This window comes from Microtus pennsylvanicus, chromosome 5 (genome assembly GCF_037038515.1).
Source record: "Microtus pennsylvanicus isolate mMicPen1 chromosome 5, mMicPen1.hap1, whole genome shotgun sequence".
Lineage (NCBI taxonomy): Eukaryota > Metazoa > Chordata > Mammalia > Rodentia > Cricetidae > Microtus > Microtus pennsylvanicus.
In genome coordinates, this window is record NC_134583.1 from 87,001,442 (window position 1) to 87,054,902 (window position 53,461).

Consider the following 53,461-nt stretch of genomic DNA (forward strand, 5'->3'; position numbering starts at 1 on the left):
TTAAAAAGGGGGGGAGGGAGAATAAAAAAGAAAAAGGACTTTACCTACTGAGCAATTGAGCAATCTCCCCACCCTTGGGTAATTATTAACTATTCTGAGATTCAGTTTCTTGATCTATTAATAGAGATTTCAAAGCTGAATTGCAGTTTTTCTTTTAAAAAAATTTAGATTTCCTTTTATTTTCTGTGTATGAGTACAAATAAGTGCCCTTGGTTCACACCTGGTGTTCTCAGAGGCAAGAAGAGAGCTCCAGACCCCCTGGATCTGAGTTAAGGATGGTTGTGGCACACTGCCATGTGGGTGCTGGGAATTGAACCTGTGTCCTCTACAAAAGAAACCAGTGCTGTTAACCACTGAGACACCTCTCCAGCATTTCTCTTTTCTTCCTTCTTTCTTTCTTTTCTTTTTGGTTTTTGAAGACAAGGTTTCTTTGTCTGACCATCCTGGAACTTGCTCTAAAGACCAGGCTGGCCTGAAACTCACAGAGAGAGATCTGCCTGCCTCTGTCTCCCAAGTGCTGAGTTTAAAAGGATGCACCACCACTGCCTGGCCTTTCTTTCTTTTTTTTTTTCCTTTTTTTTTATTTTCGAGACAGGGTTTCTCTGTAGTTTTTGGTACCTGTCCTGGAACTAGCTCTTGTAGACCAGGTTGGCCTGGAACTGACAGAGATCCGCCTGCCTCTGCCTCCCGAGTGCTGGGATTAAAGGCGTGCGCCACCACTGCCCAGCCCATCTGGCCTTTCTTAATTTTTAAGTTCATACATGTGTCATTAGGGACCCTTCTCTTCCCCCCCCACCACGTGTGTGTGCACGTGTGGACGCCTGTGTGTGTCCCAGAGTCTTACTCTGGCTGGAATCTGTATGTGGCCTGGCCTGGCCTCAGACTAGAGAGAACCATTCTACCAAGCTTTAGAGTTACTGGCCTAGCTATGCCACCACTCCCAGCCCCGCTATATGTTAATTATACAGCCATTCTTTCTTGTTGTTGTTCCTGTTGTTGTTGTTCCTGTTGTTGGTTTTGTTTTTTTGTTTTTTTTTCTTTTTTTTTTTGACAGAGGGTTTCAGTCCCAAGCTGGTCCCAAAATCAAGTTGAAGATGGCCTTGAACTCTTGATTCTCCTCCTTCTGCCTGTGCTGGGATTCCAGACTAGTGCCACCAAAAATGGACCTTTGAGTCATGTTATACTTTGACTACTGAGAACTGTCCACTGGTTTCCTTTAACCCAAGGACGTAAGTCTCTAGAGGGGGTAAGCAAAGTTTGCAACAGCCTCGAATTGTGCTAGCATCGTACTGTGCCATCTCAGCCCCACGAATCCCACAGCCCTCCCATTTATCCCACACTCCAAGTTCATGTACTTGGAAGCTTTGAGTCCTGGGAACCTCTCCCACCCTTTTACTGGGGCGACCTCTTACTGCCACAGGAAGGCGCCTGTGGGTTCTCATAGTCTAAACCAGCAGAGGTCAGAGAGAAAGTTACTTCAAATTATAGAGCTCTCCTTTCACGTCTGGAGCAGCTTCTCCTCAGCCAGCTTTCCAACATTCCTCTGAGATTATGGGGATTGGTATGAGGACAAAGGGCCAGTCACCTGAGCTGGCCAGTGGCAAGGCTCCACCTCCTTCCACATGGGCTAGTGTTTTCAAAGTCCTTGGCTCCCTTATCTAACCGCCTTCCTGAATGGAGACCTTGATTTCTCAGCCTTTCCAGCAGCCAGTGAAATTCCCACTCCTGGGCTAGGCCAGGCCTCCTTGCCCCCCTACCTCTACTTCTCTGGAGCTGAACCCAGGCTTGCCAAAATGTCCTTTCATTTGCACTTTTTTTTTCTTTTTAAAAAGACAGGGTCTGGCTATGTGACTGGCTGTCCTGGAACTCTCAGAGATCCGCCTGTTTCTGCCTCTCAAGCGCCGGGATTAAAGGTGTGCCACCATGCCCAGTTCATTCGCACTCTTTTTGTCCAATAAGGTCATTTTGGGGAGCACATTCAGATAAGTACCCACTCTTTTTGAAGACGTTCTGACTTTCAGCAGACTGTGAAGCCCTACAAAATGGCCATTTTCTGTATGCAGGGCACTGGATTTCCTAGGCCTCTGGCAGTTGGGGAAATCTTTCTTCCCAGTTATTCCCCACCACATAGACCTGTAGTTTTATATTATTTGCACCTCAAATTATTTCCTGGAAGGATTGAATGATGAGGCCAAAGAATGAGGCAATGTGTCGGCATACAGAGAAGGGCCTTGGCCCCCCTCAATGCCCTACGGCAAAGGTATGTTAGTCACGGTCACGCGATTGGACATCGGGGAAAGGAGGGGGGGCAGATGACAGCGTCCACAAAGCCAGGAATGGCGAAGCAAGCACCTTTGGTTATCAATCCTGGCGGCTGCCAAGGCCAGGCTGTGGGAAGAAGTCCTGAGATCTAGCCGACATCCTCAGCACCACGGACAGGGAAACTGAGGCTGCGGGCGCGTGGAGGAAGGCTTCTTCCCAGCAGGGACTGCTTCCAGCTGGCAAGTGGTCACCTTGACCCAGTCACCTCCCTTTTGATATCTGAACCGCAGAGAGAACTGCCTCCGGCCCTGAGTTGGGTCTGGCGTGGACTCGGCTCGCACTGCGCCTGGGAAATGTAAAAACACACCCACGGAGCTCCTTCAGGAGCTGCCTTGCCCCAAGGTCACGCGGAAAGAGCAGACAGCCTCCAGACACCAATTTCCTGCGGGCCCCGGTAAAGCCCCCGGATCCTTTGAAGTCGCCGCCTTCAGACGTGGGGGCGTCTAAGGAAAGTGTCCCTCTCCCGGCCCACTCTAGCGTCTGCCAAAGCTGCAGAGGCTTCTCCTCTCCTGTTCCGAGAGGCCCTACTCCGCGAAGGAGTCTCCGTGCTAGCGCGGACAAATGAGATGGCTGGTCTTTCCGGGACCCCCGGGACCCCTGCGCAAGGCCCCGCCTCCGGTGCGCCGGCCCCGCCCTCCCCGTGGGCTCACCGCCTGAGGCAAGGCGGGGCTGTGCTGCAGCCAATGGGAACGCGGCGTGGCGAGGGCGGTGGCGGTTGTGATGCCCCTCGGCGTCCAATCAGCGGTGAGCGCGGGGGCGGGCGGTGACGCTCGGCGCTCCGCGTGCGGCGCTGTAAAGGAGCGAGTGCCGCGGCCCACTACAGCAATCGTCCGCCGTCCGCCTTCCGCGCTCGCCTCTGCCCACCGCTGCTCGCCATCCATTGCTGCCTCTCCCCGCCGTCGCCTACGTCGCCTCCCCGCGCGCTCCCACAACCGCCGCCCGGTCAGTCAGCGAAGCCGGCGAGCCATTTCCCGCGCCCGGCCCCTAGAGGCGGGCATCCAGCTGGACTCTGAGCGTCGCCCTCTCGCGCTGCGGCCGCCCGCGCCTTCTCGGCCGCTTGTCGGGCATGAAAACCAAGTTCTGCACCGGGGGCGAGGCGGAGCCGTCGCCGCTCGGGCTGCTGTTGAGCTGCGGTGGCAGCGCTGCCCCGGCGCCCGGCGTGGGGCAGCAGCGCGACGCCGCAGGCGAGCTGGAGCCCAAGCAGCTTGGCGGTCGGTCCCAGCCTCTCGCGCTGCTACCGCCGCCGCCTCCTCCTCTGCCGCTGCCCCCGCCGCCATCGCCTCCGCTATCGGACGAGCAACCGGAGCCCCGGACCCGGCGCAGGGCCTACCTGTGGTGCAAGGAGTTCCTGCCTGGTGCCTGGCGGGGCCTTCGCGAGGACCAATTCCACATCAGTGTCATCAGGTCGGTGGCTGCTGCGCCGCGCGGGGGGCCGGGGAGGCGGGGCGGGGCGGCGGCTGGGCTAGAGGTGAGCGCCGCGCCCAGGGTCCGGAGCACGTCCCGGAGCTCGGCAGGCGGCCTTCGGGAGAGCTTAGGGGAAAATGTGTGCTGGGATGCCTCCGGTCCCTTGCGGGAGAACAATACTATGCAGCCACACAAGTACATTCTGTACCGAAGCTCAAAATAGATGTGTCTAGAAGCCGTTTCCTTACGAAGGCCTTGAATGAAAAAGGGATGTTGTGGCTGGGCTCTAGAAAAAGGGGGAAAACTCACCGGGTAACTTTCCCTTGTCGTGCCTCTAGTCTGTTATTTGATCACAACCCCTTCCCCCACCACTCCTTTGGCACTTGGGAGGCCGAGGCAGGCTGATCTCTTGAGTTCGGGGCCAGATTGGCCTACATGGCGAGTTTCAGGCCAGCCAGAGCTACATGATGAGACCCTGTCTCCAAAAGGCAGGGAGACAGGGGAGTTGGTGTGTGTTGTGGAAGGCCACAGTCTTCTGAGGTTCTTGTCTTCGTGTGCCTGTGTTACTGGCCAACGCCTGGAGGCGTGGCTCCAAAAATGAGCCAAAGTAGAAGTAGCGAAAATTCCTCCTCTTTTGAAAAAGGGTCTCTTGTAGGCCAAGTGGGCTTGAATTTCCTAGGTGTTGGAGCCTGGCCTTGAGTCACCGATAAACCTGCCTCTACCTCCCAAAGTGCTGGATCATAGATGTGCCCACCATGCTTAGCTCTTCAGTTCTCTGTAGTTTTTTGAGACAGGGTTTCTCTGTGTAGCTTTGGAGCCTGTCCTGGAACTCACAATGTAGAATAGGCTGGTCTCAGACTCACAGAGATTCGCTGCCCCTGCCTCCTGAGTGCTGGGATTAAGGCATGCACCACTCTGCCTGGGCATTCCTTACTCCTTTTAATATTTCATCTTAATTTAAAAAATACGTAGGTTTGCATGTATTCAGACTTAACAGAGAAATGCAGCTCTGCCCTTGCCTTTAATGCACAAGTGTTCGGCATTCAGTATTGAGTACAGGTCCTTTTGTTTGGCCTTTAAAAACCCATTTGGTCGTTTTCTACTAGTTTCTGTTTGGTTGACCCGGTTGAGTGCCAAGTGTCTAGAAACTGACTGGCTGGCTGGCTGCCATCCATAATCCTCAAATCCAGTTTCTAGTCATTTGATTCCTTTTCCGTGCCCAGTCTTTCACCAGAGTCATGAATGCAGCAAAATTAACTCTTTGGATGGACTGCACTTCCACTTTGTGTTCCAGGCCCTTCATGGGTACATGGATGTGCTTCTCTCTTGGGAGTGTGTCACTCATCACTTAAATCTGCTTTGCTCAAACAAGTCATTGCAAAAGCACTGAGAATGTCTTTTTTTCTTTTTCTACGGGAGTTAGTCCCTGTCTCCTCCCCCACTTTGAGTTTTTCAACACAGGGTTTCTCTGTATCCTTGGCTGTCCTAAGAACTCACTCTGTAGACCAGCCTTGCCTCGAATTCAGAGATCCGCCTGTCTCTGCCTCTTGAGTGCTAAGATGAATGGCGTGTACCACCACCGTATGGTTTAGGAGTTAATCTTAAAGATAAGACTCTCTTTTTGGGTTTCAGTACCTGTTAAAATGTGGTGTGCTGCTGGACTTGGTGGCTCATACCTTAATCCTTTAGTTCAAGGTCAGCCTGGTCTCCCGAGTGAGTTCCAAGACAGCCAGAGCTGTTACACAGAGAAACCCTGTCTTGAAAAACCAAAAAGAAAAAAATGGGGCATGTTGTCAGTTCTGTGCTTTGGGGAAGACGTAGTTATAGAATATGTGGAATAAAGAGGTGATTTAAGATGTGGGGAAGTGGGTGGTAACTACCTGTAAAACAAGCTTAGTGGCGTGGGTATAGCTTTTTGCTGGATTTAGTACATTGCCCCGTTTTTCATCACATTGCTTCAACATAGCCCTTCAGCCTTTCCAGGTTTAATCCTTTGGCTTCTCCCCGCCTCAGAAAGTACTTCTTTCTGTCTTAACAGCGGTCTGGTCCAGTTCCTCCATCTGTTTTACTCTATTCCTCAGAAGTCTCTTCTACTGTGGTCTCTAAAGTCTAGGGACAGCCCAGAACTACCTGTCCTTGCTTAGACACATGGTAACTGGAGGCCCCAGGGGATCTAAGCATTTTAGTATTCTAACCTCTATCTAAGTTCATTCTGTAGCCTGTTGCCGGGTGTTTCTCAAATGTCATCAGTTGCTCCCATGTCTTTTGTAGCTAGGAAATAAAATCTAAACTCGTTTGCAAGATCTAAACTTGGGCTGCAGTCTACCTTTGAGAAGGGCCGTTTTGTTGCTCTTTTAAAATTTCCCTTCCCCCAACTGCAGCGACTAACTGAGCTCTTTCCATTGGGCCCAGTGCTTCTAAATGAGCCGTGTGTTTCAGTAGCAGGCCCATTAGCTCCTGCCCTCTGCTTAGCAGTCTTTTCCCTGATGGCTGCTTTTAAAATTTCCCCTACAAGGCAGTTCCTCCTTCAAGGCCTTACTCAGGGAGAACCAAAAAGGAGGAACCCCTCCCCCCACTACATTTTCTCCCCAGGACTTCAGCGCTACAGGCCTTCAAATGGGCCCTTAACTTGCTTGGGTGTGGGTGCGTTACTTTCATGGAAGACTGGTTCCTAGAGAGCAGTAATTGTTCATTATTTTGGGTTCTGGGCTCCCGTGCTGAAGGATGACCTCTAACTTCTGTAGCAACCCTTCTGCTCAGTTTGGCTTTCTTTTTGGTCTTGGGGGAGGGGTCAGAGTCTCACTCTGTAGCTCAGGCTGTCCTCAAACTCTTAGAAATTCTCTGCCCAGCTTCCAAAGTGGTGGGATTACAGGTATGAACTTCTGAGCCTGGCTTTTCTTTTTTGTCTTTAATTTTTTCCATGTCAGGGGTTGTACTTAGGCCTGAGCATGCTTTCCATGCTTAGTTCTGGTTGTGCCTTCATTGCATTATCTGAAAAATTATCACCATCATGTTGGTGTGCAAAAACTTTACTGTTTTGCATTTTACATTTATGTTTGTGATTCCTTTGAGGCTTATTTTCTTGTAGGTGTTAAGTCTATTTATATTCTTTTGTGTGTGTGCATGTGGATGTCGAGTTTTAGTACTGGTTGTCAAAAGTACGGTTTGACTCCATGGTACCGCCTTTGCTCTTGTCAGATTTCTTCTATTTATGGGCTCTCTCTTCTGTATGTACAAGTTCTGTACTTGTATTGATTATTGTCATCTTTTTCGTTAACTTTTTTTGTTTTGTTTTGAGACACAGTCTTGCTGTGTAGCTGTGTAACCTTATCCGTCTTGGAATTCACTAAGTAGACCAGACTGGCCTTGAACTCACAGAGGTCACAGTCTCAAGTGCTGGAATTAAAGGTGTGTCCAAAACACCTGGTTTATATTTTATTTTACGTTTATGAGTACAGTTTCCCTGCTTGTATGCGCGTGCATGCACCGCCTGTGGAGGCCAGAAGAGCTGCCATGAGGGTGTTGGGAACAGAGCCTAAGTCTTCTGAAAGAGTAACAAGTGCTCTTAACTGCTGAGCCATATCTATCCAGCCCTAATAATTGTAGTTTTTTTTTAAGATTTTTTTATGTATATAGTGTTCTGCCTGCATGCATACCTGCAGGCCAGAAGAGAGCACCAGATCTCATTACAGATGGTTGTGAGCCACCATGTGGTTGCTGGGAATTAATTAAACTCAGGACCTCTGGAAGAACAATCAGTGCTCTTAACCTCTGAGCCATCTCTCTAGCCCCCCTAATTATTGTAGTTTTAAAGGTTGATAGTGTTAGCTCTCTTATTTCTTTACTTTCAAAATTGGCTAACCAGTGTCTTTTTACCTCTTTTAAAAAAATTTATAATTCATTTGTTGATAACTAGAAATAACTGGGATTTTTTTTCTATGTTCTATTTTACTATTTTGCAAAGAGGAACTTGAGTCTCTAGTAGAAGATAGGATTATTTTTTTTTTTTTTAACTAAAAAAAAGATTTTTATAAGTATTTTGCCTGAATGTATGTATGTCACCACATGCCTGTGATTCTTTTTTTTTTTTTTTTTTTTTTTTTGATTTTCGAGACAGGGTTTCTCCGTAGCTTTTTGGTTCCTGGCCTTGTAGCTCTTGTAGGCCAAGCTGGCCTTGAACTCACTGAGATCCGCCTGCCTCTGCTTCCCCAGTGCTGCCTGTGATTCTTTGTTTTAAATATTTATTTAACTCAGGTTCTACAAATGTTTGGACTGCAGGCCCACTTGGCAGAGATGCCTTACCTGTGGATTTCCAGTAAGGCCATATTCCTCTCACAGAATTCAGACATGGAGTCAAGAGACTAGCGATTAGACACAATCACAACAAACCCATACTCCCCCCCCCCCAGTTGCATTAAAAGTTTATTTTTTCAAGACAGGATTTTACTGTATAGTCCTGGCAGTTTTAGAACTCACCACTGTAGACCTGGCTGACTTCAAACTCAGTGACCCACCTGCCTTTGCCTCCAAGTGCTGGGATCAAAGGTGTATTGCCATCACTGCCCAACAAAAGGTTTTATTTTAGTGTTGTGCGTGCAACTGCGTGCATGCGTGCAACCAACCCTGTGTGTAACCAACCCTGTGTACGTGTGCCTACCCACAGAGTCCAGAAGGTGTTAGATCCTTTGGAGTTAGATGTATAGGCGTTGTGAACCTAATGTGGGTGCTAGGAACTGAACTGGGGTCCTCTGCAAAAGTAGGTGCTGTTAACCTGACCCATCATTCTCTCAAAGATCCCTCTTTAAAAATAATTTTGAATAAAAGAAAAAGTTTTGATTATACTCTTAAGAGGTCTTCATCATGGGCAGTAACTAGGGTACTGCCTGAAGCCTTTCTTCTTTCCTCCCTCCCTCCCATGTTCCTTCTCTCCCTGCCTTTGTCTCTTTCCTTTCTTTCTTCCATTTATTTACTTATTTATTTATTTATTTATTTATTTTTTGAGACAAGTGCTTCCTGGGTAGCCCAGGCTCCTGAAAGCTAGGGTTATATATAAAGGTACAAGCTTGCACACCCCTCTGTCCCTGAAGTTTTAAATGAGTTGTTCACACTGAGCTCCTGTTCTGTAGCAGGTGCTGTATGAGCGTCTACTCTGCTTTTGCCAGCCTGTCTGCTTTTTAGGGAGCTGTTTGCCAGCAAGTCTTAGAGGTTTTGTTTGTTTGTTTGTTTGTTTGTTTGGATTGAGGGGCTCTTTCTGTGTCCCTTACTAGACACTGTAAATCTGAATGTTACTTTTAATTTTGGGTGGGTATTCTGAGCACACATTTTCCACACACTGAACTAAGCTGAATTACCATTCCACTTACTGGTGTTGTTGATCAGAATAGTGTGTATGTGTTTCCTTTCCTTCTGCCCACTGTCCCCTTGTTTTTAGCCATATCTCTTGGCTTGTCCAGTTTCTACACTGATGCTTTTGTTTTGTTGCTCTTTTTAAAAAATATTTTGTGAATGGGTCTTACTGTGTAGTTCTGTCTGGCCTAGAGTTTGTAGATCAAGCTCACTTCAAATTCACAGAAATCTTCTTTCCTGCCTTTGCTTGAGAGACAGAGAGAGAGGGTGGGGCCGGGGGGGGTTGTAGGGGAGTGCTACACCAAACCTGCAATGCTTTTATTTTCTCTAATCTTCCCTTCCATTGGGACCTTGTCAGCCAACTTCTCTCCATGATTCTCTGCCTTTTATATATGTCAGGGAGGCCCTTATTTTTAGTTTTCCACTAAGATTGTAATCTGTCTTTCACAATGAACCTTCTTATGCTTTTATTGTGTTTGTTAGTATTGCAGTAGCTCTGGGGCTGGTGGCAAAAGAATTACAAAATTAAGGATTTGGGGCCAGGGAGAGTATAGTGGTTAGGCGTACAGTTGAAAGTCAGACTAGAGAATAGATTGCTGTTCCAGTTTGGGGGAAGGAAAAACTGAAAGAGAAGGAGATACATCTATATATCTATCCACCTATCTCCATGCATTTGGTTTTTTGTTGTTTTGGTTTTTCAAGACAGTTTCTCTTCTGTAACAGTTCTAGCTGTTATGGAACACACAGATCCACCTGCTTCTGTCTTTAATCCTGATTGCTGGGATTAAAAGTATGAGCCACCATGCCTGGCTTCATGAATTTGTTTAAGACAGGGTTTCTCTGTGTTCTAGCCTTTGACTGGCTTAGAATTTAACTGTATAGACCAGGCTGGCTTCAAACACAGATCTGCTTCTGCCTCTAGAGTGCTGGGATTAAGGGGATGCTACCACACTTAGCAAGTTTTGTTTTGAGACTTCTATAGATCAGGCTGGCCTCACATTTGCAGCCACCTTCCTGCTTTAGCTTCTCCCAAGTACCAGGATTTGAAGTAAATACTACGATTTTTGGCTCTAGACAAATTTGAGGTTTTTGGTTTTATTGTTTTGGTTTTGGTTTTTTGGCTTTTTTTTTTTTTTTGAGACAGAATTTCTTTGTGTTGCCTTGGCTGTCTTAGAACTTAGTTTGTAGACTAGGCTGGCCTTGAACTTAGAGATCCACTGCCCCTATTTTCCAAGTGCTGGAATTAAAGGGGTGGGCCATTTGTCCAAGAAATTTAATATTAGTAAGTGCCCATAGTTATCACTACATGCTTGTTAGCATAGTTATCACTATGTGCTCAAGGGTGTTCTAATGTAGGTCATATGATGTAGATTAAATAAGTCATGGTTATTTGGGTTTACTCTTAGGATTGTGAAAGTTTGATGATGCCTGTATTAACTCAGATCTGACTTCCTTTTATATGTGGAAGATATATATCATCTGTGAACTTTTCAGAGTAGCCAAACTTGAAAAGCAGTTTTCTGGTCCAGTTGGTGGTAGGAGGGTGCTGCCAGTGTTTGAGAAGCTGCCTGTTTGACTTCCCTGTGCTTTGGTGCCAAGGGGACAGACACTCTGTGCCTGCAGTATGCTTGCTGCAGAGGGAACAATGATTTATTTATTTATTTTTCAAAAAAATATTTATTTATTTATTTATTTATTATGTATACAATATTCTGTCTGTGTGTATATCTGCAGGCCAAAAGAGGGCACCAGACCTCATTACAGATGGTTGTGAGCCACCATGTGGTTGCTGGGAATTGAACTCAGGACCTTTGGAAGAGCAGGCAGTGCTCTTAACCACTTGAGCCATCTCTCCAGCCCCCGGGAACAATGATTTAAAAGCAATGCTATGGTGTCTCATCCTGAAGGACTTCGAAACTGAGACAGGACATTATTTATTTACAGCTGCCAAGGGCATTACCATCTTGTCTTATATTCCAGCTGGGGTTTTGTTGTAGTGTGCAAAGGTGGGGGTCAGTTCCCACTCTAGGTCTCCTAGGTGATTGATATTTGTGGCCTCCTTGGTGAGCTGACAGTGCCTTTGAAGTCAGAAGGCAAGTCTCTAGTGAGCGGGCTATTTTTCCCCTTCCTATAGTCTTGAAGGATAAGTAGGGAGAAAGAAGAAAGCTGGCCAATTCTAGGTTTTGTGGGTTTTGTTTTTGTGATAGATTTTTCTGGCTGTCCTGGAACTTGCTCTGTAGAACAGGCTAGCCTCAAGCTCAGCAACTCTAGTTATTTAAAATGGAGGTATAGAAGTTTAAGAGTGCACTTAGACCTTATAAATTTATGAATAGAAAACGGGGAGCTCCCTGTGTAACCTGGGCTATCCTGGAGCTCACAATGTGGACCAGGCTGGCCTCAAACTCAGATTCTCCTGCTTTTGCCTCCAGAAGACTCGGCATCTTTGAATGTTGGGACTAAAGTCAATGTTGCCTGTGGCTGGCAACATTGTGGTTTTTAAGAAGAGTTCTTGTTTAGGAAAATCCTAAAAGTCTTGGAAGTATCCAGAATACTTTGTGACTGGAGGAAGTAAATTTGCAGATAATTGAGTCTAGTTCACAGTCTCTTTCTTTCTGACCTGGCTGGTCTGGATCTCAGATATGCCTGCCTCAACCTCTTGTGTGCTGGGGATATGCAAGGGGGCACACCAAAGAGACTGCCAAAATGGCCACTCTATAATTAGGAGGAAGGTTTTTATTGTAGATAAGAGAGAAATATCCAGAGGCTTCCTGAGAGTCCAACCCAGAGAGAAAAGAAAGCAGACTGTATAGGGCCAGGGCCATCTTTGAAAGAAGTGAAAGTGCATGTTGAACAAATCGTGGATTATAAAGAGGATGAGTAGCTGGGGAGGGAAGCCTAGAGGTAGAGGGAATTTTTGGGTAGAGGAGGAGGTGAGAAGGGCTAGGTTGCATTCACTTTGAAATGTATAACAGGTACATTTGAGTATAGACTGAAGAAACCTGGAGGCCAGCATTTGTTTTGATATGCAACCATAGATAGGTATGTCAATGTAGAGTCATATAAATCACTTAGTCAGTTTCTCTCTCTATCTCTTGTAGGCACATTCTATATCACATATGTGGACCTCAGGTTGGTCCTCAACACACATTTGCCTTCATTTGAGGAAGGGTTTCTTTGTTGTTTGGTGTGTGTGTGGCCTATGAGCTTCTTGGGATTCTCCAGTCTCTGCTCCTCATCTTAACAGAAGCACAGTGGAATTAACAAAAGTTTTCTAGCTTTTAAATGGGTTCTGCCAGAGGCAAGGGAAATGACTCCTTTGGGGATGACATGAACCTATTTCACAAGTTCCGGGGGAATTTTATCTTTTATCTAACCACTAGAAATCCTATCGTCCAGCATGATCTCATTTCTCGGTATATGTAATAGGTTTTCTGTACCCTGATAATAGATTTCTCTGCCAACACAGTAAGCCAGATAAGCCACATTAAAAAGTGAAAGACTAGGCTTATTTGACAAAGCACTCCCATGTTAAATCGAAAGTTTGCTTGTTTGTTTTTTAATGTACATTGGTGTTTTGTCTACATGTGTGTCTGAGTGGGGGTGCCAGATCCTTTGGAACTGGTATTTTAGACAGTTGTGAACTGCCATGTGGGTGCTGGGAATTGAACTTGGGTCCACAGCAAGAGCAGTAATAAAGACAAATCCACTTTTTTTAAAAAAGCCTCTAAATGGGCCACAGTGTTGGATAAATAAATATACATAGGCTTGGGAGAGAAGAAAAAGAGTATAAAAAGTGAAGTAAACGGTTTACAAAATAAAATTTTTAAAGAGACAGAGTACAGACAGTCATAGATTAAAAGGGTAAAGTAAAATAAGCCACGTAAAGATGGAATATGCAGAGAGAGTCTGGATTATGTATATTGTGTTTTTGAATTTTTTTCAAAAATATTTATTATGTACACAATATTCTGTCTGCACATATGCCTACAGGCCAGAAGAGGGCACCAGACCTCATTACAGATGGTTGTGAGCCACCATGTGGTTGCTGGGAATTGAACTCAGGACCTTTGGAAGAGCAGGCAACGCTCTTAATCTCTGAGCCATCTCTCTAGCCCCTGTTTTTGAATTTTTTGACTGTGAAGGAGCTAAGTACAGAGAGACATTTCATTGTATGGGCTGCTAAGCTAAACTAGCATATATATATATTAAATATATATAATAAATATATATATTAAAAGTATCTTGACTTCAGAATTTGGATCTAAGGATATGTTGCTTTGGAAAAGCGGTTCTTTTGTTTCCACAGAGGATGAGAACCTATGGATTTCTTCTAGACTAATATCATTTGATGGACCAAGACACCCCCCCCCTTAAAGGTCGCCTTGAACACCCCTCAAAAAATTACTTTGCCCAATAAATAGCAGGAAGAAGTTTGGACAGAACTATGCCCATATTCCAAAATATTGTCTATAAATGTTTCTTTACATTTAAAGGGGGATATGCTATAGAGATTTGCATTGGTACGGATCTTGGTTTATTGATACAAATTTAAGGTCAATTTTGTTATACTCTGTATATGTATGTTTCTGCTCTTGATTAAAGTATTGTGTGTGCAGCTCATTTAAAAATTTAATGTTAGTTAGGTTTTCTAGATGTACAGAGATGTATTTCAGATGGATAGGCATTCTTCAAACCTTTCAAAGACGACAGAATATAGCATTTAAAATGTTTTAAGAGCTTAAGACTTTTCATGACAGACACGTCTGCTCCTGGCAGCACCAGTTACTTCAAGAGGAAGATAGGCATCGGAGTTGGTTTGCCATTTGGGCAAGAAACTGCTCTTGCCTATACTGCTTGATGAACTGGACATGCAGAACCCACAGAGAAATGACTGCTGAAATTACCTAAAGGTGAGACATCCTTTGGGGTTCCTGCTTCATGAAAGAGTCTGCCAGACATTCTGCAGGACACAGAAGATGACTGACAAACTGCTAATATAGGTGGAACTGTCTTTGAAATTTCCTGCTTCATGGAAAAGTCTGCCGGATACTATGGGCTTGTAAGCTGAGGATGGATGCCCCAATGTACAGAAGAACTTTGGGTGACTGTCCAGGCAGCGAGATGTCTCTGTCATTTCTAGAGTTTTGGAAGTTGCTTACAATGTACTTCCTGTTTACTTAGCTAGCTAATATTATATCCCTCTGGAGTCTTTGATGGAGTTGAAGAATTTATAGTTATAGTTATAGATTTTGATTTATGATGATAAAAGATAAAGTAAATAGAAATATTGTAACTAATTCTTGCTTGATACCTGTTTTGTTGTATGCAATCTTGCAGTGTTAAAGTTAAATAAAACCTTCCTTTTTATTTAAATAGAAAAGGGGAGGTGATGTGGGATTTCCCTCTATGCTGTGAATATCATTGATTAATAAAGGAACTTCTTTGGGCCTATAGCAGAGCTATAGGGGAACAGAGCTAGGCAGGGAAAACCAAATGGAATGCTGGGAGAGAGAAGGAGGAGTCAGTAGCCATGTAGTCCCGTTGGACACAGACGCCAGAACTTTACCCAGTAAGCCACTGCCATGTGGAGATACACAGAATAGAAATGGGTTAAATTAAGATGTAAGAGTTAGCAAATAAGAAGCTAGAGCTAATGGGCCAAGCAGTGATTTAATGTGATTATTTTCGGGTCTAAGCCGCCAGGCAGTGGGAACCAACAAGCAGCCTCCAACAGAGAACATGTTGTTGTAATAAAATCTGAGTCCATGGAGGAAGAAAGAGACAGAGTCGCAGAGTGGAACACTGTGCAAGTGTATTCCTATAAGTTCCAAGAGGAAATTGAGAGTAAAAAGAGGATAGCATAGTGGGTCTGCAGTCTGACTGCAAGTGAGAGAAAGCCAGGAAGGAGCAGAAGGTAAGGGTTATCCACGTGGATCTGCAGGCCAAAAAAGACAGAGTCACATGGAATACATCGGCCTAGGATTAAGCTGTAGATCTCCCAAGCTGCTGGGGGAGGGAAGAGAACAGGAGAGGAGATGTCCCATGGGTGCAAGAGGCTGCAAGAGCCGGACAAGCACACGTGTGTCCATGTGGAAATTAATGTAGGAAGTATTGGATTCTAAAATTTGGAATTAGATTCAGTCGCAGATAGATGATCAGTACATACTTTATTGATGACCAGATAGCAGACACTGTATTGGAGAACAGGCCAGGTATGTGCCGGGCGCGAAGCAGCTGACCTCTCAGGCTCTGACTCCCATGTTGTAACAAACGCAGGGGCAAGGATAGGACATTTACACTGTTTAGGGTGGGAGAGAAGACAGAAATAAAGAGAACAGATCTCTTGTGGGTAGATAGACTCGCGGTATGGCCAGACCAAATGCCAGGAGAGCCTACTGAGTAAAAAGGCAAAGTGTGTACCTTAATGCCAAGGTATGCCATTAAGAGAATACACCATTAACAACAGAGTCAGTGCAAAAGGCTTATTGGGGAATGGGGAGAATAAAAGCGAAAGGCCATATGGAAGTGGAGGCATGAAAGAGGCAGGCAGACAGACAGAGAACAGGGAGAGGGAGGGGACAGAGTGCAGAGATCAAAAACCCTGGATGAGGTTGCTCAAACCGTTTGTCATATGGTGTGAGGCAGCCCCAATCTGGATAAATTTTGCAGTAGATACTCCAGGGGTGACTGAGGATTGGTTTTAGATGGGGTGTGGGATTGTCTTTGGGGTAGGGCATCTCTTCCACAAAGGACACCCAGAACAAAGATGGGTCTTTGTTAAGGAAATGGATCAGGGTTGCCCAGGAACTCCAAGAGTCTTTGACCCAGAAGAGGTCCAGGACCTCTATAGGTGGTGGCTTGGAAAGGGCTTACTGCAAGTCAAAAGTCAGATTCTGTCTGGTGGAGAGGGAGATAAAGGAGTGACCTCTCTTGTGACTAGAGAACCAGGTCTGTCCAATAGAGAAGGCTCAGCTTCTCCTGGGTTTTGGCACCAAGATAATAGGTTTTCTGTGTCCCAATAATAGGTTTCTATGCAGTAAGCCATATCAAGCTGAATTAAAAAGTGAAAGACCAGGTTTATTTGGGCAAAGCACTCCCAGGTGACCCTACATCCTCTAGAGATGGAGCAGGAGAAAAAGCCCAGGACCAATTTAAAGCGGGGCATTTATTCATCCTCTGGAGGGATGATGACAATACGGCCACAGGGTGGGTTTGTGCTCAGTTATAACACTTGGGGGAGGGGTTTGGGGAGGGGCAGCTTCAGTTAGGGAGCAGTCATAACCTCCAGGAATGCGGAGCTGGACTTATTGGAGGTTTTTCTGAGAGGGTGGTGTTTGGAGAGAGAGAAATGGTGCCAAGCTGGAGATTGCAGCCGAACAGAATGTACCACCTGAGATCTAACAATAGGATTAAAGGCCAGTGCCACCATGGCCTATATTTTTAAAGAGAAAATATGAAAAAGCAAGATTATAAGAATTAAAAGCATAGCCGGACGGTGGTGGCGCATGCCTTTAATCCCAGCACTCAGGAGGCAGAGGAAGGCGAATCTCTGGGAGTTCGAGGCCAGCCTGGTCTACAAGAGCTAGTTCCGGGACAGGCACAAAGCTACAGAGAAACCCTGCCTCGAAAAACAAAACAAAACAAAAAAAACATTACATAATCTGCTCTGGAATCCATTCAAATATGAGTTTCTTTGTATTTTCTCACCCCTTCCCCTCCTGCAGCTATAGTGAAATTTTATGTTCACAAAGATGACTCCAGTCCTTGAGTCATTAGCATACATATTTTCAAATTCTTTAAATTATTTTTGGTCCTGGGGATGGAACTTTCAACAAACAAAACACCCAAGCTACAAATCTAGCCCAAGAGTGACTTTTTATTTTTATTTTGTTTTGATTTTTTGAGATAGGGATTCTTGGTGTAGTCTTAGCTGTCCTGGAACTAGCTCTGTAGACCAGGCTGTCCTGGAACTCACAGAGATCCTCTGCTTCTGCCTCCCGGAGTACTGTGATTAAAGGCGTGCTCCACCACCACTGGGCTATTTTTTCTTTGTTTCATTATGTCCCTGGCTGGCTCGAAGTTCATTGAGATCAGCTGCCTCTGCTATTTACTGGTGTTTCTGTTGTATCATTTTTTTGTTTTTAGCTTGAATATCTTGTGCTTACTGTGCTGAATTGCTACTCATTTGTGTTGTTTGTAAAATGCTGTACAAGGTGATAAGTCTGTAACCTTGACTCTCTTTGAAGTCTTCAGAGAGAGTACCTGGATTTTTACTTGTGATGATGTTTTGACAACTTGATGGTGAAAAGGACAGTTAAATTTTAACTGTCATTTCTGTGGCCTTTGTTGGTAGTAAATCTTGTTACCAGGCACGGAATTTGAATCACTGGTCACTGGTGTGTCCGTTCCTTCTCTCCCTCCCCCCATTAGTTTCCCATAGTTCTTAGGCCACTGGTGTAATGACCCTGTTTTACTCATTTTGACTGTCATCAAACTGTAACAGACAACTTATTCGTTACAGCCTGTTGCACAACCAAGACCGCAGGTGGCACAACAGACCAGAGATGTCTGAGTTGAGCTTGTTTCTGGCCATGTTAGCCTGCCTGCCTGGAGACAAACTTGGAGTCAAGTCACACAGTTTAGAACAGTAGTTCATCTGTTTTCATTTGACTAAGCTTTGGAGAATATGTGACAGGAAGAAAATTGAGGGCTTGTCCTGTTGCTTGGTAGTCTGAAGCCCCTTTTGGCTGTGACTGCACATGGTGGGGGAATTGTGGAAAAGCCTGCAGAGGAAGATACTACTGAGGTTAGTTTAGGAGAGGAAAGCTGCTTGTTGCTCCTTCCTGCTGCCTTCTTTCTGAGGTTTTAAATGAGACTGGCGACGGCTGTGTTCTGGGAGTAGCCCATACTCGTACATCACCCTTTGACAGCAGGGAGCAGCCTCCTGAAAAACTTCTTCAGGTAGTTGTGCTGCCACTGCCTATAATCCCAGGGGCTTTGGGAGATGGGAGTTATTTTACCAAGAGTATCAGGAGTTCAAAGTCAGCCTTGTCTACATAGTGAAGTGAGCTTGAGACCAGCCTGGCATAAATGAAACCCTGTCTTCAAAAACTTAACCAAAATAGACAAAAACCCAAACTGAGTACAGTTGTATAAGAGTACTTAGAAGTTCTTACCTGATTAAAGGGGGGGAAAAATCAAACCAGGTATGGTGGTGTATATCTGGAGGCAGTTCTAGGCCAGCTTGGGCTTCTTAGATCTTGATATGGGAGTCAGAATAGGTTTTAGGACTCTGAAGGTTCACAGAGGTCCACTACAATTGAAGTCTGTCTTATCTGTGGTTCATATTGTACAGAGTTTTGTGTCATCTATTCATTTAAGAATTCTCTCTGTCTCTGGTCTTCTCTGCCCAGGCAGTTGATTTGCCCCAAGGCTGTTTACTGCTTAAAGGACCCTGTAATTTACTTTTGGGTTTGGCAGTGAGAGCTGAATGTGGGCATAGGTTATTGCCATCTCCTGAAAGCCCCTAAACAAGTTTATGTTATTGATTTTGTTTTGTTTTGTTTTTAAAGACTTAGTTAAAAATGGTTGAGTTATTTATACTTAACCTTAGCATAAAACGGATAGGTCTTGGAATCACACACCAAGTGAAAAACCCTGGAGTTTTAGGATTGTCCCAAGAGGGCAGGGAACACTCAGTGGACGAGGTCACTTACCTCCAAGTCTGCTGACATGAGGAATCCCTGAGACTACCCACATCATAGGAGAGAACTGGGTTTTGTCAAGTTTTCCTCTAATTGCCACATGTACTAGGTGGTAACCCCCCTACCAATGAACAACAACAAAATTGCCCCAAGATTTTGATGACTATTAAAATATCAGATCAATGTAATGGAAATAGTAGGCTAGGAAAAAATCCTGACTTGTAAGGAGGAGGCGGCATTTCCATCCTTTTTTTTTTTCTTTTCTTTTTTCTCTCTTTGGTTTTCAAGACAGCGTTTGCCTGTGTAGCTTTGGAGCCTGTCCTGGAACTAGCTCTGTAGACCAGGCTGGCCTTGAACTCAGAGATTCACCTGCCTCTGTCTCTAGAGTGCTGGAATTAAAGGCGTGTGCCACCACTGCCTGTCCAACATTCCCATTCTTAGTGCTGAGGTGTTTCCTCCTTGGTCCGTATCACTTTTAAGGTACACAAAGGCTATTAAATGGTCCCAACCTAGAACAGACTGATTAAGGATTAGCCTGTTTGTAATGGTACTTGTGGAATTTGTTTGAAAATGGGAGTTCAGCATCAGTGTTTTCAAATACCCTGAGTGATTACACCAAGACTCAGATGAACACAGTTGTTCAAATGACCGCTTATCTGTGTTCACCGGAAAGAGTGGCTGAGGTTTTCCTTCTGTGTTCTCTCACAGGGGCGGTCTCAGTAACATGCTGTTCCAGTGCTCCTTGCCAGACTCTATAGCCAGTGTTGGTGATGAACCTCGGAAAGTGCTCTTGCGATTGTATGGGGCGATTTTAAAGATGGTGAGTTCAGGGGTCACCTGGGAGGGGGTGGTCCACTGACATTTCACTCTTTCCTAAGATGCCTGCAAAAAGATCCTAAATGCTGTACACATGTACTAAGATGCTTACTGCTTTTATTTTAATTGGGTTGCACATGTGGTTTATTGTTTACAGTTAATTTTTATTGTTAATCTGTTATTAACTAGTAAACTAGGACTCTAGGGAGTTGTAAGGTTGGTCTGGCTTTGATAGTGCTTTCTATATTGAACTTTTCAACTCAGACTTAGATGATTAATTCTAACATGAGGAAAGTATTTTAGATTAATGAGCAATATTTTATTCAATATGTATAATTTTTCTTTAAAACTTATGTATTTTATGCATATGGGTGTTGCCCGCCTGCATGTGTCTTTGTACCATGTGCATGCAATGCCTGTGGAGGCCAGAAGACAGTGTCAGATCCCCTAGGACTGTAGTTTCAAATGGTTGTGAGCCACTGTGTAGTGCTGGGAATTTAACTCAGGTCCTCTGTAAAAGCAGTTCCTCTTAATGTGGGTATGTCCAGTTATTAACCTGCTGTTTGAATTGTTTTGGAGTTTTAGAGAGTGTTGTAGTTAACACGGTGTGAACTCAATGCAGGTGGCTTTAATAGCACTTGTCTGAGAGTTCGCTAAAGCTTGGATTTGTTAGATTTATAATCCTTGTGGTTTTTTTTTTTTTTTTTTTGTTTTAGGCAGGGTTGATAGCCTGAAACTCACTATATTAGTCAGACTGGCCTTAGACTTTAGATCCTCCTGTTTCTGCCTCCTGAGTACTGTGATTACAAGCCTCTACCCTTAGTCCTGCTGCCAAACTGAAGTTTTGTTTCGTTTTAATCTATTTTTATGTGTATCAGTGCTCTGCATGCATTTGTGTCTGTACCATCTATGTGCCTGTTTCCCTTGGAGGCCAGAAGAGGGCATCAGATCGCCTGGGTCTGGAGTTTTGTGAGCTGCCATGTAGGTGCTGGGAATCGAACTCTGATCCTCTACAAGATCACCAGTGCTCTCAACCACTGTGGTTTTTCTATAAAACTACCTTTTATTTTTTTTTACTATTTTTTATTATTATTATTATTGTTTTTAAATATGGGGTTTCTCTGTGTAGCTCAGGTAGTCGTTGTCCTGGAACTCACAGAGATCCACCTGCCTCTGTCTCCCAAGTGCTGGGATTAAAGGCGTGCACTCCAAACTACCGTTTTAAAGCATAGCTTTTGAAATGATTGGTGTCCTTTAGGCACATTTAATGAATCAGTCTTTTTCTCCTTTGAGTATCACAAGCTGATGTTCCGTTCTTGATCTTTGTTAGCATTTTCTATTTCCGCAGTTCTTTTTGAATACTTTAATAAATAGCAGCTGAATTCAGTTGTGTTACATCTAGTTTAATTATTGAATCACTATTTCTACACACAGCTTAAGTAGAAGCATTTTCTTTTTTTTTTTTTAAATAAAGCTTTTCCAAAGCAAACAAAAGCTATTTTATATGTATGGGCATATTGCCTGCATGTGTGTGTACTTATATGTGCCTAGTGTCTAGGGAGGGAGACCTAAGAGGGTGATGGATCCCTTGAAACTGGAATTACAGGCATGTTGTGAACTGCCATGTGGGTGCTAGGAGTTAAATCCATGTCCTCTGGAAGAGCAGCTAGTTCCCTTGACCACTGAGCCATATCTCCAGCCCCAGTAGAAGCATTTTAAATGCTCACAGTATGTTCTCCCATGTGTTATACTAGAACTTTCATTTTCTTTTTTGAGACAGAATTCCCACATTGTAGCCCAAGCAGGCAGGTCTCAAACTCACAGCAATGCTGTTATCTTGGCCTCCTAAATGCTGGGATTCCAGGCTAGAGCTGCCATGCCCAGCCCTGCTGCAGTGACAGGAACTCTAATGCTCAGCAGCTGTGCTCAACAGCTTGTCTAGTGTGATGTCACCACCCAAGGGCATGTGAGTGTCAGGCACTTCAGATTGATGCTGCCCTGTGTAGTTGGATAGCTGGATTCTAGAATATGCTGGGTACCGAATGAGTGACTTTGAAGAAGTCTTCACTGTTCTTAGCTGTCTGTCCTCTGGGAACTGTAGCAGTCTGGAAGTCTTAAGGTAATTAATGCAAGTGTCTAGAAATAGTTTTTTTTTTCAATCAGAATTCTATGCCTCAGTTTATTTTTGAGAAAAACATGTTAGGAAACTCAAAAATAAATAGCAAACTGTGGGCTAGCAAGATAAATGTGACCTGAGCTCTTTCGCTGGGACCTACATGGTAGAAGTAGAAAGCCAAGAGCGAGCATTGTCCTCTGACCGCCACGTGTGCTTTGGCACATGAACATCAACCCACACAACTAAATTAAATGTAAGAAAAAGAAAACTTAAATAGCAGAATAGTTAAAGCTATTTAAGGGAAAATTAGCTCTTACCATCTAACGGAGTAGAATGTTTTACACACAAATCATTTGAATTTGGGAAGAGGTACATGTATCCAGTTACTATTTTCAAATCAGGAAAATGTTAAATCATCTTCCATTCCTGAAGCCGTATTCCCCTAAAAGAGATGTAGACTATGCTTGCCAGCGTTTGAGCAGAAAAGTCCAGTGGTTTCTTAGCAGATAAAAAGCACTCACTGATCTCTGGGGTGTGTGTAGAAGCAGGCAGACCTGAGTTCGAGCTCAGCCTGATCTACATAGCAAGTTTCAGAATAGTTAGAACTGTTACACAGAGGAACCCTGTCTCGAAAAACCAAACCAAACAAACAAAAACACCTGCCAAATAATGTCATGTTCGATGTAATAGACACTGAAACAAATTTTTTATGAAAAAAGTTATTTATTTTGTTTCATAAATGGGAATTTTTATTTTCGTATAATTAGCTTAAGTGTAGTTTTTTTTTTTCCATTGAGGTTTAAATAGTAAAGCCATGAACCTACAGCTTTAGATTGCATCTTTTTGGGGGATGGGTTTCAAATTCTACAGGATTTAGCAGAGATAATTGCTGCCAGTCTGGAGTTTTGGATATTAATAGCTATTGGCCATTGGGGATACTATGAGAATATAACGAGAGGAATCAAATTCAGGGAGCTGAAATGGCTATGGTAAGATAGGGTAGAAAGGAAACTGAGGAATCATAGACGAGAGCCAAGCCAAGGAAAGCTGAGGGTTCACAGCACCACGCCAGGGCTGCACCACGGATTTTAATTTTTTGCAGACATTTTAACAATTAAAACATTTTTGTTTTTTGTTTCCTCTTCTGGAGCTGTCAAATTAAGATTTTTTTGGAATGAGTTGAGCTATCACCTTTGAAGGAAATACAGTGAGAGCTTTATTGCTATCACAATAACAACATTGCCAAAATTCATAGTGAACTGATAGAATCCACAGTCACAGGTGTGGCTGGGCTAGGAATGTCATTACTTAGTAAATACTAACTCCTGCTGCTTTAGTAAACCTCTTCACTAAAGGACACTTTTAATAACAGTAGGATTCAAATTTTCTGTTTTTCTCCCTTTTTATCTCTACCTCATGGAGGTCAACATCTTTTGTGTGTTTGTCCAGACACAAATAAAGTGTCTCCCCGCCACTAGCTTTTTAAATGCCATGATAGCCTTTAAGGGGCCACATCCTACTCTTTCCTTGAAGAATGTTAGTTGAAGGCTACTGCGTATGATAGACTTAGTATTTTTCAGAAACTTTTTGATGTTTTGCTTAATTGTAAGACTGATTTAATTTAGTATGTTCTTTCTCCCTTTCCCCATTCTTGTTTTAAGCATTTTGAGCACTAACTTCTGTGAATCAGACACCAAGTGGAAATATTTTTTAAACTCATTCTTTGATCAGTAGCTGTTTGAAAAATGCTTTGCTTTAAAATAACTAGCTGCTTCTTAGTTTTTTCATTTCTCCTTCTGATATTTTGAGATTCTAATGTCCTTCATTTCTATGGTGGCAGTGAAGTGGCTGCTCTTTGGTGCAGATCTAAGGGCTAGCACCAGAAAGCCAAGGTAACACCTGACTGGGTTAAGACCCACAGTGTGTCTTTCCCAAATATCTCTCTTCCCATTCCCCTTATCCTGTTAGAGGAGTCATAAGCAGACTTGACAGCAGTGTCCTGCAGGTTCTGTTTAGGATCTGTGTGAGTTTTAGGGACTAATGTGAAAGTTCTGTGTGTAAGGTGAGAATAGTTGCTTTTGAAGATGTAAGCACAGGATGAGACAAGGTACACGCTGTGCAGTATTTGTAGAAAATTTTAAACCCGAACATACATGGCAGCACGATGTACTGGCTTTTATATAACCTAGCTTTTATTTAAATAAAGGGCTGTTTTTATTAGTTGGATAGGTGATGAAAACAAAGCTCAAATATAAAATTGCTGTGAACTAAAGTAGTTTAGTATAAAATTTGAAAAATAAATAGTTCAGCCTTTTCCACTTTGGATGGCAATATAATTATTAGAAGCTAGTTTAGACCTCCTAAGCCAGCTCTCAGTGTAACTTGGGGTTTTTCCATTCTGATAAGTGGGAAGAAACATGAACTCTGCAGCATCCTTTAGCAAGGAAGCAAGTTTAGCTGATTAATAAACGGTTTATTTATCATAAATTGTGGAAGACACAAATGTCAGTGTGTGTTGTCCATGTGGTGTAAGTTGTTAGTTGGCTCAGAGGAGTGCCTTGTCAGCCCTGTGTCGGAACAGTAACTATTAGGCCAGATCCTCCGAGCAAAGAGACTGGCCTCCCCACTGTGGAAAGCCTGGGCACGAGTATCTATGACACATCAAAGAGCTCCTTCGAGTACTGTCTGCAAAAATGTTTGAGTTTGTTTTTTGAATAACAGAAGGCTAATATTACTGCTTGTTGAATACTAACTATAATATAATTAAAGGTATCAAGGCACAACGCAGATATTTATCAGTGATGCAAAGATTAAATTTGGTACACTGTCCCTTTTGAATTCAGAAGAAAACAAAATGTCTTCTTATTTTCTCTTAAGTACAGTTTAAAAATTAAACTGTAGTAAAATAAAGAATAGCTTGTAGATAATCAGCATGGAACTATTGGCTACTGAGAAATCATTTTTGTTTTTTGAATATTTCTCAGAAGAGTTGAGGTCATACATTGTGCAGTGAATTAAGCACTGAGGCGCCTGGTGGAGAGCCAGGCCCTGGCATTGAGGCCTGGGAACTACTATCTTTTCCTTATTACATTAATGTCATTATGAGTTCAAGTTGTGTGGGTAACTTTGCTTTACAAAGATCCCCTGTGCTGTGAGAACAGTGTAATTATACCTGTTTCTGAGGCAGAAGTGAAACAGTCCTATTATGGGCACCCATTTGGCCTGACTAGCATTTCTTAGTTAATGCTCTCCAGATATAGTTGCCAAATCACTACCTATTGTCTTTCAATACCTGCTTTGGTGCCTTTTGGTAACTAAGTAAACCACAGACTGACGTGTCTAATTTTGGTCTATTCAAAAAGTGTTTTGCCTTGCTGGTTGGAAATGTTTGGGATTATAGCACAAAGCCAGTGCAGATCTGATCTCTGGAATGATGACGTGACCACAGCCCCACCACTCTCTGGGAAGGAATATGTTGGGGGAGTGAAGGGTGTGGGGGGTAATGTACCACTTTAGCTGTGTGCATGTGTTCTCTGCTGCAGGCTTGTCCATGCGATCGTGCCTGGAGCACTCTGGTTTCCAGGTGACAGACACGATTCACGGTATAGTATGAGATCTCTGAAGTTGGAGCATTCTCTACAGCTTTCGTTTCTTTCTTTAATTTTTGGATTCAACAAATGCTTTTGAAAAAGAAAATTGTAATGCTTGTTAAGTAGCACCAGCTACAGTTTGTGCTGTGCTTAAAGAGGTAGTGATTTAAGATTTAGGATGTTATATGTTGAAATATCACCTTTTCTTTTTGCTTTTTTTGTTCAAGGCAAACCAGACCCTTATCTTCTGTTTCCTCAGTAGAAAATGACATTTATTAATATTCAGAATTCATGGCTTCAACTTGAGAATGCAGTTGAAGTACTCGGGTTCTTCCTTCAGCTGCAGCACACTGTGCACATATATCTATTGGGAGCGGGGTCACTCTTCTTCACCTTCAGCCCCTCACCTCACTATGTCAGTTCCTGTATGAAGTCTAGCAGTGTTGACCCAACCTGGAAGTATGCCAGACTGGAGAAGGGAGACTCCTGGGAAAAAAGTTGCTTGCAAACCCTTGAAAATGTAAGAAGCCTTAGATCAATTATCAGGTTGACTGGAAAAGACCCAAACCCTGAGAATGTCCTGAAAGTCCCTGGTGTCCAGGAAGGTAGACTAGGTAATAATAAGATCATAGAAATGACTTGTTTAGATTCCACCAGGTAATTATACAAGCTACACTTTAAACAATTGCATTGAGAACCTTTTCTGTAAAGTATTAAACAGTTTTTTTTTTTTAATTTCTCCATTGAAACCAAAGAGGAAAAAGGCTATGCCCCATGATAATAATGAGATGTACATGCTACAAATGTTGAGGGTCAGCAAGTGGATCAGTGGGTAAAAGCATTCCCCAACAAGCTTAATGAAATGAATTTGATCCCCAGAACCCAAGGTGGAAGGAGAAAAATGATTCCTGGAAATTGTCTTCTGACTGCCCTACATTCATACATACGCATGTGCATGCACATAGTCATAACAAGTAAAGAGTAAAATTATGTTAGCTGAGTCACATGGCTTTGTGAGGGCCCTCCACACAGCACTCTGTGTGATTTTTGGTTTTTGTTTTTTCTTGACCACCTAAGATGGAGCAATAGCATTAATAGTAGCAGGGACTGAGCAGAATTATGGTGACTAGGGATCACAACAGGTTTTGCCTTCCATGTTAAGGTGTCTCTTGCCAGACATGATGGTGCAAGGCTTTCAATCTCAGCATTCGACAGTAAGAGTCAGGCAGATCACTGAGTTCTAGGCTAGCCTGAACTATAGTAAGATCCTCTCTTAAAAACAACTGAAAGAACAAACAATAACAATAAAAAAGGTATGTCACCAAGAATTAAGTGTGGTTGGCTAACTGGGGTGGAGACCTCAAGTCTTCCAAGCCAGGCCTAGGCTGCACAGTAATGAAACCTAAGCTACTATGAAGGCTTCAGAGAGACCATCCCCTCTCTCTTGGGATTCTAGTAGACCATAGACCAAGAGATGCTCAGGTTCTGCGCGGTGTTGGTTCCAGACTAAACAGACCGTTAGTTTTTTAGTTTAAGTAGGTTATTCTTAAGCCTCCATAGGCTCCAGGCCATTTAAAAGGCTGCAGTTTATATTTTATAGAAAGACTTGTGGGGGCTGAAGAGATGGCTCAGAGGTTAGGAGCTCTGACTGCTCTTCCAGAGGTCCTGAGTTCAATTCCCAGCACCCACATGGTGGCTCACAATCAACTTTAATGAGATCTGGTGCCCTCTTCTGGCCAGCAAGCATACAGACAGATAAAATACTGTATACATAATAAATAAATAAATAAATAAATAAATAAATAAATAAATAGAAAGACTTGTTTAAAAAGAGGCAATGGTGGTTGGGCAATGGTGGCGTACACCTTTAATCCCAGCACTCAGGAGGTAGAAATAGGTGGATCTCTGTGACGTTAAGGCTAGCCTGGTCTATAGAGTGAGTTTCAGGACACCCTGTCTCAATAAACCAAAAACCCAAAAAAAAAAAAAAAAAAAAAAAAGAAGAAGAAGAAGAAGAAAAATAAAAGGCAAGGATGGCTGCTCACACTTGCCTGTAACTCCAGATGGCTCAGTGGTTAAGAGCACTTATTGTACTTACAGAGGACCCCAGGCTTAGTTCCTAGCACCCAGATCACAGTCAAATGTAAGTCCAGTTCCAGGGCATCCAACACCTGTCCTCAACAGGCATTGCACACACATATTCAAATACACACTCAAATACACATGAATACACATAATTAAAAACAGAATAATAAAGCCTTGCCGGACAGTGGTGGTACATGCATTAATCCCAGCACTCGAGAGGCAGAGGCAGGAGGATCTTCGTAAGTTCGAGGCCAGCCTGGTCTACAAGAACTAGTTCCAGAAAAGGCACCAAAGCTACACAGAGAAACCCTGTCTCAAAAAAATAAATAAATAAATAAAAAGAGAATAATAAAACCTCTTTAAAACACAAGTAAACATTAAGTAGGTCCAGCAGGAGGCTCAATGAATATAAATACACATTTGCCACACTAACCTGACAGTGTTAAGTCTCTGGATCCCACAGAGGAATGAGAGAGCCAGCTTCCAAAGATGGTTTTTTGACCACCAACACATACAGTTAATAAAATGAGTAATGTTAAAATTTAAGTTTTGTAACTTGAAAGATAATTTCAACTTTCAAGTTAGTTGGAGGAAAATATAAAGTTGTGCTAAATGTTTATATAGTGTATTTTAATCCTTGCCTTAAATAAAATGCCACTAATGTAAATTATTACAGATTCCAAGTCCTAATTTACTTTATATCTTCTGGACAGTCTTCGGGACTCTCACAGAGTAGATGTCTCACACAGAATAGGTCTGCCCGATACACCATAAGAGGCATCTGCCTTTAGTAGTTATGATTCGTGGCCATCTGCCTTTCTGCTTGAGATTTCCTCTCCCTTCTCCTGGGTTCCAGCTCATTCTGTACTGAGGAAACAGAACATGGGACTGCAGAAGTCCATCTTGCCTTTGCGATGGTGCTCTTATGTTAAATTAAATCATAGGTTCATTTGGAGCGGGGTGGGGTGGGTGAGTGTGGGAAAAGTAGCATGGAATTTATGTCCACTTCTTGTAACAATATACTAAAAAAGAGTGGTCCTGGGACTAAGCTAGTTTGTATTTTCAGGTAAAGTGACTTGTTTTGGAGAGAGCACCATTAGACAGGGAAAGGACTTCTGTTAGCTAACAACGTGTTAACTGTCTCCCTAAGATACAGTTAGAGCAGTAACAGCATAGGAATAACCATAGTCATTTAGGGTTTTGTACAGGTCAAATCCCGTTACAGCAAATTTCATAGGCTGTACAGATTCCTTATTTGTCCCTACTTTTTGAAGAGTATTGGTATGTAACTATCAGACCAAGGAACTTGTTTTATTGATATCTTTCCTTGAAGGAAAAAAAGCTCATAGACCGTTAAAGAGACATTTAGCCCCATCTGGTCTCCTGGTTCACAAACGGCCAGTTCCCCATTCCAGGGCCTGGACAACTAGCCAGCTCTCGGGCACCAGGTAAGGCACTGAGCATGTTTGCCGTGTGCAGCACAGCACAGTGCTTGCTTGCTCACACCAACCACAGCAAGAAGCATCAGGATTTTCTTTGTGCTTTGGGGGAACACTGACAATAAAGAGTGGAGCCCCGCATCCATTAGGAACCCCTAGATTCCTTGAGATAGACTGCTGTGTAAGAGTCAAGCAGAGATGCCAGTGCCACAGTGCTCTGGGTATGAGGAGCAGTAAAGTTTTCCAATACATAGTCACTCTGTCCTCACGTTGACACACGATCAGCAAAGAGCTAGGGGTTATTGTTATATTTTTGTTTTTGTGTCTTTCATTGTAACGGGATTTAACTTGTAACATCTAGATTTTCATCAGAGAAATGCAGATTACACAAATGAAAATAGCACACCGTTTGTACTGACTGCCCTGTTTCAAATGTACTCACTCGCATGATATGTTTACTATTACATATGTGTAAATACAAGCGATTAGGAACCTTTTGCAGATAACTTTATGAACATGGATGTTTACTTTGTCTGCTTTTATAAAGAAGTAAGAGATGTACTTTTTTATTCCGATATCTGTGGAATGTTATTTGGTATATGATGGTGAGAACGGTTACTTTAAATCACAGGGTGTTTTGAATGCTGCTAGAGTAGCCAGTGTTGCTTAACGTGGCATCTTTTTTTCCTGTCCACACTTTCCACCCTTGGTACAGGTGTTTTTGATAAAGCTGTGGAATGGCAAGGTATGTTTTTTATGGGATGTTCAAGAATCTGTTAGCGTAATTCTTTTACAGAGGTTTCCTTTACAGGATTCCTTTTGAGTTTGGCTGAAGTAAACCTGATATAATTGTAACATAACAGTTTTGAAGGCAGCTGAGTGTACAATTTGACACAACCCTTAAATTTCTGATTTTATTTTTTTCCTAACCCTTACTAAAAGACAGTGTTTCGGTTTTAAAGTGCTTGGGGTGGGGGTGGCTTGGAAATATGTGACCTGTAAGAAGTAGTCCAAGCTCTTTGCCAGCCAGTGGTCCAGTATTTTGTTATTGTTAGAAAGTTGTTGCCGGTAATTCTCAATTTCCTGAGGAGGAAAGTGCTGAGAGTAGCTCCTAACGTCCCAGTTACCAGGCAGTCCTGGAGCTTTGTTAAATGAGTCCTCTGTTTGCTAGCGGAACAGCTGAGCCTAAACTTGGACTGGTGGAGTGAAGGGCAAGTCTGAGCAAGTGGCAGGTGTGCAGCGCTCACACTAACTTTACCGCCTGCTTAGTGCTTTCCTCCCTATCCACATGCTTTGCTGCCTGCAGCCCTCCACGGTGTGTGGACATTCATTCCTGTTTTCCAGGTTCCCCTGAGAGAACCACATAGCTAATTCAGGCCCGATTAGAAGAGGACACTCTCTAGTGACTTCCCTCCAACTGTGAGATTGAAAGGTACATGGGACAGTCCCCAGCAGCGTGTCCCTTTCCTTGTAAAAAGGTGAAGCACTTTGAAGGTGTTGGCACAAGTGCTGGAGATTGCTGGTGCCTTTAGATTACGCCGCTCACCTGGGTGGCCAAAAAGTCCTTGTTAAAGAGCTGAGATGTTTGTGAACACCCGTTCTGTGGTTGCAAAGTTAGTGCCTGCTCAGTGTGCTCCATCTCACCAGAAGTGTTTGCTTTTTCTCATTCATAGAGGTCCTGTAATAAAGAGGGATCCGAACAAGCTCAGAATGAAAATGAATTTCAAGTAAGTAATTGAGTCCATTCTCATCTGCATGAGCTGTAAACTGGTGGTGTCCAGCCTCACCAAATTGTTTGTGGTTTGACAGGCCTGATCTCTGCCCTTGGAAACGTCTGATCTTTGATGTTTCTCAGAAGAAAGGCTCTGGGCCAGTTGGAGCGAGCTCACTGAGGCTGAGCCACAAGGGGCTTCCAAGCTCCTGAGGGTACAGAGTCAAATTGTCTGTGGTGGCAGTTTCTAAGTAGTGTTAGAGATGCTGAGTGATGCAGGCTTAGGAAATAATCTCTGATGCTCTGATGTGGAGGCACCTACCTTCTCTGGCAGCGTCTCTACTTTCGGATGTTTCCACACCATCATTAGGAAGCAGATTACTGCCCAGACACTGGCACTCTCCCCTTGAGGAAGTGGCAGTGCTTGTCCTGGGTATGGTAGCCAGGTTGAAAAGGCTTCTTCCCGGATTCTTAAATATATAACACTGAAAAATGTGGGAAAAATTCAGGGGAACTTTGAGACTCCAGGTGTGGAGAATGGGCATCTTATGAGTATTCTCTTGTGTTTAGGCCGATAAGGAAGGGGTGCTTCTGTGTATAACATGGTCAATGTGACATAGCTAGCTGGCCACCCCTGGGAACTTTTGAATAGGGGCATGGTGCTTCCTGCTTTGCGTGTTTTTTTCATTTTGTTTTGTTTTTCAAGACAGGGTTTCTCTGTCATTTTGGAGCCTGTCCTAGAACTCGCTCCGTAGACCAGGCTGACCTCGAGCTCACAGAGATCTGCCTGTCTTTGCCTCCCAAGTGCAGGGTTTAAAAGTGTGCACCACCCACCACCCTGCTTACTTCCCCTGTTACACTGCAGCTGCAGTAGCAGCCCAGTAGTAGAGCCTCCCACCCCCCATCCCAGCAGTACACTGCTTTGCCCGCTGGCATCATGTTTTTGTTCAGTCCTCCCTTAGGTTTCAGATGCCATCCTCAGAGAGAATCACAGCTCCCCCTCCCCTTGCTTCTCAGGACCTGATCCACAGACAATCTGACTTTACCTGTGATTTTTGAGGTTGGTGTGCACATAGTATGGAAGAGTTAATTTCTAGTCCTCTTTGAGTCCTTTCAACATCTCGCCTCCTTGGGAGATGAGTCAGCAGGTAAATGTTGTTGTAAAATCTGGCCGCCTGTGTTCTATCCCCAGAACCCACAGGGTAAAAGGAGAGAACCAACTTCCATAAATTGTCCTCTGACCTCCACATGTGCATGCATAGAAACACATGTATACATGAAGCAAAAATAATTGTCCTCTGACCTCCACATGTGCATGCATAGAAACACATGTATACATAAAGCAAAAATAATTGTCCTCTTCTGATAATTGCTCCAGGTCCCTCAGGACCTTCCCTCATTCCCTCTGTAGAGGAGGAGGAGGTTTTCTAGCGCCACTCACAGTTGGGGCTGCTCTCCCTGCTTCTTTCGTCTTGCATCCAAACATTTGCTAATAGAAACCCCAGCTCTCTAAAGCTCACATGCTGTTCCCCTCCCCTTCACCCTGGTCTCTGGTCTGTCTGCTTCTTGCCTTCATTATGTCAAGGTTCTACAACAGCCTGTTGGAGTCCACTCCTTTGCCTTTCGTCATTCTGTGGCCTAGATACTCTGTTCTCCGCTGCATCCCTCTTGAACTTTTCCAGTCTTTCCTTCTGCTGTCTTCTCCAGTATGTGTGCCCTGACTGTCTCTAGAAGCTGGCAGGCTCCTCTTTGTCATGTAGGACTTCAGCAGTCCACCTCTGCCAACCTCCCAGCTTACTTTGACTTCTTGGAGATCCGTAGTTCAGAAATTGCTATCTTCTCATTCCATCAGCCCTCCTTCTGATGACCCAACTATGCTTCTAAGGCCTTCTCCTCCATAGAGCCTCAGTTCTTCTTTACTTGTCTCTTCTGTGCTTACCTTTAACAACTGCCATGCTGAACCCAACCACCTCAGTACCAGCTTCCACTGTACTGCACCCACAACCCCTGAGCTGTTGAGCTCTGGAGAATCACACAGTTGGGAAAGCTGGTACTCCACCTCACCAGTGCTTGCTGTCTGGCAGCCTGCCGAGCTTCAACCTTAGGTTTACCTCTGGATTCTAAGGTCTGTTTTCTCTTGCAGCTTTCCTGTCCCCACCCTAGGTATGCAGTCTGAAGCTCGCTCTTCAGCTGCTTATCTCTTATCTGACACCTTCTACTCCAAGCCCTGTTCTTTTGTGCCTTTTCCCACGGGCTGCCCTGTGGAGGCAATCTTTCCCTTGATTTAGCACGTCCACACTTTCTCCTTTCAGCCTACTGTCGCCATCCTCCACACCTTCTCCTGGGAGCCAGGCGCTCTTGCAGATGTCCTTCCCTCAGTGCAGTCTCTGCCCCGTTCCTGATGAAATTTCTAGTTTTCTTTTAAAAATGAATTTTTTATTTTAGTCTTTCATAAGTCTTAAGATTGACAAGGGTTTTTGTTTGTTTTGAAACATTTGTTTTTGTAATTTCAGTACTTGAAGGCTGAAGCTACTAGGAGTTTGGCAACTTGGACTGTGTAGTGAGATCTCATCTAAAAATCCTAAAACTTCCCACATCTGTTTGTTTGTGCTTAAGTTTGATTGGGGACCTTCCTGTCTCTAGGAGGAGGCAACAGCATCTGACTGCAACACTAGCACCTGAGGGCTCAAGCAGGAGAGCATGAGCTCAAGGTCAGGCTCACATAGACCCCATTTCAGTCAAACAGAAGATGGATCTGCAGTCTCAGCTACTTAGAAGGCTGAGGCAGGAGAATAACAAGTTGGCCTACAGAGAGAGTCAAGTCAAGGGCCAGTGTGGGCAATTTAATGAGATCCTGCTTCACAGTGAAAGATGAAAAGCAGGAGGCTAGAAGAACGGCTTTGGAGATCAAGATCACGGACTGCTCTACGGAGGGCCTAAGTTTGGTTCCCATCCCCCACATGGTAGCTCACAACCAGCTGTAACTCCAGTTCCAGAGGATCTGACACCCTTTACTGGCCTCTGCAGGCAGTGGGCATACATATGCACAGGCCTACACAGAGACACAATACCTACATATTAATAAGTAAATAAAATTTTAAAGGAAGAAGCAAGCTGGGGCTACAGCCTAGTAGTAGAATGCTTGCCTGACGTGATACAAGTGTGTACCACCATCCCCAGTGTTTTCATATGACTTCTGGGGACCAACACAGAGTTTCATGCATGCATGGCAAGCGATTTACTGGGCGGGTTCTCCACTGCAGAAGTGAAACTTTATAGATATAATGAAAAGTCTAACTTTGTTTCCATCCACCCCACCCCCCACCCCGTCTCTTTTCTGTTCACCCTTTCCTATCCAATACTTGTCCCCATCATTTCCCTGAAGCTCTTGTTTCCAGCAGCAGCAGCTACATTGTGAATTCCCCCGGCCATTTGCTTTCCTCCTGTTTGACCCTCAGGAGGATCTGTAGCTTCTTCTTCCACAAAGCCAGTCATTACCTCCTCTTTTCCATTTTTTTCCTTCCACTGCCCAGATTTGAATCAGTTGTCTGCAAGTGGTAGGTAATGTGAAATGTTAGAGCTTTTGGTTCTTTGGACTTTTTAGAAGACCAAGTTTTGATATGTTGTCTAGACTCTTAGTCTAGCAGAGGACTAGGGTGTGTATGTTGTATCCAGCTTGCTTGCTTTTTAAATAAGATGGAATGTCTGTGTGTGTATATATATATATATGAACATTGTACAGTTGTGAGAATGAGTATTGATGGGTATAATGTTTATGTGTGTTGCTGGGTAAATGCTATTGGGGGGTAGTTTTTTTTTTTTTTTGAGACTGAGTTTCGCTGTATCAACAGCTCTGGCTGTCCTGGAACTCCCTCTGTTGATCAGGCTAACCTCTAACTTATAGAGATCAGCCTGCCTCTGCCTCCTGTAAATGCTAATTTTTAAAAAATTTCTTGGGGCTGGAGAGATGGCTCAGTGGTTAAGAGCACTGACTGCCCTTCCAGAGGTCCTGAGTTCAATTCCCAGCAACCACATGGTGGCTCACAACCATCTGTAATAAGATCTGGCGCCCTCTTCTGGCATACAGGCATACATGGAGGCAGAATGTTGTATACATAATAAATAAATCCTTTAAAAAAATAAAAAATAAAAAAATATTTTTATTCCTTTATACTTTCATCCTTGTATATGGTGTATCTTTTAAAAAAATTTAAATTTATGTCTGTGGGTGATTTGCTTGCATATGTATGTACATGTGCCCCATGTATATATATACTTGTTGCTCTCAGAGGTCAAAGGAAGGTGTTGAGCCGGGCGGTGGTGGTGCATGCCTTTAACCCCAGCACTCAGGAGGCAGAGGCAGGCGGATCTCTGTGAGTTCGAGACCAGCCTGGTCTACAAGAGCTCCAGGACAGGAACCAAAACCACAGAGAAACCCTGTCTCAAAAAACAAAAAAAAAAAACAAACAAACAAACAAAAGAAGGTGTTGAATGTCCTGGAACTAGAGTTAAAGATGATTGTGAGCCATCATGTGGGTGTTGGGAATCAAACCAAGATCTTCTACAAAAGCAACAAGTGCTCTAACCTCAGCCATTTCTCCATTCCCTATATAATGTATCTTAATCATGTTAATCCCTTACTCCCCTTCCCAGATCCCACCCATGTCCTCTTCCCACCTTCTTGTCCCCTTTTGAGTCCACTTAGTACTACCTGCAGTTACTTGGATGTGGGCCATCCATTAGAGTATAGGGCTGCATACTTGGAGAAAACTGACTCTCCCTTCCCCAGGAACCATTAACTGCCATAGCTACTAACAACCCCTCAGCTGAGAGTGGTCTTGTAAGTCCCTCCCCCTGTGCTGGAATGTTGAGTGGCTTGGGTCCTGTGCAGGTCTTTTGTAGGTAAGCACAGCTGCTGTGCAACAGCCTTGTTGTATCATTAGCAGCTTTTTACAGTGTTGCTACTCACCACAAGGCCAGTGTGGGAGTTCTTAGGAACCGGCTGATTTTTCCTTTGCTCTGGGTGTTTGTTGTGCATGTTGCTTAGCATGGTCCTGTCTGTCCTGGTCACTCTAGTCCAGCTGCAGCCACCCTGCCTCACCCTGCCTTCACTGCTCCAGACTTCCTCCATCAGGAAGCCATAGCTCATTTGTACCTTGCACTCTTGGGTCCTGGGTCAGTTCAGTGTTGTCTCTTTGGAGATCCCTGCCCTTTCATAACCCGTCTTTCCAGCCTTCTGTCCCATCATAGCCTTGACTTTAGTCATTTCCTATTTCTCTGTGTGAGTCTTGTACAGATGGGGCCTGGTGGGGCTTATTCTTTGGTTTCCTGATATTCAGCACTAGATATGTACCAAATATTTTCTGTTTTTGTTGTTGTTTGCTTTGTTTTGTGTGTGGTTTTTCAAGACAAGGTTTCTCTGTGTTCTGGCTATCAGTTCTGGCTATCCTGGCATCTACTTTGTAGACAAGGCTGGCCTGGCATCCACTTTGTAGACAAGGCTGGCCTTGAACTCTCTTGATCCACCTGCCACTGCCTCCAGAGTGCTGAGATTAAAAACGTATGCCACCACTTCCTGGCCACATTTTGTGTTTTGAATGAGTGAAAGAAAGATTTTTTTTTTCCTAAAAAACAAAGTAAATTGGTAAGGTATTGATTTCTCCAAAAAGTAACACTAGCCTATGGCTGACCCAGATAGTGGCGTGGAGGGGAGGGCTGTGGATCAAGCCCTGGTTCTGCCTGCTGCTCACTTGCTTCAAGGGAGACATAGGTGGCTTAGAAGTGCTTATATCTCTGTCTTGGCACCATGTCTTTGTTTAGGCTGATGGCCTCCACAGGAATCTAGACAGAATTTTAATCCAGGTCCCAGCAACAGTGCTGTTACACACATCAGCAGTGCTGAACTCACTGAACTTTAAATCTAATTATGAGACCAGGTATTGTGGTGCTGCCTGTAGTCCAGCACTGGGGAAGCTGATGCAAGAGGATTGGGAGTTTAAGAGTAACCTGATCCTGAATTCAATTCCCAGCAACCACATGGTGGTTCACAACCATCTGTAATGAGATCTGGTGCCCTCTTCTGACCTGCAGGCACACATACAGGCAGAACACTATACATAATAAATTAATCTTAAAAAAAAAAAATACTTACCTGGCAGGGGAGATACCATGACCATGAAGGTGGTTTTGCCAGGGCGAGGCTTATCCATTGCACTCAGGATGTGCTGACCCCTGTGATTTCCCTAAATGCGGGAAACTCGACTGCATAATTTGTGGTAGTGGGGGACTGCGTTCGCGCTCTCCCTGGCAAGAAAATTAAAATTTTTTAAATTAAAAAAAAAAGAGTAGCCTGAACTATCGTGGAAAGATTTTGTTTTATAAACCAAACAGGAAAGGCTGGCAAAATGACTCAGGGTTAAAGGTAACTTACCACTAAGCTAATGACCCAAGCTCAGTCTTCGGTGCTCTCATGGAAAGAGAAAAACAAGGCTAGAAGTTGTCTTCTGATCTCCATATTGTGGTATGTGGGCAGCCACACGTGCAAGCTCACATATTCTCATTCTCTCTCAACTAAAAGGCAGAGTGCTTATCCAGCGTGTACAAAGCCCTGGATTCTGTCTGCAAGCCCATTGCATAAACTGGGCATGGTGGTTCATACTTTTAATCCCAGGATGAAGGAAATAGAGGAAGGAAGATCAGAAGTTCAGGTTAGCTGTAACCAGTTCAAGATCAGTCTGTGCTACATAAGATTTTCTCAAGAAAAAAGTATAAAAGTAACACTTCAAATTTGAGGAAGAAGCAGGATTGGATATGTGTGTTACACAGTTCAACCCTTGTGATCATTTCAGTCACTCTGCAGTGTGAAAGGCTGAGAAACACATTTTAATCTAACAAAATTCTGGGTTTTTAGACAAAGAAGATTAGATTGGAAGTTAGAAACTGGAGGTGTTGGGGAGAGTTCTACAGATGGCATATTGCTACAAGGAGCTATACCTGGTAGATTGCCTGCTCTAGAACTGACCCCAGGGTCGTCCTCTTGTTCAGTTATGGTCAGGCTTTGCTTGCTTTTGCAGTTTCCACTGTAAGAGGTGCCGAGGAGACTGCGCCCAGCCCACAGGGGAGAGGACTACAGCAGAGGACACCTTGAGGGCCTTCGCTTGAGCTCCCCTGAGAGTCTCTGCAGTGTCGGGCTTCAGGTCAGACAGGGCTGCAGTGACTATGCCTCCTAAGCCAATGTGCTAAGAGAGTCAGATGAACGATGAAAACATTTCATCTGCTAAACAGAGGTATTTGATGTTATCAAAAAAGATAAATCCGTGTGATACCTAATCCCTTAACTTAGTCTGATCGATTTAATATACGTATATTGTCAGACACACACACTTGCAATTAGTAAATACAGTTTGAACCTTGAAAGGTATAATTAGCCTAATATGGGGATTATACAAGATCACAGTTAAACTCTGATTGTGGGGGATTAGGAACAAGCATTTGTCTGTACACCAGGGAAGTGACCTTATGATTTTTTGTACTTTCACACCCTTTGGAAGCAGCCCTTTTTTCTTTTGTCTTATTAGCTATAGCATTCTACCATGCCTAATGAGCTTGTCCTCAATTTCTGAGGTCAATTTTTGTCTTTTTTTTTTTTTAAACCTTTGGAGTTGAGGAGTGAACCTAGGACCTTGTACTTGGTAGGCAAGTGCTCCACCACGGAATTAAATCCCCAGCCCTCCTGAGTTTTGTAATGTGAATGCCATAAGCATGTTTCTTTGGGATCATTCCCCCACTGGACATTTCCTAACAAAGGGTAATCAAAATCACCTGAAAGCTGGGAAGAAAGGGACATCTATTGGTGTGATGTTGGGGTCAAGTGAGATCCTCAGTGGGTAGAGGCACTGGCACACAGGTCTGGCTCCCATAAGGTAGCGGGAGAGAACCAGCTCCATGACATGTGTCTGCGCATAGACAATAAAGTTTTAGAAATTTTAATGGGATCTGAGCTACTACCTAGGACAATAAATGGGTAGTGTTACCTGTGAGTGTCAAGGGCTTTTTCACCCTGTCACTCTAACAGATTGACAGTCACATGCCCTAATTTGCTGTTTTGGGAGTGACTGAGGAATGAATGTGACCTGGGAAAAAAGGATGGGTTTTGAACATAATTATTATAGAGCCAAAAGTTACTAGGACCAAAGATAGGAAATGGGAGGAGGGATAAGGCTGGAGAGATGTCTCAGTGGTTAAGATAATTTGTTTCTTGTGCAGAGTACCCAGGTTCAATTCCTAGCATCTCTTCAATGGCTCGCAACCATTCAAAACTCCACTTCCAAGGGATCCAGTGCCTCTGACATCCTTAGGCAGCAGGCCATGCACATTGTGCACATATATTTATGCAGAGAAGCTGATAAACACAAAGTAAATAAATCTAAAATGCATAGCAGCTTTATGGAGAATTTAACAGAGACAAGAATTGAAACTCAAAACCTGGAACGCACAGACTAGGCAGGAGACCTTTGGAGCATTCAAGCACACGAGGCTCTCAATGGAGAATCAAGTCATCTTCACCAGAATGGATGGTGGTGTCTCTGATAGGCCAAGAGTGAGATTCAAACAGATTGTAAAATAAATAGACACTTAATAAAAGTGACCCTCAACCCAGTTTAGAACTGTAAAGTGACTTGTTTTGGGAAGCATTGTTTGACACGAGAAGGGACCTCTGTTAGCAGATAACCTACTGTCTCCTGAAGGTATAGTTCACATGGTAACAGCATAGGAATAACCATAGGCATTTAGGTGCACAGATTGGGGCTGGGGATCATTTGGTAGAGTTCTTACATAGCATATAAGAAATCCTGGGTTGGGTCCCTGTACCAAATAAAGTGAGCATGGTGGCACATGCCTGTAATCCCAGCAGAGACAGGAGAATCATCTGCTCTATAGGTAGTTCATGGCCAGCCTGGGCTGAGACTTTTGTCTCAAAACAAGCAAACGAAAAGTGTTAGCACAATTTTTTTTTTTTAGTAGAACACCAAACTTTTTGTCTTCAAGTATTTTTTTGCAAAGTATTGTTTTAACTTTTTCTTCTTAACTTTAGTTGTAGGGAAAATTGTATTTTTGGAACTAGTGACCTAAATTGAATTTTAAATAGCTATATAGTATAATTCTGTGACCTAGATCCTGCACAGGTTGAGAGTGTGAGTGATGTGTGTGAGTGAGTGAGTGAGTGAGTGTGTGTGTGTGTGTGTGTGTGTGTGTGTGTGTGAGAGAGAGAGAGAGAGACAGAGACAGAGACAGAGACAGACAGAGACAGACAGAGAGAGATCATTGTCCATGCTAAAGAGTGGCCTAGAGGCCTGGAGGAACCTGCTCCTAAGAAAGCACTTCCTGCCTTGGAGAACACTAACCCTGCTCTTTTCACATCTGTTCCAGGGGGCCGAAGCGATGGTTCTGGAGAGTGTTATGTTTGCCATTCTTGCTGAGAGGTCACTTGGGCCAAAACTCTATGGCATCTTTCCCCAAGGCCGATTGGAACAGTTTATCCCGGTAAGATTATGTAAATCACAGGTGAGAGGTGAACTCTGTTCCTCCTAGCAGCAAAAGTCTGAAATCCTGTCATTTGAAATACTAAATGTGATATTTATAAATGTGAGGACTAATAATTGGAAGGTAGCTCAGAAGCCATGAGCTCTTGTTGCTTTTCTGAGGATCTGGATTCAGTTCTCAGTACTCCGGTTCCAGAGGACTCAACACCTTCTTCTGACCTGTGTGGGTACCAGATTATACACATGTGCACAGATAACATGCAGATAAAACAGTCACAGAAAATAAAGCAAATAAAGTCTTAAAGGGAATTTAATGTGATCTGTGTAAATAAACTGGGTCATAAGTAAAGACAAGGAAAATGTGTTGAATGTAGCTGAGATGGTAGAATGATTGCGTAGCATGCTTAGCATTTAAAGAATATATAGTAATCTTTCTTTAATACATAGACATAGTTACACAGGTTAAAATGTGAGAGGCTGGAGAGATGGCCCAGCAGTTAAGATCACCATCTGCTCCTCCAGAGGACCCCAATTTAATTCCCAGCACACACCTGATGGCTAACAACTAAATTCTGTAGCTTCAGTTCCAGGGGATCCAGCATTCTCTTCTGACATACATGTAGGCAAAATGACTGTGCATACAAAAATACATCTTTAACAAAATTTTAAAAATACACACACACACACCAAATATTTTGCCATTCTACTGCCACTTAAATATTTCCCTTTTCACCTTATTCTCAGCTTCTGGAACCGTCTTTTTGGAATGGAGCAGCATTCATACTGCAGCCCTTATTCTTGTCTCTATCAGCCTACCTTTGTTTCTGCTTTCCCACTATCCAAGGTCTCCTCATCCTATCCTGCTGCTCTGGGCCAGTTCTGTTTCCAAGAAGTCGGTATTATCTGTCTTCGTCTTGTCCTGAGGCTTATCGGTTTTGGATATTTGTTTTTGTTTTGTTTTATGTAAGTTTTCTGATATAGGCTAGGATATTCTGGAACTCTTGGCATATACTTCCTTTAGCATCCTTCTGGATATACAGTGAACTGTGGCAAACAGGGTCAGGACAGCCCTGTATATTCATATTTTCATAGACAGCACCTTGAGTCATGGCAGGAAGAAAGCACTATGACCCTTGTCTTCACAGAACTTACTCTGAACTAGATGGGAATTATTTTTTTGTTTTTGTTTTTCAAGACAATGTTTCTCTGTCCTGGAACTCACTCTGTAGTGAGTCTCAAACTCAAAAGTCCAGCTGCCTCTGCCTCCTGAGTGCTGGAATTAAAGGCGTGCTCCACCACCACCACCTAGCTCAGATGGGAATCTTTGGTTGACTCTCCAAATGGAGAATGGCTGGGCCATGGATCGGCTTCAGTTCAGAGGGCCACATGCATTCATAGATACAAATGAATACAGACAACTTTTGAACACTGCACCTGGCAGCGTAAACAACTCTTAGTGCAGCTTTCTTTAATCCCAGCCCCTGGGAAGGAGTTGCAGGCAGACCTCTGAGTTGGAGGCCATCTTGATCTATATGAAGTTCCAAGCTAGGCGAAAACTGAAAACTGAGGCTCTGTTCAAAACTAAATAAACAGTAAATTCTTCAGGACTATTGCCCATCATGGCTATACACCTCTAAGATCAGCACGTGAGAAGTGAGGGCAAGAACCTTCATCCTCTGCTACATAGGAAGGTTCAAGGTAGCCGGGGCTACATGAAATCCTCTTTTACTGATTTTTGTCTTTTTTTAGTAGTATCTTATCCTCTTACTTTCCTATATATGGCTTAGTCACCCAAATTAAAAAATATGTCTTACCAAAAACACAAAGGAAAATATAGCACATAATACAGTACATAATACTTGATAACGAATGATTGACTTTCTTGCTTATATATTTATATGCTGTACCTTTTATTGTCATATTATGAGTGTATTCCTTCTATGCCTTAATTTCAGCACCTGGGAGGCAGAGGTAGATGAACCTCTGGGCTTGAGGCCATCCTGGTCTACGTAGTGAGTTCCAGAGCACCCAGGGCTACACAGAGAAACCCTGTTTTCAAAAAATTTTAAAAAGAAAGAAAGAAAGAAAACAAAAGATTAAGCCAAACTGGTGGCTCACACCTGTGATCCCAGCAGGCTGAGGCAAAAGGATCACCTTAAATTTGAGATCAACCTGGGCTACACAGTTGAGACCCTGTCTATAAAACAAGCAAGAAAGCTAGGCATGAAAGGCTAGGCTATACATGTCTTTAATCCCAGTACACAGGAAGCAAAGGTGGGATGATCTCTGTATGTGGAGACCACAACCTGGTCTCCATAGTAAGGTTCAGGCTAGACAGGGAGATATTGTCTGAAAGCACACAAAGAAATTTCCTGTAATGAGTGTCTTGTGTTCTGTGTAAGTCTGGCATCAGCTGCATAGGCGTGCCCTGGATCTCTTGGTTGCATCATTTCTCTTGTGCCTGATTTAATCTTTCTTGTATTTTATTTATTTATTTATTTGCTTACTTGCTTACTTATTTACTTATTTTTTGCTCCTTGTGGCCCTAGGAGCAATGGGTTAAGACACAATTTGTGTGATAGGCTTAAACTACTTAGCTTTGTTAAATACACTGTATGGTTGTAGTAATCTAAGGACACATTTCTGGGAGTGTGCTTTATGTGACTGTAGTGACTTTTGGTTTTCAAGACAGGGTTTCTCTGTGTAGTCCTGGCTGTCCTGGAACTCTTTGTAGACCAGGCTGTCCTCGAACTCACAGAGATCCACCTATCTCTGCCTCTTGAGTGCTGGGATTAAATGTGTGCGCCACTACACCTGGCTGTAGTGGCATTTTTGAAAGCTGAGTGAGCTGCCCCCAGAAGTCCTGAGTATATGATTAGTGGATGCTGATTCCCCGTCCATATAACAGCATGGCTTGTTGAATGCTGTGGAGAAGATTCCAGAATCAAGGAGGCTTTCTATGCATGCTTCAGTGCTAGGTGTCAAATACCATAACTGTTGAGTTTTCCACTGGGTTTGGTAGAATCTCCTTCACCTTGGAAGCAACTCTGAGAGAGTTGAGTGCAACAGGAAACAAGGCACTGAGGAATGAAATCACACACCTAGCTCGTGTCTTTGAAGCAAGAATTTGAGCAAGATTTCTCTTGCTGGACAGCACTCCTGCCATAGGCCTGCTGCTTTGTAGCTTCAGGAAGACCCCACCTTGAGTCCTGCAGGAGTCCAGCTTGTGTGGAAAAGCCAAAGGATTTCCTAGACTATAGAATCCCTTGAACACCTGTGGAAAGGCTGTCAGGATGAGCCAGGCCTCAGGTTATGTCAGCGACAGCATAGTGTCTACAGGGTAAGTTTTGGCCTTCATGTCCACCTAGTGTAGCATGTGCCTGCTCCATGTGAACCCTGGTGCTAAGGACACAGCAGGAGCAGTTGGGAGCCCTCTATAGGATATTCAGCTGGTGGAGTACTGGGAACTACTGAAGTCAGGCTGTCAGTTTTGGCAAGTGAGAACACCAACTGTAGCTATAGAGATCACAAGAATGGTGTTTCTAGTTCATTGAAGGAGTTACTTCCTCAGGCTCTTAATGAGATAGACCTGCTTCTCTCTGTAGAAGTCATGGAACGTAATGGGTCATCACCTGTAGGGATGCTGTCTATCCTTCTTTTATGGAGGACAGGCTCTCATTGTCAGACTGGCCTTGAACTCACATATCTGTCTGCCATTAGCTCATGAGTTACTGGGATTAAAAGCATATATCACCATGCCTAGCTGCATGCTCATTCTTAAGAAAATTTTGTGCACTGGTTGAGGCTTGAATAACTTACCCATATACCCATATTGGTTTTTGGTTTTAATGTGGTGTGGTCTCAATACAATTGTTAGATGGCAATGATAAATGTCAGTACCCGAACCCCCTTTTCTGTTCCAGAGCCGGAGATTGGACACTGAAGAATTACATTTACCAGATATTTCTGCAGAAATAGCTGAGAAAATGGCCACATTTCATGGAATGAAAATGCCATTCAATAAGGAACCAAAATGGCTTTTTGGAACAATGGAGAAGTGAGTGTTCCGATTATTTGGTCCTTGTCTCTTTTACTCTGGTGACTTTGGCAGTAAGCAGAAGTGGGTGCTTCTCATCTGCCAGGGCGGTCAGAAGCCCCTTTGGATCATTCGTGTGCATGCCATCGCTTGCAATGTGTGTCTCATGATAGGTCTTTCTTGCATGAATCAATCAATTCCTGGACCACGAAAGAAAGCTTCTTTGCAAAATTGCTGTGGGTGGGTGGAGAGCCAGCTTCCGTAAGAACTGTAGGTCTAATCTTCCCCTCCGTCTTTCTTGGAGACCACAGGGCTTCCTTGGGCTTGGGACTGACTGAAGTTGGGTATGTGAGTGGGGCCTGAGAATGCACCTGCTGAGCCTAACGCTGGTCTTTGTCTTTCCTATGACAGGTACCTGAATCAGGTGCTAAGACTTAAATTTAGTGGGGAGGCCAGAGCTCAGCAACTGCACAAGATCCTTGCTTACAATCTGCCTCTGGAGCTTGAAAACCTGAGGTGAGTATAGCCTTCTGTCCGCTGCCCTGGGTTGGTAAGCTCCTCATCTACAGAGTAAATATTCTCTTGGGAGTAAATCCTGGTGAATTGGCATTCTCCCCTTTCACTCCCCCTCTCCCCCACCCCAGACAGGGTTTCTCTGTGTAGCTTGGTCGTCCTGGAACTCACTCTGTAGACTAGACTGGTTGACTGGTGTCAACTCAGACCGGCCTGCCTTTACCTCCCTGCTGCTATTAAAGGTGTGCACTACCTCACCTGGCTTTGGGGGGGGGGGGGATGAGCTTGTCTTTTTAAGATTTTATTTTATTTCACTGAGCCATTAGCCCTTAATGTAGATCGCCAAGTGAAGTTTTGCCTAGAGCAGGAATGATGGGTGAAGGTAGTAGGCCAGAAAGATGGGAAACTAAATCTAAATCCTGGGAGACATTAATTTTGAAATTTAAATTTGAAAGGTGGCATACACCTTTAATCCCAGCTCTCAGGAGACAGGCAGGCGGATCTCTGTGAGTTCAAGGCCAGCCTGGCCTGCAGAGCCAGTTCCCGGACAACCAGAGCTACACAGAGAAACACTATCTAGAGGGGGGGGGACGGACGGAGGGAGGGAGGGAGGAAAGAGAAAAAAAACCCTTGAGATTGGTTTCTGAAGTGTCTGTCTTCTTGCTGAGCCTTGGAGCAGACATGTGTACTATTCCAGGTGGAAATGGTACCAAGACCTTTAAAGAGTTCTGACTTTAATTGGACAGAAAGCAATTATCTAGTTCTGATACATGCATGAAAGAAACTACTCTGGGGGCATCTGCTCTAAGTCGGGGCAGGCTCATGTGGAACAGTGTGTGTGCTAGGATAGCATGAGCAGAGTGTGCAGTTGCAGTGGAGAAGAGTTGGCAGGGCAGAGAGGCTGAAGGGGCTCCCTGCCAAGATACGTGGACATGGATTTCAGAATACGAGTGTGTGCTGTGCTGGAATGCTGCTCTTTGCTGGCCGCGTGAGTATGCGTGCGTGCACCTTACTTTACTAAACTAGAAAGGTAACAGTGAGGCTTTCTCTTTCTAGGTCATTGCTGCAGTACACTAGATCTCCGGTTGTATTTTGTCATAACGACTGTCAAGAAGGTAAGAATTGCCATGGTGTGCTAAAGATAAGGCTTGTGTTATACTTAAGGCAGCTGATGTATGTATATGAGCCATGCAAAATGGTGGCACAAGTGTACTAGCATACTGGAATAAAGTGCACCCAGTCAGTGAAGTGTAAAATTGAGCTAGAGCTTTATACCAAAGAAAACCCTCTGGATTATACTAAGAAAAACAAGTTTTCAAAAAAATGAGTAGAGTATTCATCAGCGAAAGATCTGGAATGAGGCTACGTGTCCCTGTTGATGTGTAACTCCTTTTGGTAGATATTTCTACTTTAGCCTGCAAAGCAGAAGACCCAGATCATGTGGGCTCTATGCAACACATTGAAACCACCTTCCCATAACACACACACAACTAAAGACTCAGACCACTTCCCTTGAAAAATTGCAGTGAAGTATGCCGCTCTCACAGAATTGTACTGGTATAATAGTTTTTTTTTTAATATTTTATTTATTTATTTAAAATATACAACATTCTGCCTCGAGTATGCCCGCATGTAAGAACAGGGCGCCAGATCTCATTACAGATGGTTGTGAGCCACCATGTGGTTGCTGGGAATTGAACTCAGGACCTCTGGAAGAGCAGCCAGTGCTCTTAACCTCTGAGCCATCTCTCCAGCCCGGTATAATAGTTTTTAAAACACCCAACTACTCAGCTCCTTTTGCCCACACTGTCTGCCTATGTTGCTTTGATGTTTCATCTGCCCCGACACAGATGAATACAGTCCTTCTCTGCGGCTTTATCCTGGGCTTTGTTGTTGTTTTGTTGGTTTGGTTTTGAATTTTCTTTTTGTGCGTGCAGGGAGTTAGAGACAGGATTTCTCTGTGTAGCTCTGACTCTCGTGGAATTCACTATACAGACCAGGCTAGCCTCAGTCACAGAAATCCTCTTGACTCTGCCTCCTAGGTGCTGAAATTAAATCTGTGCTCTATCACCACTCAGCTATTATTTGTTTTCAAGACAGCATCTTGCCATGTTGCCCAGGCTGGCCCCCAGATCATGAGATTAGGTAATCATACCTCTAGTTTTTTAGTTCTAGATCAGTTTCTTATGAAGACTCCTCATCAATAAGCCATTAATTTGAGCCAAAGTGCTTTTCTGATTAGCTAATCATTCCTTGCCCACTAGTTGGGTAGAACAGGGTATAGAGATTTCAGCGGCAGCTTTGTGCTAAGTTAGCCACACCCTTCTGGGCCTGATGGTGGGTGAATAAGGTATGCAGATCATCATCACCAGAGAGGTATTGTCTGATGACCAAGTGTAGAAAGGATAGAAATGATAGCTTGCATTTATTTTGTTGTACAGTTTTGGGTGTCTGCCCCATTCTCGTTTTTCTTGCTGTTGGAAGCAGTAGGAGTATACTGCAGAGCCTAGGAACTAGCTCCATTAGAAACCCTGGGAGAGGGAGAGTGGCCAGAGTTAGCAAAGGATGGAACTCCAGGCCCATTCACCCACTCTTGAGTTGCTGAATACATTAGTAGGGAATCTAGGGGAAATGGGCTGGTACAACCAGGCTGGCAGTCACACACCTAGATTCATTGCTGGAGGAAACATGGCCATTGTCTGTCTTCTTGGGTTGGAACAGCATGCAGAGACAAATCAGTTGGGCCCCAGTTGGCCATCTGGTGACGGCAACCCAATCCCAAGGCTCCAGGAGACTGAGGTAAGGAGACCAAATGCAACCTAACACAAACTGTGAGGTGTTTGGAAAGTACTGCTCTAGACAGTGCTGAGTGCCCAGAAGGACAGGGACTAGGAACAAGAGATCCTGGAGCCTCCCTGCTTAGAGCAGGCCATCATGACAATTTGTACTCTGTCTACTCTGTTAAGTCTTTAGGACCAAAGCTGAAATGATTCAGGGCCAGAATCACTCTCAATTGTTGCCCAAGGATTTGAGCCTTGTGTTTAAAAAAATGTCTTGTCATCCAAATCTTTCATAGGTAATATCTTACTGTTGGACGGCCAAGAGAATTCTGAAAAGCAGAAACTGATGCTCATTGACTTTGAATACAGCAGTTACAATTACAGGTAATGTGTTACAGTCAAATGCTGATTTCAGTATAGTTTCATTACTGTGATACAGAGCAGTTATAGGCATAAACAGCACACTGAGCAGAAAGGAAGGTGTTTTGCCCTTGAGGCAGGTCAGCACAGACCTGCCCAAGCAGTTGGAGCAACTACTCACAAGCAGTTTACCTCTCTCTCTGGAGTGCCAAGATGGTTGTCCTGACTTGAGTACTGATTGCCAAGGAAGCACTGTGCTCTGGTGCACAAGTAGCATTCAGGTGGTACTTTGGTTTGCAGTCTGCTATGGATGCTCATTTAATTGTGCATTAAGGCTGCCATTCTCTTGTCTGCTCCAGAAGCCTACCTTAGGAACCAGAGATCCCACTTAAGGCTCATTCAGCTTTTTAATATATATTTTATGTGTATGTATGAATATCATGTGTGTGTCTAGTGCCAAGGACCTGTGGAGGCCAAAGAGGTCATCAGATCTGTCATGGGTCCTCAGCAAAAGCAGCGCGTGCTCTTCAGGATTGAGCCATCTCCTCAGCCCCCATTCAGATTCTTCCTTTCTGCTCAGGCAGCCTGCAGATCCTGCAGCGTGCCTCACATCTTGCCTGCATTGTTCTCTTTCAGGGGATTTGATATTGGAAATCATTTCTGTGAATGGATGTATGATTATACCTATGAAAAATATCCTTTCTTCAGAGCGAATATTCAGAAATATCCTACCCGAAAACAACAGGTATAAGACTTATTCACACTGATAAATTAGCTTTATATGTGAACTAGCTTTACACAGTTAGGATTACATGCTCATTTTTTATTTTAGTTGTATTTATTTTGTTTTGTTTTTGAGACAGAGTCTCACTGTAGCCCTGACTATCTGAATTCACTATGTAGGCCAGGCTGCCGTTGAAATCAGAAATCTACTGGCCTCTGACTCATGAGTGCTAGGATTAAAGGCTTGTACCACCAACTCTGGAACATACTCATTCTTAAAAGATAGTCTATATATTCATTTAAGAGAGAAAGAGGGAAGGAGAGTGGTTTTTTTCTAGGGACTGAAGTTGGGACCTCTTTACATGCCAGATGGGTATTCTATACTATTCAGCCACATTCCAGCCCCATGATAGCTCTGCTTAAATTATGGCAAAAAAGGCTTAGGAAGAGGGGGAAGAGAATTGTGAGCCTCGGCTACACTGCAGTACAATGCATCATAGTAAAGAGATGTGCTATAGATCAGTGGAAGCATTTGGTAGTGTGTAAGAAGCCCTGGGTTCAATCTCTAATAACAGTAGTACGTTTTGTTTTGGTTTGGTTTTTCAAAACAGGACTGTGTAGCCCTGGCTATCCTATAACTTGTTCTGTAGACCAGGTTGATCTTGAATTCATAGAGATCTGCCTGCTTCTGCCTCCTGAGTGCTGGGCTTAAAGGCGTGTGCCACCACTACCACCCACCACAAGATAATAATTAAGTTTTTTTCTGTTGATGTGGGATGCATACTGAACATCTGGGTCCATATTTTGGTAACTCCCTGTGCTGTAGACACCTGGTTCAGTTAGGAGGTGGCAGACCTCCTATGGTTCCTCCAGTGTTTGCCAAAAGCCCCACTTCCTAAGCCTGTGTGCTAGACTGAGCATCCTGTGTGTAATTGGAGGAAAAGAGTCGCTGTGAATGGTTCCTTTTTCATCCTGAATCTCAGGAGGACGCTGGTTATGTGGAGTATCATTTTTTATGGGAATTATGCTCCTGGGATTCTCTCATTTCTCAGCCTATCTCTGAAGCCTGGGTAGAAGCTTATTGGGGTTGGTCCTGAAAGTGGACAGGGAATAAGCAAGCCAAACTCACCTAGAATTCCACAGCTGCAGGATGGTGGCTCAAATGCTCCCTGTGAGGACAGATGTGAACAAGCCACTGCTGCAGATCAGCCAAGGAGCATCGGGAGCTCCATGAAGAGGCTTCAGGAATTACACTCCATTCCAGGGCTGGCCCTTCAAATGGGAGCTTGCTAAGATATCGGAAAGTGTCATCACTCTGTCTGCACACATTTTAAGGCTGTTGGAGACGAACTTGAATGTGTCCAAAGTTAGGCAGCCAAGCCTCTGGGGTTGGGGAGCAGAGCACAGGTGACAGCATTGGGCCTAGGCTTGGTGGAAGAGAAGCTGGACCCAGAGGGTGGATAGCTCCAGATTTCAGAGCTGTCAGAATAGCTGGGAGGAGGGAATAGCAGCCAGGGGCAGACTGTGGTGATCAAAGACGGTGCTAAAACTTTAGAATAATGTGCAAGTTACTTTCTAGTTAGATTTTTCTGAACTGTTGAGATGATGCAGGGGATGTCTCTCTTAGTCAGAGGGAGCTTGACCAGCTTGTGCGGAACCCTCGATTTGATCCCAGCACCACATAAATAAATAACAGAAGGAAAGATAGTGTGCGTGTGGGGCTCTGTCAGATATTAGCTCTGTGTATGTTGAAGTAATATAGAGCTTTCCCCCTTAATCCACTGTAAAAACTTTATAGTGCATGGAATCCTGGAGTTCTTATTTTGAATTTCTGTGTGTAAGGGTGTTTTCTTGGCATGAATATCTGTCTGTTCTCTATGTGTATACAGTGCCTGCAGAGGCCAAAAGAGGGCATCGGATCCCCTGGGTCAGGGTCAGAAATCACCATGGCCTTGCTGTTCTCACTCTGGCAGTACGAAGGCAGCGGCAGCCTGTGTGATAGGCGTGTTTGTAGTAGCTTTAGCAGTGTTTGTTTTAACCGTCATCCATTCTAACACAGTCAATTCTTTTTTAAGCTCCATTTTATTTCTAGTTACTTGGCTGCATTCCAGAATGATTTTGAAAGCCTCAGTGGTGAAGAGCAGTCCGCTACAAAAGAGGACATGCTGCTTGAGGTCAACAGGTAAGCTTTGCCTTGTAAAGTTGCTGCCAGTCGGTGCGGTTTTGTCCTGAGACTGGAGATGCTGACGTGGCTCTACTCACCTGCTGCTGTCCTAACATCAGTAGGAGAGGACAGTGTGGGTGACTGTGGGCTGGAGAAGCTCCTGCTCAGGGAACAGCTTCCTTCTGAGTGCATAGGGTGGGTTTTCAGGAGCTGCTATCAGCTGGGTTCTATATACTCCCCTGCAGCAGAGCATGGCCACCCCAGTGTCCTGTGTTCCCTGGCCAGGCAGCTGAATGCAATCACACCAGTAAGCATTCCCGTGGTAGAGGTGGGAAGAGTCCAGTCCCTTCACATACAGTCCCACAAAAGGGCCAAGGCAACAGCTCTTAATGCATTAAGAGAGATCCTTGGTAGCATGGCCATGGGTATGATGTCTTTGGTTCCCTGACTGACCTTGCATGACTTATGTGCTTCTGACTTTTGTGATTACAGATTTGCCCTCGCCTCCCATTTCCTCTGGGGACTTTGGTCCATTGTACAGGCCAAGATTTCATCCATTGAATTCGGGTACATGGTATGTTTCAGGCGCAGTTTTTTCTTTCTTTTTTCTTTTTTTGGCTGCAAGGAAAGACTATAGTGTGTGAATGCTTGGCAGGAGCATTTGGTGACCTGGTATGGTAGCGCCAGGTTAGTTTGGCTCTGGAAACCCTTTTTGCTGGTGTTAGCTGCCTCACTCGAGGGCTATAGGTGCTGCTTGCCAGCTCCAGCCAAGTGCTAGCTGGGTCACTAAGTGAAGAAAGGTGACTGTGATGCCTCCCACAGTAAGGATATATATTCTTGTCACCACGCTGTACTCCAGCCTCAGATACCCAGCTTCATGTTGGAGGCAGACACCATTGTAAGTTAGACCATCATCTGCTCTAACACTAGAGCTGTCTTTGTTCTTTTTTTTTTTTTTTTTTTTTTTTTTGGTTTTTCGAGACAGGGTTTCTCTGTGGTTTTAGAGCCTGTTCTGGAACTAGCTCTTGTAGACCAGGCTGGTCTCGAACTCACAGAGATCCTCCTGCCTCTGCCTCCTGAGTGCTGGGATTAAAGGCGTGCGCGCCACCACCACCCAGCCCTGTCTTTGTTCTTGACATGGACTCTTTTGTCTTGCGACAGGTCACACCCATACTAGGGTGACTCTATTTTAGATGAGAGGTTTGGTAATGATGCCATCAGGCAAAGACAGGAAAAATGTGGATACTTAAATTAAAGCGGATTTGGGGGTCGGCAAGATGGTTCAGCAGGCAAAGGCCTCTGCCAGTAAACCTCCTGATACCTAGTATTTAGTGCCCACGTGGGGGAAGAGAACTGACTGTAGCAGGCTGTCCCTTGTCCTCCTCGCATGCTCTGTGGTGATAAATGAATTGTGGTGATCGGATGATACTGTTAGATGGAACGGGCTTCAGAACAAGGATGGGCACCAGGCATGCAGGTGTGCTTCTGTGGTGTGGCGGTCCACAGCAGCAAGTTAGGCACTTAGAGGTACAGGCATGAGTTTCCAGGTCAGGTCCACCTGACCACACAGTGATGTGCTGCTTGCTGTCTCTCAGGAATATGCCCAAGCCAGGTTCGATGCCTACTTTGACCAGAAGAAGAAGCTTAGGGTGTGAATGGGATGACTCTACTCTTCACCACTGGACTGCAGGAGGCGGCTGTGCCAGGCCCTCGGTGGAGCGTTGCTGTGCCCACTGCCCTGGGCAGAAGGTCTGGACGGCTCACTACTGAGCATCGATGTGTATGATACTACAGACTATATTAAAGTGGAGTAACATTTCTTTCATCTTTGTTTACGCTCTCACTAGGACTCTGAACCATGATTGGAAGCAGAAATATAGTACAATAGTGCAATAGCTCAGAACCCACCTATCCTGGAGGCCTTTTGGCTGCATGGCTGCAGCTTTCAGCCATATACGGCCCCAGCCGGACAGAGCAGTGCCACTTGGGTACTCTTAAGCGCTGACTTAGGATATTAATGTACTGCAACACACCGGTGACCGGGCTTTGTAGATGACAATGTGACAGTGTGTTGTTGGTGATGCTTCTGAAGGGCGAGTGAGCAGACATACTGTGAAGTAGCTCATCTGGTCGAGCCTGAGCCGTGGGGTCTGTGGATGGGCAGACTTCCTGGAGAAGCAGGTACACTTGAGCTACATCTGCGAAAGTAGCTGGAGCCTTCCTGTGCCTGCCTACGCATGAGTACATGGGCCAGTGTCACTGACTGGCCGTGACGTCAGTGTCTCCTGACTGGGGAGGAGCAGTGGGGCCGGCTTCCTCAGCCTTTCTTGCCTTCCCTCTGCCTAGCCTGGAACTTGGATATCTGTCCAGGATTCTCCAAAGCTGCTTCCCATCTGGTGCCACTGGGAGACAGCAGCTGTATGTGGGGTACCGGGGTGCAGGTGGACTAGAGCTGTGAAATCCATGTACATTAAATGCCCAATGGGATAAACTTAGAATTTTTTTTTTTACTCTGAATTCTGAATTGTTTTGTGCACATATTTCTGCTACCACCAAGACTGTATTATACAGAAAAATAAACAACTTGAAAACCATCCTCAGGCTGTGACCCTGCGTGTATGTCAGTGCCTTGTTCTCCATGTGACGAATGGCGGATTAGGTACCCTCCTCCTCATACCACATGCTGGTGTTTCCATGACTCCAGATAGCAAAGATCCTGGGATCGCTCACCCTTCCTGCTTCGCCAGGAGTTAAGGCCTAGACAGCAGCAGAGGAAGCTGCAGTTGTCCCTATTACTCTGACCAATACAA

The 53,461-nt window shown here is 44.1% G+C and overlaps 1 protein-coding gene and 1 non-coding gene across 4 annotated transcripts; both read left to right on the forward strand.

Moving 5' to 3' along the window:
• Nucleotides 1–3,101: 3,101 nt before the first annotated feature.
• Nucleotides 3,102–53,245, forward strand: Chka (choline kinase alpha). Of its 3 annotated transcripts, XM_075972970.1 has the most exons (13): nt 3,102–3,726; nt 19,485–19,596; nt 29,538–29,567; nt 30,496–30,549; nt 39,963–40,076; nt 43,999–44,132; nt 44,523–44,627; nt 45,681–45,739; nt 47,701–47,788; nt 48,401–48,509; nt 50,563–50,669; nt 51,144–51,225; nt 52,247–53,245. In XM_075972970.1, the coding sequence occupies exons 1-13, from the start codon at nt 3,389–3,391 to the stop codon at nt 52,304–52,306; spliced, it is 1,392 nt and encodes a 463-aa protein (XP_075829085.1). In that variant the 5' UTR covers nt 3,102–3,388; the 3' UTR covers nt 52,307–53,245. The 3 variants fall into 3 exon arrangements, with proteins under 3 accessions (XP_075829085.1, XP_075829087.1, XP_075829088.1); XM_075972972.1 differs by lacking the exon at nt 29,538–29,567; XM_075972973.1 differs by lacking the exons at nt 29,538–29,567; nt 30,496–30,549.
• Nucleotides 36,677–36,840, forward strand: LOC142851471 (U1 spliceosomal RNA). Its single transcript, XR_012910789.1, has one exon. It is a non-coding gene; the product is annotated as a U1 spliceosomal RNA (small nuclear RNA).
• Nucleotides 53,246–53,461: the final 216 nt, after the last annotated feature.

Excerpts from the sequence above, each read along its gene's own strand:
- Chka (XM_075972970.1), top strand. The coding sequence starts at position 3,389 with ATGAAAACCAAGTTCTGCACCGGGGGCGAGGCGGAGCCGTCGCCGCTC. Across the intron at positions 30,550-39,962 it reads AGAATGAAAATGAATTTCAA|GGGGCCGAAGCGATGGTTCT; the intron begins GTAAGTAATTGA and ends CATCTGTTCCAG. Across the intron at positions 40,077-43,998 it reads GATTGGAACAGTTTATCCCG|AGCCGGAGATTGGACACTGA; the intron begins GTAAGATTATGT and ends TTTCTGTTCCAG.